The following is a 72089-nucleotide window of genomic DNA, read 5'->3' as shown; positions in this document are numbered from 1 at the left end:
CATAGTTCCGCTTTCGAGGTTGCTTGCAATCAATAGCAAAATGACCAGGAATACCACAATTGTAGCACCTTTTGTTAGATGCTTTACCCTTCTCAACAACTTGTTTCTCATAGCCTTCTTTCTTTTCAACATGCTTTGATCCACTTGATTCACCTTGTTCATAATTCTTGGAATGATAATATTCCTTCTTGGGAAATGCACTTGTGGAAGAAGTGCGGAGATTGTTGTTTGTTGGCCTCGCTTTGTAAAACTTTTTCTTGAAATGCTTTGTTACCGCGGCAAGAGCTTGATATAGTTCATCTGAAACACCATCTCTTGAAGCCATCACATCATCTCCCTCCTCATCAGATGAAGAAACAACTACCATTTGCCTCTTAAGAGCTTCAGAAACCTTCTTTTCAACAATCAAAGCCAAAGGATCAGCAGATACAACTTCTGGCATTTTGCTTGATGAAGCCTTGTTTAGAACTTGATGTTCATTGAGTTTGAAAGATTCATGAAGATTATGGATGGTGAACTTGGTCAGATTTTGATGTTGCTTAATCTGTGTTCCAAAATCTTCACATTTTGGACCAAGAGCTTTGATGAATTTGATGTTTAACTCAATTTCTGATTTCTTGACATTGTTTTTCCTAAGTTCATTTATGACATTGCAGAACCCACAGTAGACAGCCTCTAGAGATTCATTTGGCAATTTGCTGAAGTTGTCAAACTCAGTCAACACATTTGTCAATCTTATTGTTGAAGTCACATCAGATCCTTCCATTTGTCTTGCCACCTCATCTCATATCTCCTTGGCTGTATCATAAGAATCAGCAGAGTCATAGATTTCATCTGGTAATGCTTTGTACAAGCATGATCTAGCTCTGTTATCTGCAGCTGTTCGATCTTTTTGTTCAGCATTCAAAAGATCAAGAGTGAGTATTGCACCGGTAGTGGGATGGCGATGAACTGCAAGTCCATTAAGGATGGAATCTTTACGCAGGTGACCATTTGGTTGACATTCCACATAGTCCATACGAACCACGGTAGAGAACTGGAGGTCTTGTATCAGAACCTAATGCCAATGCTTCACGAGAAGCCATTTGAAAGAAATTTGATTTGAAACCTGAAATGAAATAAGAGTTGGAAAAATCAGGAAATGAAACGATCTTGAAAGAAGATCGTCCTAGTATGAAAGAAATAAGACGATTTTGAAGTTAATCGTCTTGGAGAATTTGAGTGGAATTCGGTTAAGTATGAAATGAAATTGAAATTGAGGTATGATTTTGGATTTTCAGAAATGAAAATTGAAATGAACTAAAGAAAATTGTTATGGAATTTTGAGAAATGAAATTTTGGAAATGAAACGATCTTGGAGAAAGATCGTTTTGAACTTTGGAAATGAGACGGTCTTGGATGAAGATCGTCTTAGAGTACTTAAAAAAATTCTAAGTATTTTGATGAAAACCAGAAAGAGTGTTAATATGAATTGGAAGGAAAGGATTTGAGGAAAACCAATCTAGAAGATCAGTTACCCAAGAAGTATGTGATTCGCAATCACAACAACTTCGAATGATCAACCAAACACACCAACTTTCAGAAAAATACTGAGACAACTCCATTAATGACTTCGTAAAACTTCAATATCTTCTGAATTAATTGGAGTTAGAACTTGAAACAACTTGCAAAATGCTTGTTTTCATCTCAGCTACAAATCTACGAACAAAATTCAACACAAAACACAACAGATTCGAAACCCAAAAATCGCGCCATAAAAGCTAAAATTCGAACTAGAGATTTAGATCGAATTGGAACTTGAAATTTGACAGGAATGTGTTTTAAACTATCAAAAATCTATTGGTGAACAAAAAACTATAATTTTATGAGATTTGATAGGCGAAAATTGAAGAAAAAGTGACGTGAAGAAAAACGGGTTTGTTTTTGAAAATTTGATGAATTCGTGATCGAATTTAGTAATGGATTGATATCAGAATGATGTTTTTCCCTGATACCACATGTGATAACACGATTTCAGCCCTGGATTCACAGATTCAATGTTGGATTTGGATGTGTGTGTGTTCTTGGTGTTTTAGTGTGTGTTTTAGAGAGAGGGAGAGATAGAGAGGAAATATTGGTATTAAGTGTGTATAATTGTTACCGGAATGAAGGAAAATGGGTGAAAGGCTTATGACTTCTAAGGTGTGAGGGAGTATTTATAGTCTAACTATACATTTATGCTAATTATCACATCTAGTCCCTCATCCTTAGAAATCATTTAACTATGACTTAACAACAAGTAAGTCCACTAACTTAAATTACAATTTATCACTATTTTTAGATTTCTAACATTGGGCCTAACCGCTCTGCCTTTAGGTTCTCTGGCCTCAATCCGATCTCTTGATCTGTGATCACACATTGTCTTCGGTCTGTACGATCTGCTCCTTTGATAGATAAGATTTTGACTCGTTCTTTTCTGCTTAGAGCATCAGCTACTACATTCGCCTTTCCAGGATTCACTTAGTAACTCCACCCAACGCCTTTATCTCATGTTCAGCTCTTTCTGATAATACACGTGTTGCAAGCTCTTATGATCAGTGAAGATAGATCATTTAGTTCCGTACAAGTAGTGCCTCCAAATCTTTAGGGCAAAAACAACTGCTCCAAGTTCTAGATCGTGGGTGGTGTAATTCTTTTCATGCACTTGGAGTTGTCTGGATGCGTAGGCGATCACTTTGCCTCTTTGCATCAGTACACAGCCTAGTTCTTGATGTGAAGCGTCACTGTACAAGACGAAGTCTTCGATGCCTTCAGGTAAAGTTAGAATGGGTGCTTCACACAATCTATCCTTTAGGGTTTGGAACGCTCGTTCTTGTTGTTCACCCCAAATAAAGTCGTTGGTCTTTTGAGTCAGTTGAGTCAAGGGTAGTGCGATTTTAGAGAAGTTCTCAATAAAACGACGATAATAGCCAGATAGTCCAAGAAAACTAAGAACTTCAGTAGGAGCTTTCGGAGCCTCCCACTTTTTAATTGCTTCAATCTTGGCCGGGTTGACGTGAATGCCTTGTTCGTTTACGACGTGGTCGAGTAACTGTACTTGGCGGAGCCAGAACTCGCACTTAGAGAACTTAGCGTACAATTTCTCATCGCGAAGAAGCTGAAGAATGGATCGTAAATGTTGTTCTTGATCAGTCTTGTCTTGAGAGTAGACAAGTATGTCGTCGATGACCACTATGACAAATTTGTCTAAGAATGGACGACAGACACGGTTCATTATGTCCATAAAGATCGCTGGAGCATTAGTCAGACCAAATGCATAACGAGAAATTCGTAATGACCATAACGAGTACGAAAAGCTGTCTTTGGGACGTCACCATCCTGAACACGGATCTGGTGATAACCCGAACGTAGATCGATTTTGGAGAAGTATGAAGCACCTTGCAATTGATCAAACAGATCGTCTATGCGAGGTAGGGGATACCGATTCTTAACGGTTAATTCGTTCAGTTCACGATAGTCTATGCACATTCTCATGGAGCCATCTTTCTTCTTGACGAATAAGATTGGTGCTCCCTAAGGAGACGAACTAGGACGAATAAAGCCTTTGCTCAAAAGTTCTTGTAATTGATTGGACAGTTCTTGCATTTCTGTTAGAGATTCAAAATAGTGCTTAGTTGTAATTTAGTTTATGAACATTTGTGTAACAACTATAAGGTTGAGGGGGAGCTTTTGTAAGTTTTTCATGTGGTATAAATATCCCTCAATCCTTTATTACTTGTAACCTTTGAAAACCTTTGATAACTTTTCAGTAACAGATTAACATTTCACGGATTGAATCAAAACACACACACATCTTTCTCTCTCAAGAACACACACAAACACACACTAACCTCCATTGATGAACACCTAACTTTCGCACCGTAACACGAACTTTTCTACATTTTATCATTTGGTATCAGAGCAAAACAACAATCTGTTCAATTATTCAAATTTCGTGTTCAAAACTTTCGTCTCTGTGTTTCATCAATTCTACACCAATTTCCACTCAATTCTTCTGTTTTTGTTCACAATTCCATTCTAAATCACCTCAGAAAACATCCTGTTAAATTTCATAATCCAACTCAACATATTCATCAAATTCCGAAATTGTGGAAAAACCGCCAAAAGTTTGGGTTTGAATTTGAGTTGATTTGTGCTATAAATTTGTTTCTAGGGTTGTGCGCGATTAGATTCTGAGCATTTTCGCTTTTGAATCAAGTTCTAACTCTCACAAACAAGAGAGAAATTTGAATTTTAGTGATTCTGCACGACTATTTTGTCGTTTTCTGTGTTCCTGAGAAAATTACCTTAGATCGTTTTGATTCATTGTGTCTAAGACGATCTTCTCAAGATCGTCCTAGTGATATGTTGGCTTGAGGTGTTAAGAAGATCTCATCAAGATCGTCCTAGCATCTGTTGGTTCTGTGTGAACTGTGTGTTGTGATTTGTTGTTTCGAAGTTGTTGTGATTGGGAATCACACACTTCCTGGGTAACTGATCTCTTTGAGATTGGTTTTGCTCAACTTTCCTGAATCCAGAACCAAATTCTGTCCAAAATTCCAAAATTTTCGATACTTAGAATAATTTTACTCAATGTATTCTAAGACGATCTCTTTAAGACCGTCTTATTTTCTTGTCTAAGACGATCTCTTTCAAGACCGTCTTACCTTCCTGCCTTCTATACTTAGATTTTTTTTCTCAAGTCTTTTTCTAGGACGATCTCTTTCAAGATCTTCCTAGCTTCCTTTCATCAAGACGATCTCTTTTAGATCGTTTTGTCTTCCAAAATCCGAAATAAACAAATTCTAACTCCAATTCATTGATCATTCATTTCAATGACAACAATCAACATTGATCCATTAGTGTCAACAATCAGACCTCCAATTCTTCACAAAACTTCATTTGTTCAATGGCAAAATGAATTCATGGATTTTCTTGACACAAAATCAAATGGTGTCTTTATTAAACAATCAATTCTTGAAGGTCCAGTTCAGTTCAAACATCCCCTTGGAATTCTCCTTACCAATGACCAACTCACTGGTGCTCAAAAAGCAAGAAGTCATGCTGACAAGCAAGCCAAATCCTATCTCTATCAATCTCTTTCTGATGAGATTTTTTCTTCTATTAATCATGATCATACTGCCAAAGAGATATGGGATGAATTACCAAAGTTTGCAGCTTCTGAAGATGTCAACTGCTTGATGACTTCAACAACAAGTTCTTCACAAACTACCTCACAAGCAAAACCAAGTGTAGTAGATTTCATTTCTAAAGATGATTTCTTGTCTGTCCAAACAACTGCAGATACTTTGACAAAGCAAAACCTTACTTTGAAAAATAATTTTGAAAATGGCCAAACAAGAGTTTGATAAAATGAATGAAAATTTTTCTGAACTCTCAATAGCTCATGAAGCTCTCAAAGTGAATTATGATTCTTTGAAAGAAATGCATTTGTCAAGTACCAGTTCTCAAGTTGTTTCCCCTAATGCTCAGTTAACTAATAAATGTGAAGACCTTGAAGAAACTGTCCATTCACTCAAGCAAACCATTGAGACTTTAAAGCTTAAAAAACGAATGAGTGGATAAGAGCAAATGCAAGACAAGCTGATGTTGAGTTTCTCACAAATAAAATGAAAGATTTTAAACCCAACTGTGAAAAACATGAACGACAAATTTCTGATCTAAACAGTACTTGTTTTCTAAAAGGAATTGAAATTGAAACTCTTAAAAAGCAAATTGAGGATTTGAAAGCAAATATCTTGTTTTACCAAGAGAAAATCTATAAAATTGAACAAAATCCTCTTCTGGATTTCACAATCAATAAAATTGAACAAAATCCTCTTCTGGATTTCACTGCCTTTTACAACAAGTCAAAGATAGATAGATCAGAACTTCTTCCTGGGTTGGGATATGAGAATCCAGTACACTTGGCAAAAGCTCAAACAGAAGACCTTGGTCCTTTGTCTGATGAAAACCTTTTGAGACTTGGCATGATTCAATCATTTGTTAGACCATCTGAGAATGATTTTGAGTCAGATGATGTTGAAAGACCACAAACAAATCAAATTAGTATTGATTATGTTGCTTTAAATGATACATATAAGAAAACTCATAGAAGAACCATCTATGAGTTAGAAGAAATAGACAACATTTCAATTCCTGAAAATGATTCTCAAAAAGATTGTCTAAAACCAATTTCAACAAGGACTTATATTCCAACTACCATATTGGAAAAAGAAATTGAAGGTTTAAAATAAAAAATTGAGTCTCAACAAATGTAACAACCGTCATATAAATATCCTAATTAAAGTTCCTTAGTTCGTACTTTCGCCATCTGAACGGCCAGTCAGTTCAATTTACTAAAATTCATGACGTACTTTAGACATAAAATATGTGCTTATTTGAAGGTCAATTTGATCTTAAATCATGAATTATATGACGAATTATAAATTAATGAATGTTCTTGTCCATGAATGTTCTAGTGCAAAATGTTCACCAATGATCCCTTGTAAATACCTTGTGCTTATATTTGAAAAGGTATAAATAGGAAAGTTTAGTGTGAGTAACCACACAACTCCTTCATCACCTCCATTTCCCCACTCTCTTACTAGAAACACATAGTTCAGACACCTTCCACCTCCATTTTCACACACTAAAATTAACCCTTTTTATTTTGGGTTGATTTTGAGAAATCGTTTGTACTTCCGGGTTCCTCGTGACGATCAAAACACGTTTCCATAATCGAATCACAGGTAACAACAACAATTCTTGTGAAATTGAGCAATTTAAATTTGTACTTTTTCATGTTCATGTTCTTGATGATTTGGTCCGATTTTTGTTAAGAAATCATGTTAATAATCAATGGGTTTGTGTCTAGATGTGTTTAACATCATTCTGGTGAACAAAATTGAGTCATAACATGATTAAATTACAAAATCTATTTTGAAAGTGAAGGTAGCTTGACTTGGAAGAAACAAACTGTTCTTGTGCTTTGATTATTCTAAAATCTGTTTTTACATAATAGAATGATGTTATTGAGCTTATATATACTGGTACTATGTCCACTAATCCTAGAAGTCATACAAATCGACATAGAAATTAGGAAGAAAGAGCTTCCTGATTCGTGTTTGGCTCGTTGGTGTTCATGAGCTAACGTAACTTGTTTTGAATTGTACATACTCTGTTCTAGCTAATCGTGGTGATTTGTGTTGATTTGATATGGATTCGCTCATGGGTAACTGATCAAGTGATCGGTTTAGCTCAAATGGAATCCTGATTCGAATCATGGCATGAGTCTGATGTAACAACCCTCAAATTTCGAGTAGGATAATTTACTTGGACTTTATCCCTAGAGATTTATTAAGAGAATCGACCTTTTAGACATTCAAAGCATAGTGATAATTGCCCTATGGTATGGTGAGATGCCTTAGAAATACCATAGATGACTAGCTATCTTAGAAATGCTATAACCAATAACTATAATCAATCAAGCCGATCTCAAGCTACATATATTAGTTCTAATTGAGCTTGACAAAATGCCAATGAATCAAAAATTTTATTTCAAGAAGTTAAGTTATATAAATAATAAGGTAAGACTCACAAGTTGTGATAACAATCATAAATCTTAGGAAATGTCCAACAATCTAAATCACCAAGCTAATTGAAGTACATTTGAATATAGAAATATAATGACCATCTTACAATACATACTTATAAACTATTGTGTACATAAAATGAGTTTAAATAATAATGAGCATATATACGTCTAACATGAGTAACGGTTTATAATAAAGAGCGAAGTAACAAATTAAAATACAAACGTACATGCATATATATACACGGCATGCATACTTACATACAAACACAACTTAACAAAGATATATACAAGCACTTAACTAAATTTACATCCATCCATACAAATATATTTATAAACTTAGGAAAAACAACTACAAAATTAAAAATACAAACTTATATCCATACATACACTTCATACATCAAAAAAATTCAAAATCCCCTCCAAAACACTACCCCAAAACCGGCCTCCCCCTTCCCAAAACAACTCAACCAATCAAAAATTAACTAGTCTCTTTATTCTTACACTTCCAATGCATGCTACACCCATACTTACACTCCAACTCACACTTTACACTCCAACACTTCCCAATACACTTAATCTCTTATTTCTCTCTCATTTTTCTCTCAAAAATCTGCACATTATCATCTTCCTCCCTTCATCATTTTTGGTTCAAAGAAAGCAACAAAAAGGCAAGAAAAATCAATCTAAAGTTATAGTAATAATAAGGGTTTTTAAAGGATTAAACAAGGGTTGATTCAAGATGCTTTTAAGGGTTATTTTAAGCTTGGAATAAGGGTTATATAGAGCATAAAGGCCATGAAATTTCTGCCCAAATTCATCTCCAAAACCGAGTGCAAGAAGGGTATAAATCTTCATCTCTTTGTTTAATCTATCTTGTTCTTGTATATACTAAAAGATCTTTTTCAAAGACCATGTTTTTCTTTGATTTTCTTCTTGAAAATACACTTGATGAAGGCAAGTTGATAGAATCTTCTTCCTCATGCTCATGCATGTTGAAATCTAGAAGAAAGATTCAAGGATTCAACTAGTTTAAGACCCAAAGGTGTTGTCATAGATTAAATAGATTTTAAAGTGATTCTTCCTTTGAAATATGGTCATATTTTTATATATTTTGATGAATATATTTCTGGAGTTTTTCATAAAAATATGTTTTTAAGTTGTTGAATTGAAGATGGATAAAGATTTGTTGTTAAAATGATGAGATGATTACATGCATGCTTAGATTTGCACTAGTTTAATTTGGTTTTGATATGGGACTTGAGATGGATCTTTTAAGGATGATTGATGAACTTGAAATTGATTGAAATCTGTATATTTGATGTTAAGAGATACAAAATAAAGTAATAATTTTGTTAGTGGGAATCTAGAGGTTAAAGCAAGCAAACAAAACCATTGGATAAACATTCTGACAGAATTGGTCTTCTGTATTGTAACGAATAAACTTTACATTTGAGGACATTTTCAAGACACACTATCAAAATAAAAGTTGTAGACAAATGAGTTAGGATTAACCTCCAACTGGAATTACTCAAACATACTAAACCAAACGAAAGATATGATTTTTCTACTGAAACTGGTCAAAACTGTAATTTTGTATGAATATTTTATAAACTTTAACAATTTTTATCTCCTAATCCATAAAGTTAGAGGAGGTCATACTTGGTGGAAAGTAATTTCAATGTGTTTTGAACTTAAAATAAAATCATGGGATTTTTCTAACAATCAGAACATCAAGAACTTTTATAAAACTTCTGATGTCGCAAGCAGTGCCCATTCTGGACAGTTTGTGTTTGGATAATTTTTACGGACACCAAACATCATCTAAAAATTCACCAAAAATTCACAAAAATACTAGATACATGTAAGTCACTGTGTAAAAATCATGAAGGTCCAAATAATTCGTCTTAACCCCAAAATAGTAGCTATCATTTCTTAAAAATAAAGTATAAAACAGAAAATTTGTAAGTAATCTTATAAATGGCATAATGGGCTAGGTAATGAACTAAGAACCATAATGGGCTAACCTGGCCCGAATAATGAACCCATAAGGAACACAAATTAGTAGGCCCACTTGGCCCAATAAGCCTTATAGCCCAATAACCACTATGACCCATTAAGCACCTAACCCAAATAAGGTAAAGCCCAATAACTAATGTAAGCCCAAAACATTTAAAAGCCCATGACACTTAAGGCCCAATTGGTAATGGCCATAACACTTAAACGAACTTCATGAACCAAGTAATCGTAAGACAAATCGAGGAATATACGAGTTGAAGATAAGTATAATCAAAATAAAACAAACATAATTAAGTGAGATTGACATAAGTAATTATGTTAACCAAGCTATATATTGATATCACAGATGTTTATTCACGCCAAAATCGGTTACACAACAAATGATGAATAAGAATAACATAACTTAATATGGCATTTCTATATGATAACCTAATATATCAAGTGAAACCACAAATGAAGCCAAGTTGCCGAAAATCTAACAACTTATAACTATACATGTAATGAAAGTAACCCTTTACACCATCAATCTCTACAACCAAAACGATGCGAGTGTTACCAATATACTTGGACCCCACGATTGATAGCAACATAATGAAAATGGCATTTCTAAGTGATGGCTTAAGATAGGAACTTACGTACATTAGTCCTATCGTAGGGATAGTCTTGGCTTGAAAAATGATGGAGGAACATAATGGATATATGGTCAAGGAAGCTATAGATGGGAAGTACCCATTTTTGATAGATGAGTATAATATGCGGCATATCAAGGTGAGTCATAGCCCCCTTTCAAACTATTTTATGTGTTTAACTATCGGGGTGAAAAGCATGATATGTAAATGAAAATTGCTTTATATATATATATGAAATGATTCTTGATTTTATGATTATGAAATGAGGTTATATCGTATGTTCAACGTGATAAATATTTTTTGATGAGCTTGAGTTCTGTCAAACCGTTTTCTTTCGGTGCACTACTATTTACTCCGAAAGTGGAGGCCTGTAGTTAGATAGTTGCGCAACTAGGTTTCGTCCACCCACCCATTAGTGTAACGGTGGAAGGTTGGTTGCCTTTATGACAACCTCCACTTCCAGTCCGACCACGGGTGTTCTAGCTACCTTACTTAGGTCGTCTCCATGGCACGACCCATTATTATTATTATTATTACGGCACTTGATTGACAGCTTGTGCAAGATTTGTATTATTTATTATTGGACTTTGAAAAAATGGTAGTAGTAGTGGCTCAAGCATTTACTCATCAAAATTATGTAAATTATGCCTTTGTGGCTAAATGAAATTTGATATTGAATTATGCCCTTGTGGCTAAGTGAAATTGATATTAATATTGTTGATAATTGGAAATTGTTTGGACATACGGATTGGGTATCGTCACTCATATGATATCTTGAAAGACGTTGAAATTGGTGATATTGAAATGATTTTGGTAACCGAATGATTTTGGTATGATATACGATTAATCGATTTATATACTTTTTCTCTCATGATGATTTGACAAATGAGAACCTGAAATTTTACTATAGATTCTCTAAGTCTTGATATGACATTATGGTATTTGGAAACTTGATAACATGATATGAAAATTTTGTCTATCATATGGTTTGGATATTTCGAAATGTAATAGTAATCAGTTTTTCTAAGTATTAAAACGGTGATGTACCAAGATTTATATAAAAACCTATGCACTCACCAACTACGTTTTCGTAGTTGACACTTTTTCTTCATGCTTTTCAAGAAATAAGCTTAAGCATTGAGGATTTATATGCTTCATGATTATTTGCGTTGCCCTCTGGAGTCAATGATCAAACCTTGTGATAGGCAATGGAATCCGCCTTGATCATTGTAATATACTACTTCATGTGCTTGTTATTTATTTAGTGAACTTAATATTCAAGTACGGTGGATGCATTTGTACTTGGAAATTGGTTCACATGCTTGTACATTTGTAAATTCTTTTATCAAATAAAACTATGGTGAATGTTATTTATAATCCTTTGTTTTGAATACTCGACTTTCTGTACATCTCATTGTTCCGCCTTAGTTGGGGTGTTACATCTGATGTGTTAATCGATCAGAACCTAGTTGCTGACTATGTGGTTTTGAAATGATCTTAATCAGATCGTTTTACTTGCCTCAAGTTCTTAAAACGATTTGTTTGATTAAAGTGTAAAACGATCCCTTTCGATATTGAGCTAGAACGATCTATTCACAAGTGAGCAAAAATGATCTGTTTTCTAGTTGAACTAAAACGAGCTAAACAGAGCTTACATGAAATGACCTAAATGAAGCTCACTCAAAATGATCCAAAGGTGCCTAGGACAAAACGATCTAAATGATGTGACACTAGAATGATTAGTTTGAATAATTAACTCTTGGACGATTTGTTTTGGTCACACATTAATCAGGGACGATCTTGAGCCTATATGTATAACTTGAACGATTGGAATCTAATACTCTAAAATGATCTAAACAGGAGAGGATAGAACGATCTGTTTTGCTAGAGGCTTGAAACGATCTAATTGACTAGAACTCTGAAACGATCTATTTGGCTAGAACCTTTAGACGAACTATTTTGACTAAAACTCTGGGACGATCTGCTTTGCCAAATAAGACGATCTGTGCAATAAACTCCAATACGACTTGTGCATTTAACTAGCTAGAACGACCTCGCCTTGGTGTATCTAACACGACTTTATTTCAGGATGTAACTAATACAACTTAATTACCCTAAAACGAACCGACTTGCTTTATTCCTTGTAGCCTTGAAACGACCTTGAGCCTCTTTTAATTTGGGACGACCTATTCGATAAAATCCTAAACGATCTTGTATTGCCTTGTGACACTCATAATTAGTAACATGACAAGATCTTGTGCATGATCATCCAATGTGCTTCTAGCCTCCTTACATCATTATGACACACCAAAGATTATATAAACTTGCCGAGACTAGTTCCAACTTGAGTTCTAGTTGAACCGTTACCCGTTGACCAAGTATAATAATTTTGTGACTTACTATGATATTTTAAGTGCGAGTCCTATGAACCATCAGACAAGAGTTTAAGACTAGAGTTCACTAATAAAGTCGTGTGCAACTAATTAATGGTATAATTATGTTGTGTGTGTTCAAAAACGTTCAGTTCGAGTCCAGTTCATGTACTTAAGGTTCATTCAAAATTGTTTTAAGAGTCAAAACGTTCTAAGTTCATCAAGGACCAAATCATCGGATCATCAAGAACATTTTCGCGATTAATTAATCACCGAGTCTAATATATGTACATATCATGTGTACAACAATGTGTACTTAGGCTTCTGTCAAGACGCACTTGGATTTCTATAGATATAACATATCTATCTCTATGCTTGTTCTCTGTGCTCAATAACCGTACTGTACCAGATCACTGTGAGTTCACTTATCCCCTTTTCGTATATTTTGTTCAAAGTTCTTTATCAGGGACTGAAAAGCATGAAAACTATTTTGTACTTATATATATGTGTGTAAATATATATATATATATGTTCTTGAACTGTTCTACGTACTATTTTATGATCGTAAGAAACACTTATAAAATGAATCTGAACTATCTTCTGATGTGTATTTAGATCTTGAATGGGCAGGATCTTGAATACATGAATACCGTTATACATACTCTCTGATGTATATTTAGGTCTTGAATGGGCAGGACCTGAATATACTTATATTGATATACTGTTCTCTATTATGTACTTATCGTTCTATATATGAGTTCTATCTTTACTGCTATCAATTCATATCCCACAGTTCAGGGAATGAACCGTAGGTAATTATGGACAGCGCTGTTAGGGTAGGCCCACCCTCATTCTCTACAGTTCTAGAGAATGCATATTATCTGTACTTATTCTGATCTAGATCATATTTAGCTCACTTGTTTATGTGAGCTTATTGGTTCAACATTGTTCATCACTGGCCAATCGGGTTAGCAGTAATTATATACATACATACTAAGTGCATACTTGTTCTTAAAACTATTCTTACTACTACAAAGTACTTTTGATAAACGTACTGACCTTATGACTCGTTCTTATTATACATATTATTATTATGTATAACTATTAAGTACTTTATGTGAAGCTCACCAACTACTTTCGTAGTTGACCTTTTGAACTTACATGCTTTTCAGGCTAGGCTAGTAGATCCTTTAGCATAGGAGTCTTCATCCTTTGAGCTCTTTCCCTTGGCGATTGATTCGTGCGTACAAGATCAGTAGCTGTGAAGACTTCCTTTTTGCTCAATTCAGTTCAAGACTTGTTTCTGTAAAGACAATTGTTCTGTCTTCTTGATATTGACTATTCTGGGTATATCCTATGTTCTGTAATAACTTATGAACTTCTTCCCTTTTAATGTTATTGGCTGTGTTTGAACTTGTACTATGCGTGCTTGTGCTTATCTGTGCATCCCGTGTATTCCGCTGTAGCGGGGTGTTACAACAAAAGGTCATTGAACACTTGAAAACTCAAGATCATACTCCAAAGGTAAGTGAGACCACCCCTGTTCAAATGCTGCATGTTTTTAATTCTCCTGATTGCCCCACTCAGTCCAAAGAGTGTGAGATTTCTAACAAAGCTGTGCAGGGTGAAAGAATCTCTTCTCAAGAGATTCAAGATATGTCTTCTTCAATGTTCTCATCATTTCTCCAAATTGAAGAAAGAATTCAAGCTTTGAAAGCCAAGAATCATTCATCTGTGAAAAGGATACTTTCTTTTGATTCTCCTGTGATCACCCCAACTGACCAAAATAAAGTGAATCTAGAGCACAAGGTTGAGATTCCTAAAGATCTTAAGGCTAAAGCAAAAGCATTGATTGAAAAGATAACAAACAAAATTGTTTCCAAACCCAAAGTTCAACAAAAAGTTTCACCATTTTCTTTTCCAGATTTTTCTGTTAAAGAACTTAATAAGTTTTTGGAAACTGAACATGTTTTTGCACCTGAAGTAGAGAAAGAACTTGCAAAACTTTCACCAAAAAGGCCTAAAATTAAAACAAAGAAGGAATCTAAGTCTAAGATTGCTCCAACTTCATTTTATTCACCCAAAGGTCAGCATGCACCAGCTGTCAAAAGTAAGAAGCCCGTTTCAAATACCTCAAAGAACAAGGTTAATTCTTCATCTGTATATAGAACCACTGATCCTAAAGTTGACTCACAATCTACTTATTTACCTAAGATGTCAAAGTCTAGCAAAGATTTTCTAATCACAGATACATCTAATGGTAAAACCAGATATAGAGATCAATATGGTTGGTTCACTGTTGGAAACCCAAAGAAATAGAACATCAAATCTTCTGAGAAAACCAACAATCAAAATGCTAAAACACGAGTGTCTGCTAAATCACCAGTTAGGAGAAGTTCTAAATCTTCTAATGTGATTTCCAAACCATTGATTGTTGATTTTAAGGGGATTGTGATGAATTTTAAGAATAAACCTCTTGTTCGAAAACCCCATTTGTATACCTTGAATGTTTCCTCTAACCCAAAAGGACCCATTCAAAAGTGGGTACCTAAAAAGACTTAATTTCTGTTTTGTAGGTAATAAAGGTCTGTGTTTAGCATTCTAATCATGGATGCTTCTCAACACATGATCCTAGAATGAGTTTCTATTCAAAGAAACAATATCGAATGAGTGCTCATTACCAATGCACTTTCTTGCCTGTGAATGTTCTGTACAAATCCTTCATCTCTTTCCTTTTCATTCATTATCTGTCAAACATTCATGATATGTTTATGTGAAATGTGCTTAAATACCATGCAATGTTTGAGGGGGAGAAAAAGGATAATTCATGAATGTAGGGTAAGTTTGTGTATTTGCACTATTTGATAAGAAACTCATTATTAATTAGAAAAACAAATAAAATTTGAAAAATACAAAATCCATAAAAACTAGTTAGAGTTAGTTTGGTTAACTGTTTGTGTATTGTTATGTTATGTGTGGTATTGTGTTTAAGTCTTTTAGCCCAAAATTTTCAAACCAAGCCCAATAACTTTTCAAACCGGGTCAAACCCAGTCAAACTACACCCGATCCATTTCCTATACAAGTTGGAGGGAGAATCTAATGATTTTCTTTTATCCTCCATTTTCCTTTTTCCCGTAAAACTTCCACTCGATTACTCTCTCTCAATCACAAATCATTCAAAACCATTTCGAAGTAATAATAAGATCAAAACCAGGGTTGTGTACCATTTTTCAAGTAGATCATTTCATTCAATAGAATCATCGTCTGAAAGTTTCATCTTCAAGTAAGATTTCAAACCTTTTTAGTAGATCTTATTTATTCAATTTGCTCGAAATTGTTGCAACTGGTGATGTTTCTGTGAATATAATTTGATTTAGAAGCTGGTGATGCTCGAAATTTGATGTTTCAATTAGGCTATATGTATATGATTTTTACATATTAAAATGCTTGAAATTGTGTTTTTGAAAATTCAAAAATAACCCTCCCTGTTCCATTGTAGAAGATGACCTAGAACGATCTTAATTCGTTCTAGGTTGTTTTTGTTAGTTTTTGTGTTTTGTGGTGGTGAAATGTTTTTGTAGTATATTTGCTGTTAATTAGAATCATTTTGTGGTATTTGTGTATGTGTTTTAACTGCTTGGAATTAAAATGATCTAGGCAAAATCCTCCTATTTTCAGTAAGGGTTGGTTCTAAGACGATCTTGATAAGATCGTCTTGGTTCCAAAATGACTTGGAAATGAGACGATCTTGTCAAGACCGTCTTACTTCCTCTTACATGTTTTACTTGTTAAACCCCTGAGACCAAGACCAAGACGATCTTGTCAGGATCGTCTTAGGGTCTGATATGCTGTGTGGTTGTTGATTTGGTTGAAAATCAAATGAATGGGTAACTGATTTCTTTTGAAATCGGTTTTGCTCAAAACTAATTCTTTCAAATATAAGGGGAAACTATGCTCAATTTTTCCCAGAAATTAACATAATTTCAACTTATATTTCTAAGTGTTAGAAATTTTCAAAATGAAGTGAAGTGTTTTTTTGGCACTTGTTTTCCAAAACGATCTCAACAAGATCGTCTTATCTTCCTTCACTTCAAAAGGGATTTTCAATAAAGGTTTCCAAGACGATCTCATTAAGGTCGTCCCATTTTTCCTTTTTCCATACTTAACATTTTCCAAAGCATAAAAATGAGACGATCTCCTCAAGATCGTCCCATTTCTTCTTTCAAGACTTAAATCTTTTTCACCTCATAAACCTTGAGGCGATCTTAACTAGATCGTCCCACTGATCTTTCCATTCTTAACATTCTCTTCAAAATGTTAAGACGATCTCATTCAAGATCGTCCCATATGTCTGTGTACTACTTAATCATTTCTGCAAAAGAGTCAGACGATCTGTTCAAAACCATTTGTTAGTCAAACCTGAGTCAAATCTCAGGACGATCTTCCTATTTCACATTTTCCATACTTAGAAAAATTTTCAAGTTTTCAATCATTTTTTCCTTGAAACCCTAATTTTTTTTCAGGACCCTAATTTTTTTCTGAACCCTAATTTGTCTTGTGTGGTGTGACAAAGTGTTTTGTATAGTCATATAATTGCAAAATATGTGAAATACGAGGAATTGAACGCCTTTGTGTACTTCCTTGCTATTTTCATATAAATTGTACTTATATGATTATATCTTATTTTCAAAGTTATATATATATTTCTATATTTGAAAGTATAAGGAATTGAACGCCATTGTGTACTTCCTTACTATGATTATCTATGAAAATATATATCTAACTATTCTATGTTTATTTTCTCATATTAAATTATTTGTATAAAGCACACTGAGTTGATCACCTTTGTGAACCTCTTTGAATTTTATATAAATAATTTGTATGAATCTTGTTATTTGCTTTTCAAACATTGATTTCTGTGTGTGTTAACATTTTATGTCATAAATCAGAAAATCAAAAAATTATAAATGGATCACTAAGAAGAAATCCATCAAGATGAAGAGATTGCTCTAAATGAAGCAATTGAAGAAATCCTTGTTGTCGGCAACTCATCTAATATGAGAAACAACAGAGCTCTCTCAGATCCATTCAAAGCTCCGGGATTTCCCATTGTCCCGCGAATTCTTCACAACGATCCTCTATCTTATGCTCTTAGTGTTGAAAGAGAGTTAGCTGAAGTATATTTGTTTCAAATGTGGAGAACCATCAGATTTGTTCAACCACAAGATCCTTCAAGTTCGAGAACAAAGCCAAAACATAAATCTCCAGAACTTCGCCGACAAGGTTTCTTTCAGTATGAAGTTACTTCTGGAGATAGAGTATATGAATTTGAGTTCAACCTAGATGATTTCAGAAGTCGTCTGAGATTTCCAGAAGCTGATTCTAATGGTCATAATAACATTGATGAGTTTGAGTCAAATGATATCATGTTCGCTGCTTTGATATCACTTGGGTATGAAGGTCCTCTTACCAAGACCAAAGACTTCCAATTGAAGAATCTACCCAAGATTTGGTATTATGTTTACTCCATCCTAAGCAATTGCTTTACACCATACAACCGAGGGATGGACAACTTGACTCAACACATGCTGTACATTTTCTATGGAGTCGTCTTTGATCGACATTATGATGTTGCTCAACTTCTGTGGGACCAGCTTATAATAGTTGTCAATGGTAAGGTCTCCGCCCCCAAGAAGTATATACCTTTCATAAGGTTTTTGACAGTTATTGTTCAAGGAGCAGTCAGAAAAGAGAAAAGCATCCCAAGACTTCTCAATACAACAAAAGTACAGCTTCAACAATATAAGTATGTCAGAGATTCCGGCCTGGCAAACTACACTTATCTAATTCCATCACACTTGTTGGATTTAGTTTCTGAGAACCATGTTGATTATCAGGCTTATATAGACTGGATTAGAACAACTCTGGGATCAGAAAGCCTCCCGGTTCCTACCCAAGTTGTGCATAGGACACCAAGTGAGGGGTCAAAGAGAAAAAAAAAAGAGCGTGAGGGTATATCCAGTTCTATTGAGCCAAAGAAGAGAAAAGTGATGAAAAAGCAAAAGTTTGAGCTGAAATTAAGCAAGAAAGTATTTCAAAATAAGAAGAAGGGAAGTTTGTCAAAGAAATTGAAAGAAAAAGCTCCTGTTGAATCTTCTTCGCCTGCATCTTCTGAGGAGACAGTGTCAATTGTTGGGTCTCCAAAACCAATTAGATCTCCACCACCGAAAACATCTTCATTGAGATCATCTTCACCAAAAACACCGTCACCTCAACATTCATCAACTTCATCTTCATCATCATCAACACCAAAATCACCTCAAATGCCTATTCATCAATCCTCACCACTTCCTGAATTCAATTCACCAATTCCACCAACCATGGAACCATCGCAATCTCAAACCATCATCTCACAAATTCCTTCATCTTCTTCACTTCCATTATCACCAACACCAACATATTTTCAAAATCGAAGAAAATCAATTCCTGTCAACATTCAGAAAAACTTTAAGAGATCAAGATTTGAAGATGCACATGACTCAAATGAAACTGACTTTGATGATGAAACTGCAAATAAATTTGCTGATGATGTAATGGATATTCCGGAAGGACAAGGAGGAAATGAGGGGGGAGTTGAAAATACCCGAGAGGTTAAGAGGTCCGGGCTAGGAGAAAGGCAAAAAGAAAACGTTGGCCTCCACTTAGTTCAAAACATTTATAAACGCCGGGTACCTAGGATAGAAGTCGAGAGCTCCCAACTCTCGCAAGGTCAAACCTCCGTAAGCCATTCGAAAGTCTCTCAACAGCCTGACGTCTCATCATTGCACGAGCAAAATCCGCGTACTCCATTCCATTCTCCTTCAGAGTCTGTGAATGTTGAAACACAAGAGACACCTGCTCCTCTCTTGGACTTCATTTCTGCACTCTCGTCTAGAACCCAACTTAGGATACATTTTGCACCGTTTGTGATCCCATATGCACATCTAGGTGATGTTGCCGGTACAAATATAGAGAGATTGGCTTTTGTGCCCTCTCGAGGATTGTTTGGAAGTCCTTCCATTGCTAACATCACGCCAGCTTTGAACGAAGGCGCCTTAGTGGCTAGATTGGCTGTACGATAGTATGAGTTCCTTAGAGCTCAATCTGTTGTGTCTGCTCTTCATGCCTTAGGCATAACGGCAAGTCTAAGTGACACCGGAGTTATTTACCTTTCTTTCCTACGAGATTCAGGTTGTGAAGCCGAATCATCAACTGTTATTCATTCTCTTGAATCAACAGGAAATCCTGAGACAGTAATGATGTTTTCGGGTCACTTGGTAGACTCACTTGAGGCTACTGCAATGCCAGATTCTGATATTCCTCTTCCTCCTGAAACTCAAAGATTAGTATCCCAGTTTGTTGAAGGGATTGAGGAGGGTCAACGAAGTGAACTCCTCATAGCAAGAAATGTAATAACCGGTAAACTTCCTGTCACTGAAACAAGATCACCACCGAGATTGCGTACTGGAGGTGCTCTTGTAATTCGTACTCCAGTAGTATCTACATTTCCATCAACAACAACAACACCCCCATCAATTCAAAGTACTCCTCCAACAAGTCAACCAATAACTTCATCAACTCCACTCAATCAATCAATTCCTGATCCAAGTTCACCTCATCATTCTTCTTCAAGTTCTTCCTCTTCTGAATCATCTACATCCACTGAATACTTAAGTGATTGTTCACCAAACCGACTTGCCACCAGTGGTCTCCCAACCGACACTTTAATTGTTTCTCTCATGAATAGGTTGAGTTCTGAAGAACCAAATCTCACATCTCACAAAAGAACAATCTTTCATTCACTTCAAGCTTATCTATCACATCAAGAAACTGAAAGAACAAAGCAAGCTGAAGTTGAAGCTTTACAGAAAAGCGTTCGCGAGCTTGACCAACAATGCAGATTGGTCGATATCTCAAGAAGTCGGGAAGATCAAGATCCTGATGATCAACCCGAGGGGGAGAATATTAGAGATATCGAAGAGGGTCATGAAACTCAAGAACAAATTGGTCAAGAACAAAATCCACAAGATGTGAATCAAGAACAAACTCAAGCTACTTCTACATCTCATGTCAATGAATCAGATTCAGATGAACTACCAATTGATGATCTACCACTTCCACCACTTGTTCAAGATATTTCTCAGTATTACTCCACCACTTCTGATGAATCAAGTGATCATGATCCTTTTCAAGCTGAAAAAAGTGAGTCTGAATCATCTGATTCTAGTGATCCTAATGATGCTCCAGTTCAATCTCAACAAGAAACTTATGGTAAAGACATATTTGAAGAAACTGTCTATCATTTGAGCAATCCAGAGAATCTTGAAACTCCAAATGAGCTTGCACAAGGAGTTATTCATCCAAGAATCTCAAGCAGAAGAATTTGGCAAATAAATGAAGGATACTTTGTGGAAAACAATGAGCAGATTGTGGAAAACCTGATGAGATTATGTGTAGAGCCAGATATCTTGAAGAAAGAGCTTTTCAGATCTTCTGCACTTCTAATGAAAGATTGAATATGACCTTGAACCGGTTGAGAGCATTCTTTTTGTTTCATCGCAATGATCAAAGAGACAGATACATGGAGTTAATGAATGCTGTAAATGTGGTGAGACATAAATGGTGGTTTAAGCAATTTGATCTACCAATCATTGAAGTAAAACGGATGTTTGTTCCTGAGATAGCTCCTGGTATGAGGCTTGTTCACTTTGAAGTTCGCAGAGCTGATGGCTGTATGTATATGCTTCAAGAAGAGTCATTTCAACAATTGAAGATCTCAGACATTCTATTCCTCTACAAGCAATATGCCTATCTGATAATCAAGAATCCTGATCAACTCATAGCATATGAAGCATTGAAGAGCCATTTACAAGTTGTGATCAGATTCTACGAGTTTAATGACTTTCAAATTGGTTTGGAGAGAAGGACTAGAAGAATCAATCTCACAAGACCAAATCAAAGGGCTGGAGGTTATGAGCTCGATTCGTATCAGATTGGTGATTCTATTGAAGAGTTGGATGGATTCGTCTTCATCAATCGTTTAAAGAGAAGAATTTTCATTCGTGCTTCAGATCTTCCTAAGTACTCAGATGGTACTTTGAATTATTGCTTGTGTATTCTGAATGTATTGGATGAAGCAGCTGATGATGATGAAGATGTAAACATCAAGTTGCAGAGGAAGAACCATATCAAACGTATCCAAGATGTTATAGAGATACGTCAGAGAGTAAGAGATCTCATTGTTGAAAGAACTCCAAAGGCTCAAGAAGGTGTTAGACATACTGAGACTGGAACATGGGTTCTTTGGAATCCAAGTCATAAGCATGGTCTACACAATATTCCTCCAGTCAACTTTCAAGATAATATCAGATTGCCAGATGATCGTCCTGAGGGAGATAATTGGCACTTTATCCCAAAGAAGTATTGGAAAGACACTTGGAGTTCTTACAAGAAAAGAGGGGGAGCTTTTGTAAGTTTTCCATGTGGTATAAATACCCCTCAATCCTTTATTACTTGTAACCTTTGAAAACCTTTGATAATTTTTCAGTAACAGATTAACATTTCACGGATTGAATCAAAACACACACACATCTTTCTCTCTCAAGAACACAGACAAACACACACTAACCTCCATTGATGAACACCTAACTTTCACACTGTAACACGAACTTTTCTACATTTTATCAATTTCAGGAGGAGCTAAACGATACGGTGCTTATCAATATTGAACTCAACTTGTCTAACAGGTGGGATACCTGGTAAGTCGTCAGGAAAAACATCTGGAAAGTCCCGTACAATAGGGATGTCTTGAACTTTCTTTTCTTTAGCACTTTTATCGATGACGTGAGCTAGGTACACTAGATGATCTTTCTTGTCCAAGTACATACGGAATTTCATGGCTGTGACGATCTTAAGTTCGTTCGTGGACTTGTTGCCTTGCATAATTAAAATCTCGCCGTTCAAGAGCGGTATATGAACTGATTTCTCGTGGCAACAAATAGTCGCGCGGTGTTTGGATAGCCAATCCATTCGCACGATAATGTCAAAGCTACTAATTTTGACAGGGATTAGATCAATTGTAAAGTTCTTGTCTACTAAGGTCAAAGGATAATCTAGAGCAATTTCGTTGGTACCGTACTTTTGGCCATTTGCATACTCTACCACATATTTGTCATTTAGTTTGCCAGTTATCATGTCAGTCTTAGCTTTAAAGTCTAATGCAACAAAGCTACGTTCAGCACCGGAGTCAAATAGTACGGAAGCATAATGATCGTTCAGAAGAAAAGTACCTGTCACAACCCGAGGGTTCTAACGAGCTTCCTCAGCATTCAAAGCAAAAACACGGGCGTTAGCTTGACCTTGCGGGTTTTGCTGTTGCTGATTGGTCTGCTGGTTCTGGTTCCTGGGCCCGCGTGGATAAGCAACACGCTGAACTTGGGCGTTCTGGTTTTGGTTCCTTTGAACTGGGGCAGCAGGTGGTAGTGGAGGTCTGGCATTCTTGACTGGTGGATTCCTGTTGACTGGCGGTGGGTTGTTCCTGATCAGATTTGCTGCAATAGCATTACAGTATGTGGCCATGTGTCCAATTCCTTGGCACTTATAGCAGACAGGACAAGCACCAGTGTGATGCAGATTGCAGCGAGTGCACTTATGATAAGCTCCAGAGTACCTTGTCGGTTCAGTCGTTGTGGTCACCGCATAGTTCTTCAAGGTCTTCCTCTTCTTGCATGGGGGTTCAACTTTCTTCTTCACTACTTCTTCAGCCTTCCTTTTCCCCTTATCATCATTTTCAGTCAAACCTCCTGATCTGATTATGTCTTTGGTCAAGGTCTTAGCCAGCACAATTGCTCTTGACATGGTCTTAGGGCCTTTACTAGTGAGGTCACGGCGAATCTCCGGAATCAAGCCCCAAATGAAACGATAGATTCTCTTCTCTTCAGTAGAAGCCAAATGTGGTACCATTCTGGCAAGCTCATTGATCCTCAAAATATACTTCTCGATCTCCAAACCTTCCATCTTCAGGTCCCAAAACTCTTGTTCCAATTCATGCAATGCATCCTTAGTACAGAATTCAGCTCTCATCATTTTTTGAAGTTCTTCCCAGGTGTAAGCATAAGTGGGTTTCCTGCCAATAGTGGTAACGATGCCAGTCCACCAGGACCTAGCAGCTCCATCGAATTGGCTGGTCAAGTGCTCCACCATCTTATCTTTAGAAGTTTCAGTGTGGTACAGGGCCTCTTCCATATTCTCGAACCACATCAACAGTTCTGCAGCTCCTTTCTCCCCTGTGTAGACTGGGGGTTTGCACTGAGTGAAGGTCTTGAATAGACACCCTCTGCTTCGGGTGACTCTGCCTTCAGTGGTAGCTCGAGTGTTGATCTGACTAGCTCCATTAGAATCACTGTTCACTTCCTGGTTCTGTTCAGGTTCTTCTTGAGTCCTTCTATTCTGAGTGACTCTGGTGGTTCTGGTAGTTCTAGTACCTTCAGTTAGTGAGATTTCCAGAATTTGAGCAACTTGAGTAGCAAGATTTGGCATCATCGCATTCATGCGGCCAGTGATGAGGTTTGCTACCTCTTCCAAGGTAAAGTTGACATTAGCATTAGCACCAGGTTCAGTAGGTTCGACAGCTGGTGCAGCCTTAGCTTTTCGTCCACATTTAGACGACATTCTTCCTTATGCCCCTAATAAGATAGAAATATGAACTCGATTACGTTTCGCACAAGTCTATAGCTCCAAGCACGTAGTATGTTAATAAATAATCGTCGTTAGCACAATATATGAACAAGAACAGTCGTCAGTCGTACGATAAGGATCTATAGTCGTATAAGCTCTAAGGCTTATAATCGTAGCAGCAGAACGTATGTCTTGAGAGAACGAGTGAACTAGGACTGATATGACCGAAGAACGAGATTGCACGAAGTTCTTAGTAGAGCTCTAAGAAATGGATGACGCCTTTAATGACACACTTTGAGTCCTGGGTACTCCATCCGTAATTAGACGTAGTTGATCAGGTTACGTCTAATTAGGGTAGGAGTACTTACTACTCAAACCGGTCGTATAAAGGATCACCTCAGAGTGGATTCAAGTTATAGCTCGAGTTTTTCTTAGGAAAAAGCTCGGTGTTCACTATAACCATGGCTACTGATACCAACTGTAACACCCCGCTAAAGCGGAATATACGGGATGTAAAGATAAGCACAATTGCACATAGCACAAGTTCCAACACAGCCCAATAACATTAAAAAGAGGAGTAGTATAATAGTTATTACAGAATACGGAGTATACCTAGAATAGTTAATATTCAAAAGACAGAACAATTGTCTTAAAGTACCGAAGTCTTGAATTAAATAAGCAAAGGAAAGTCTTCACAGCTCCTGGTCTTGAATGCTCGAATAGTCGCCAAATGAGATGAGCTTAAAAGAGGAAGACTCCTATGCTAAGAGTTCTACTATCTTAGCCTGAAAATCATGTAAGTTCAAAAGGTCAACTACAAAAGTAGTTGGTGAGATTCACATAAAGTACTATTTAGTATAAAAGTATGAACAAGGTCATAAGATCTATACATTTAACCAAAGTACTTTGTAATAGTAGGGGCAGTATAAGAACAAATAATGAACTGTAAATGTATTGTCACTGCTAACCTGATTGGCCAAAACTGAACTATAATGCGAATATATGCTCATAATAATCAAGTAAGTCCAGTAAGACCTAGATCAGAACAAGAACAGATAATATGCATATTCCAGGACTACGGAGAATGAGGGTGGGCCTACCCTAAACAGCGCTGTCCATAATTACCTACGGTTCAATCCCTGAACTGGGGGATATAAACTGATAGCAGTGAATAAGAACTGAACAAGAACAAGTAAGAACTTGAACATGGTAAAGAACAAGTACAGTAGTATAAGTGTATTTAAGGATCTTGCCCATTCAAGACTTAAATACCCTTTTTAAATAGTTAAGAATCATATCATTAGTATCTCATAAGATCATCAAATAGTACGTAAAATAGTTCAAGAACGTATATATAAGTACATAATAGTTTTCATGCTTTTCAGTCCCTGATAAATGAACTTGAACAAAATGTACGAAAGGAAAATTAGTGAACTCACAGTGATCTGGTAGAAGCACAGTTTGTAAGTACAGAGAACTAGCACAGAGATAAATAAGTTATATCTATCAAAATCCAAGCACAACTTGATGGAAGCCTAAGTACAAGTCATTGATCATGAATAAGCGCACATATTAGTTCATGTGATTAATTAATCATTGAAATGTTCTTGATGAACTGATGATTTGGCCCTTGATGATCCTTGAACGTTTTGACTCAAAATGGGTTTGAATGAACTTAGGTACTTGAGTCCAACTCGATCTGAACATCTTTGAACTCGCACGCATGTTATTATAATCTTAATTAGTTTAACATGTCTTTAATAATGATCTTTAGCCTTAAGAACTTAGTGTGGTTGTTCATAGAACTTGCACTTTAATGATTAAGATGAATTATGACTTAATATACTTGGTCAAGGATTGAGCAATGACCTTAGCTAGGATTCGAGTTACGGGCTAGCCTTGACATGTTTATACACCCTTTAGTGTATATTATTGCAAGGTAATGAAGCTAAGAACTGGTCTAGTGGTTAAGTACAAGATCTAGTCGACTTAAGTTATAGGAACATGATCATTTTATTTTCTGAGTGCACAAGATCGTATTATAGCCCATGAAATGATACGAATATGGAGATAGTCATATTAGGAACAAATGACATAATCACCTAAGTGACGAGATCGTTTTGGAACAAATGACAAGATCGTTTTGGGAACAAATGACAAGATCGTTTTGGAACATATGACAAGATCGTTTTGGAACATATGACAAGATCGTTTTGGAACAAATGAAGATCGTTTTGGTGCACACGACAAGATCGTCTTGAGACAATGACAAGATCATTTTGAACTCAGGACTTAGAATCGTTTTGGAGATGATCGTATTGAACTCAGGGGAATGGGACGACTTTGAGAGGATCGTCTCATGATTCAAGAGCAAAAACAAGGGTACACGATCATTTCTAGTTCAAGAACAATTGTTTGAGCAAAACCAATCTAGAAGATCAATTACCCAAGAAGTGAGTGATTCCCAATCACAACAACTTCGAATGAACAACCAAACACACCAAAAACCTGAGACGATCTTGAGGAGATCGTTTTAGGTTCAAAGAGCTGAGACGATCTTGAGGAGATTGTCCTACCTCAAGAACAGCCTTAATACGATCCTTGAAGGATCGTTTTAGACTCAAGAACAAGCTGAACAAGCACGAGCACCATAATGAATGTCTAGATCGATTTTCAGGACTTGTTTGGACATAGCACTAGTACCAATATACTCAATAACATTATCTAATAACATTTTTAATGATTTTAAGATCAAATATAACGTGAACAAGTCGTGACCTTCAAGAACAAGTTGTACCTTTATTTTCCAAAAATGAGTTTTGTAGATTAAAGCATGTTAGGACCCAAATCTGTTCATACAAATGTTATTAAACACATTTAGACACAAACCCATTAACATTTAACACAATTTTCATTCAAAAATTGGACCAAATCATCAAGAACATGAACTTGAAAAAGTACATTCTTAATTTGCTCAAAAACCTATCAAATGTTGTTGTTACCTGAGAAATGATTCAAGAAGTATGTTTTGATTATCACAAGGATGCTAAAAGTACAAACGATTTCGATTAAACGTTTCAAAATCAAGAGATGCCCTAGTGTGTTTTATGGTGTTTTGGTGTGTGTTCTAGTTAGAGAGTGGAGACATGGAGAAGATGGTGAATAGGGTTTTCTCTCTCTAAACTCTTCTATTTATAGGCTTCCCATAGTAAATGAACTTAGTAAATGCAAAGACTATTTATGAACATTTTGAACTAGAACTTTTATGAACACGAACGTTTACGAACCGAACTTTAGTATTTCATCGTATTTAATCATAAACTCATCATACAAATCAAGATTTTAGATCAAATTGAATTTCATATAAACACATAATTGGGTCTAAAGTACGTCAAGAACTTAAATAAATTGAACTGTCTAGCCATTCTAATGGCGAAAGTACGATTCGAGGAACTTATTTAGAACATTTCTAAGATGGTTGTTACATTCTCCCCTACTTATACGATTTCATCCATGAAATTAAGAGTCTTGTCGATCAAAAAGATGAGGGTACTTCCTCTTAATGAAGTCCTCGCGTTCCCAGGTGTCATTATATCCATGTCTAGCACTCCAACGTACACGAACTAGTGGTACTCTGCTCTGTCTAGTTTGTTTAGCATCTATGTCAATGATCTCGATGGGCTCTTCAGTGAACTCAAGCCCTTCGTCGATATGAACATCCTTAACAGGAATGACGGTAGGGTCATCAGCCAAGCACTTCTTTAAATTGGACACATGAAATGTGTCACGAACATTGCCAAGTTCTAGAGGTAGTTCCAGTTTGTACGCAACTGGTCCAATATGTTTAACGATCTTATAAGGTCCGATGTACCGAGGCGCCAATTTGCCTTTCTTGCCAAAACGGGCAGTACCTTTCCATGGGGAAACCTTTAATAGGACTTTTATCGCCTACTTGGAACTCTAAAGGTTTACGGCGTTTGTCAGCATAGGACTTTTGTCTGTCTTGAACAGCTTTAAGTTTTTCTTTGATAGTAGCGATTTTGTCAATAGTGAACTACACAACTGTGAGCTTCATCCAGCTTCTTTCACCGGCGTCTAGCCAACAAAGTGGTGATCTGCACTTACGCCCATATAGTGCCTCTAACGGTGCACACTGTATGCTAGTGTGATAGCTGTTGTTGTACGAGAACTCGATCAATGGAAGATGTTTATCCCAACTTCCTTTGAACTCTAATGCACAAGCACGGAGCATGTCCTCCAAGGTCTGGATAGTACGTTCGCTTTGTCCGTCTGACTGAGGATGATAAGCGGTGCTCAAGTTAAGTCTAGTACCTAAAGCTTATTGAAATGACTGCCAAAAGTCAGATGTGAAGCGAGGATCTTGATCTGACACGATTGATAAAGGGACACCATACTTGGTCACAATATCTTCTATGTAAATCTCAACGAGTCTCTCCAATGAGTAGTCATCACGAATTGCAAGAAAACGAGCTGATTTCGTCAGTCTGTCTACTATCACCCAAATGGAGTTATGGTTGTCTTTTGTACAAGGTAGTTTCATGATGAAATCCATGGTAATGTCTTCCCACTTCCACACTTGGACTTTAGAACATGTCAGACATCTGCTGACGTACTGGTAGATTTCTCTTTTCATCCCAGGCCACGAATAGTCTAGTTTCAGGTTCTTGTACATCTTGTCTGCACCCGGATGGATCGAGTACCTTGAACTTTGAGGTTCCTGCATGATGATCTCTCTAACACCATTAACTGCAGGGATCCAAACTTGGTTCTTGAACTTCTTGACTCCTTCGTCATCAACTTCAAATTCTTGAGCGATTGGGCCTAACCGCTTTGCCTTTAGGTTCTCTGGCCTCAATCCGATCTCTTGATCTGTGATCACACGTTGTCTTAGGTCTGTACGATCTGCTCCTTTGATAGATAAGATTTTGACTCGTTCTTTTCTGCTTAGAGCATCAGCTACTACATTCGCCTTTCCAGGATGATACTTGATGTCACAATCATAATCACTTAGTAACTCCACCCAACGCCTTTGTCTCATGTTCAGCTCTTTCTGAATATACACGTGTTGCAAGCTCTTATGATCGGTGAAGATAGTACATTTAGTCCCGTACAAGTAGTGCCTCCAAATCTTTAGGGCAAAAACAACTGCTCCAAGTTCTAGATCGTGGGTGGTGTAATTCTTTTCATGTACTTTGAGTTGCCTGGATGTGTAGCTCTTTGCATCAGTACACAGTCTAGTCCTTGATGTGAAGCGTCACAGTACACGACGAAGTCTTCGATGCCTTCAGGTAAAGTTAGAACGGGTGCTTCACACAATCTATCCTTTAGGGTTTAGAATGCTCGTTCTTGTTGTTCACCCCAAATAAAGTCTTTGGTCTTTTGAGTCAGTTGAGTCAAGGGTAGTGCGATTTTAGAGAAGTTCTCAATAAAATGACGATAATAGCCAGCTAGTCCAAGAAAACTACGAACTTCAATAGGAGCTTTCGGAGCCTCCCACTTTTTAATTGCTTCAATCTTGGTCGGGTCGACATGAATGCCTTGGCCGAGGAAGGTGCAGACGTCCAGAATAAAGAAGTTAGAAGCAGAGTTGGCCAAGACTAAAGAAGAACTTCAGACAGCGAAAATAGATCTAATCTATATGCAAGTCGCCAAAAAATTGAAGCCTTCTGTGTGTCTGATTGATAGTTTCTTATGGGCGATGATGGATATAATGCAAAGGCCAGAGCCCATATTTTTAGACTCTTTTGGTGTTAGGAATCTGAATCGGTAGGGGTAGTGTAATGTAGAAATCCAATGTCTAGAAGGGGCGAGATAAATCTGGTATGATTGATCATGGTTGTAAATGACTGCTTTTAAGTAGTTTTTGTAAATATTTTGAATAAAAACTGTCTTTTGATCTCTTTCATTTTGAAATGTTAAGATCAAAGTTGTTTTTTAGGGGTAAAAAAGGAAAATGAATTAATCGTTTGCATGATGTCACGTGTCAGTTAATTATTACGCTTAACTTATTAGACTACATCAACAGTAACTAATCAAATCAAGGTAATAATGACAGAGCAAGATACATGCACCTTTTTACGCGTTAATTGGAGGCTTAAACCTCTTAGCCTGCAATATCTTTAATGATTATCAGCTCCCATTTATTCCTGTAATAATACACATATGGGATTGATATTATTTTTGGAGGGGATTGAAATAAAGAAGAGGATTCTTAATTTTAATATTCTTCGTAAGGACATTGGTGTTCAAGATATAGAGGGTGTCTCAATATCTTGAACTTACTTGGGAGGTGTGGTTAGCCTATTTCGTATGTGTTTGTGTAACGAGTGGCGTGGTTAGCCAATTTCGGGAGATCGATGGTGACATCGATAATCGATAGAATTAATTTTGACAACCTTGGAATTTAACCCTTCAGCTGTGAAATTAATAAACGTGCGACACGGGCGAAACTTATGAAAGGGTGAAGACCCTCAACCAAAAGTTGGCATGAAAGTCAAAAGGTGAAGACCTTGTTCCACGTTGCTATGTATGATAATGAATATCCTTTGAGATCCTACAAAGTAAAATCCTTAGATACTGACGTTAGCCATTTGGCTAACGCCACTCCGATGCTTAAGTCAGTATCATCATTTTGAAAGATAAAATGAATAAATAAATGAATGTGAGTTGATAAAAATGAATTTAAGAATCATACCTGATTTTGTCAATAAGACAAAATTAATTAGACATGATATGATTTAAGATGGATAGCGTTCCAAGCTCTTGGAGCTAACTTACCTTCTATACCTTGTAACCAATAGAATCCTTTACCAGTTTCTGCCTCGATCAAACAAGGACCTTCCCATTTCGGGTTCAATTTCCCATCAGGCTTGATCAAAGCTTTCTTCAATACTAAATCTCTAACTTGAAATCGTCTCAGTCTTAAGTTCTTGTTATAAGACTTGGTGATTCGTTGTTGATAAGCTGTTATCCTTATTTTGGTTCTCTCTCGTAATTCATCTAAAGCTTCCAAGTTTTCTAATAGTAATTCTTTTTTTTTCTCATAAGTCAATAGACTTATCCTTGTAGTTGGTAAATCCATTTCAGTGGGTAATACTGCCTCAGCTCCGAAGACAAGTGAAAATGGAGTTTGTCCAGTAGCCTTTTTAGAGGTTGTACGATCAGCTCATAAGACAAATGGTAATTCTTCAGCCCATTTTCCTTTGGCCTATCCCAGTCTTTTCTTCAGATTGTTCATAATGATCTTGTTACTCGATTTCGCTTGACTATTGGCTTGAGGATGAACAGGGGTAGAAGTAATCATTTTGATTTCCCATCTTGCACAAAAATTTGTAGTTTTCTTTCCAATAAATTGTGAACCATTATCACAAATTATTTCTACTGGAACCCCAAATCTGGTCAATATATTTCTCTTGATGAAGGATATAACATGAGATTCTTGGATCTTGGAGTATGCTTCAGCCTCAATCCATTTTGAAAAATAATCTGTCATTGCTCAGAAAGTATTTCTTTCCTACAGAAGATTCTGTCATGGGTCCCATGATATCCATCCCCTATTTCATGAATGGCCATGGTGACAAAACTGGATACATGGGTTCAGCTGGTTGATGATGAATGTTGTTGTGCCTTTGACACGCATCACACTTTTTAGCATAATTTTCAGTGTCCTGTTGCATGGTTGACGAATAATAACCAGTTCTCAAGATCTTTGAATGTAAAGATCTTCTAGCTGTGTGATTCCTACATTCTCCTTCATGAATATCTTTAAGAACCTCCTTGATCTCAGGATTCTCTAAACATCTAAGATATGGTCCTGCAAGAGACTTTTAATACCAGATACCATTTATCATAGAATAATGAGCAATTTTCATGCGAAAGGCCTTTGGATTTTCATCTTTGAGGATTGTCCCATTGTTTATATATTCTTTTATTGGTGTTATCCATGAGTTTTGACTATTCTCAGAATTTTCAGCTTCTATAGCTAAAGTTTTATGAGGCTCTTTATCTATAGCAGGATATAGAACATGGACTATAGGAATACTAGTTTCCGATGACATTTTAAATGTTGATCATAAGTTTGCTAAAGCATCCGCTTCAACATTTTCTTCTCTAGGTACTTGTTCTATATTGAATAAATCAAAATTCTCAGCTATTTTTTTAACTATATCTAAGTATTGCATCAATTTTTCACCTTTTGCAGCGTATGATCCATTAAAATGATTTGCTAAAAGTAATGAATCTACGTACACTTTTAGGTTTCTAATGTTCATATCTTTAGCTAATTGCATGCTAGAAATTAAAGCTTCATATTCTGCTTCGTTATTAGTAGCTATAAAGTGACAATTTACTGCCTAGGGTATGGTATCCCCCTGTGGCGATTTTATTACAATACCTAATCCTATTCCTTTGACATTAGCGGCACCATCAGTATATAAGATCCATTTTTCAGTAGCTTCTTCTAACATTTCAACGTCTAGATCTACTTCTGGTTGTAGGTCAGTACTAAAATCAGCCACAAATTCAGCTAAAGCCTGAGATTTTATAGCATTTCTAGGTTCATATACTAAGTTAAAAGAACTTAATTTCATAGACCATTTAGCCATTCTTCCTAATACTTCAGGTTTCCTAAGTATGCATTTTATAGGGTAATTAGTCCTAACATGTATTGCATGCGTTTCAAAATAATGTCGAAGTTTAGTAGATGCCATAACTAATGCAAGTATAAGTTTTTCGAGATGAGAATACCTGGTTTCGGCATCAATTAAACTCTTACTTACATAGTAGATGGCATTCTGTTGACCTTCAGATTCCTTTACAAGGACTGCGCGTACTGCATTTAATGATACTGCCATCTAAAGATATAAAGGCTCACCGTCTTCAGGCTTCATCAATAGTGGAGGAGTTGATAAATACTTTTTTAATTTCTGGAAAGCTTCTTCTTGCTTTTCTCCCCATTCGAATTTCTTATTCTTCTTTAAGATATCATAAAACTCCTTGCATCCGTCTGAAGATCTTGAGATAAATCTGTTGAGGGCTGCTAGCCTACCGGTTAATCTTTGAATATCTTTGGCATTTGACAGAGATTTCAAATTTAATATAGCTTTTATTTGCTCCGGGATAGTTTCAATTCCTCTTTTGGTTACCATATATCCAAGGAATTTTCCAGCTCCAACTCGAAAATTACATTTGGCAGGATTCAGCTTCATGTTGTATTTGTCCAGGATATTGAAGGCTACTTCAAGATCTCTCAAATGATCTTCAGCTTTCTTAGATTTCACCACCATTTCATCTATATAGACTTCCATGGTATCCCCCAGTTGGTCTTTGAACATCATGTTGACTAGCCTTTGATATGTAGCACCTGCATTTTTAAGACCAAAAGGCATGACAATATAACAATAAATACCTGTTGGTGTCATGAAGGCTGTGGCTTCTTGATCTTCACGTTCCATTTGAATCTGCTGAAATCCTGAAGAGGCATCCATGAATGTCAGCATCTCTTGTCCCGAAGTCGCGTTAACCATTGCATCGATATGTGGAAGTGGAAATGGATCTTTTGGACAAGCTTTGTTAAGATCTGTAAAATCCACAACAACTCTCCATTTTCCATTTTTCTTTTGCACAACCACCACATTTGCCAACCATTCAGGAAATTTAACTTCTCTAATCATCTTCGCTTTTAGTAATCTCTTGACATCTTCCTAAATGATAGTGTTTCTTTCAGGAGCGAATTTCCTTCTTTTTGGTTGAATAGGCTTGAAGCTTTTATCGATTCCCAACTTGTGCGTAATAACATCTTTTGATATTCCAGTCATATCTTCTTGTTTCCAAGAGAAAGTCTTCATTCTTCTTTTTAGGAAATCAATGAATTTGGTTTCCATATATTTCGATATCTTCTTTCCTATTAAGATTTAAATATTAGGATCTTCAAGAACCAAGATCACTTCCTTTACATCCTGTTCTTCTGGTTCATCTACATCGAAGATCCTTTTCTGTAATTGCTATTGTGAAGTTGGCTTTGCAACTGACTTCATGCTGGATGTATAGCATTCCCTAGCTTCTTGCTGATCTCCCATGACAGTAACTACTCCCCAAGGTGTTGGAATTTTAACACATTGGTGATATGTTGAAGGTACCACCTTCATCTCATGTGTCCAAGGTCTTCCCAGAATTATATTGCATCCTGGAAGAGAATCCACAACACAAAACTTCTGCATCGAATTTATCCCTCCAACGTATACTGGCAATTTTATTTTGCTAACAGTATATTTATTTTCGCCACTAAATCCGATCAAAGGAGAAGCTTTCCCATTAATGTCTTCATCTGAGATGTCCATTCTTCTTAATGTTTCTAGCATGATGATATTCACCGAGTTTCCATTGTCTATTAAGATCCTACGAACATAATGGTTAGCAATAAAAAGAGTAATTACCAGACCATCAAGATGAGGTTCCATGATATCATCAAAATGTTCTTCAAAGGAGATGATGTCTGAGTCTGAAATCAAAGCTTTCTTCACACTTCTTTCTCCTTTATCTGCTTTACTCTGCTTTGCAAATCTTTTCGCTACTGAATATGTTGTTCCGCATACTTCCGATACCCCAGAAATGGTATAAATTAGTTTTGCATTTGCTGGTGGGGAATCTGCTTTTTGTGTTGATTTTGGTTTGGAAAAATCTAAGCCTTCAACATCTTTGGCTTTCTTTCTTCCGTGTAATTCTGTTAAATATCCCTTAGCTAGTAAGGTGGATATTTCTCTTCTCAACATCTTGCAATCTTCAGTGATGTGACCAAAGTCTTCATGATAAGCACACCACTGGCTAGGAACTTTCTTCTTGAAATATCCGTCGTTTTTCTGTTGAGGCCATCTCACCTTGTCTCCAAGATCTCTAAGCGCCATTATAATGTCGGATGTTCCTACTGAAAAACAATATGATGCCAGAGTAGGGTATTCGATCCCGTCATCTTCTTCGACATCATTGACTTGATTATCCACATCCCTTGTGTAAGGTTTGTGTCTTGGTTTCAAGACCGGGGTCTCTGCTTTCCGATTTGGACGATCATATGATAAGGCATCCAATTTTGAGGTAGTAAGCTCATTTTCTTCGAGCCTTATATATCTTGCTGCTCTTGCTTTTGCCTCATCTAAATTCCTACATGGCATCATTATAAGATCTTCCCGGAACTTAGATCCTTTATGAAGACCTCTCTGCAAAGCTTGAATATCAGTTAACATATCTAATTTAGGAATATTAAGAGATTCTTTTGTAAATCTAGTCATAAAATCCTTAAGTGATTCATGTAGTTTCTGAATTATTTTGTAATGGTCATCGGTCAATTTTTCAAAAGTCCTACTGCATGAAAATTGACTATAAAATAGATTTGTCAAATCAGCAAAAGAATTCATGGATAAAGGAGGCAAACTCTGCAGCCATTTCAAGGTTGATCCTGAAAGTGTCGATCCAAAGCTTCTGCATAAGCAAGCTTCTTTCAAATTGGATGGAATTGGTACCGTTTCCATCTTTTCCAGATAGAGTGCGATGTGTTCCTGTGGATCAGTGGTTCCATCATATGGTTTCATATTTGGAACTTGAAATTTCTTCGGAATTTTTACGTTTGCGATCCTGTCACCATATCTATTAATAAGATAAGATGCAGGGTTAACTTCAGAAATTGGATTGCAAAATCCAGGAACACTTGAGATCATATCTTTAATCTTCTGAAATTCCCTTGCAATGTAAACATTCGTTCCTTGTCCCTGGAATGGGTTAGTAAAAGCAAATGATCCAGCAAAACTAGAAGAATTATGCAAACCTGCACCCATGGTGGCTGATGGTCCAGCAGCATGAGTATTTTGCGGGATATTACTCCCAAAATTAAGAGTTGCAGTTGGGAGTGACGTATTAATAGCAGCAGATTCAGGAGCGGTTGGAGTCGTCAAAAATAAATTTCTAGGAGTCACCGGTGGTCTATTTTCAAAAATCCTTGATTCAAGGATTCTGAATTGTTCTTGATTATACTCTTGATTAGTTTTAATCATCTTATCAAGATTCTGCAAAATAGTAAACAAGTCAAGCAGATCCTCAAAATTAACATTCCTAGATCCGGTATTATAGGGATCTGGATTGCCATTATCGTCATAAAAACTTCTTCTTTGAGTCTGGCCCGATTTCGTATTTTCTTGGGACGAATTTCCTGCTGGAGTTCTTTTAGGTAATTCCAGGATCTGGAATGAGTCCATCGGCTCCTTTCCTTTATCTTGAGTCGAAGTTTGAGTCACGTTGTTCTTGTTTCTACGATACGAAGCACGTCCTGGAGGTGGAGGAGGCACAGGAGAAGAAACAACAAGAGTAGTTTGCGAAGAATTAGTTGGTTGAGTCGACATTTTCGGTATTTAGTTTTGAAAAATTCTACTTTATGAAAATCAAAAAGATTTTTATCAGATCGAAAGCACCTTTCGCCCCACGGTGGGCGCCAAATTGTTTTGGTCAAAAACTATCCAAGATAATCAACCTTGAAAACTTAGATCAATTATGTAACCAAACTTTCGTTCGTGAGGTTAAGGTTTTGTAAAATATGTTTAGATTCAAAGATGCGTTTAAAATAGGTATGTTAAATCAAGATTATGTCGACTTAAATAAAAGAAGGTTGTCAAAGGAATTAGCAAACAGAATTATGATGATATATATTATATAATAAACAAGATAAAGAATGATAATCATAAATATATGCAGTAAATAAGAGAGAAAGGATCAAAGAACACTGAGATTTGTTAACGAGGAAAAGCCCTTACGCCTTTGAGGATTGCCGGCATAAAAACCCCAGGAGGAAGCAATTGTCCCTGCCTTGTTCTTTTATTAATGATGTGTAAATCGATTACAATGATAGAGCGACTTGATCGATCCTTCTAAGTGAATAATATGTAAAGTAAAGTGTGTTGTATGTTTACAATTGAGAGCAGAAATAAGTAAGTGAAAGCGAGTGAGTATTGTATGTCCTATGATCGATCAGGTCCTCGTTTATATAGAGCTATGAAATAACAAACTATCCGATATTATAGGGATTCTCTTGGTCTTCATCAAGTGAACGTTGGAGTATATCTTGACTATTATTGTAGTCGTTTGAAGATATTCTCCTCATGCTGAAATCATCTTGAAGTCCGATTATGTTGGTGGACTTAGTCTTCTTTGCGTGTTGATCAAATAAGACATGTGTTGAATCTCTTTACACCGTTATAGATACTTTCCTTATGAATATCCTGCATATTAATCTCACGTGGAAACTATACTTGAAACATATCGTTAATAATATAGTAAAAAGTCATAAGAATATTCAAATATGTCAAGATCCTGGGACTCCAAGATCTTGGAGCTTCAAAATAATGAAACCTGAAATTTCACCTATAACAACAATCATTTAAGCAAAGTTCAAGTCCGACAAATTTGACTGAAACAAGTGTGAAATTGGAAACAGAATCTCAACAATTCAATGATTTTATGAATGGAAATCATAAATTTAATCCTGCTTTTGAAAAAATCTTTGAGAAAAAGGAAAACAAACCTACTTTTGCTGAGATAAAGAATCCAAAATCATACTCATCAGGACATACCCAACAAGGTAGGAAGACAAAACCAAAAGTCACAAAAGTTTTTCAAGTTGTCAAGACCCCTAATGACTCAAAACCAACCAAAGTCAAAAATGAAACTAAGTCATCAAGAGATGTGAAACCTTACAAGTGTTCAAAGACGGTGAAGAATGAATTATTAGGTAACAAACAACCAAAGACTAGTAAACACACATCAGTGTATAACCCGTGCTAAAACTGTTTTTGTAATTTCTTTAATTTTATTAAAATACAAAAATATTTTCATTTTATTTCATTATTTTAGAAAAATCCAAAAAAGATTTTCATTTTTCTTGTTTTTAGAAAAATTCAAAAATATTTTCATTTTCTTATTTTCGAAAAATCCAAAAAGATTTTCTCTTTTAATCATTTTTTTTATTTACATTGTCTTTGAGTTTCTCACAAAATATTAGGATGAGATGCAAGGCATCGAACGCCTTTGTGTACTGTCTTCGTAGTCTTATTTTTAATGTTTGTGAGAAACTTACAATCATGTTACTCACCCTTTATATGCAAAACAATTTGTTCAAATCATGCATATATTTAGGGGGAGTTTGTTTATTAAACCAAAACTTCCAAGTGTTCAAACTCTTTTGTCATTTTATAAACACTTTGGATCATTTTCAAACCATTTTCGACCATCTTTAATGAAGTTTGGTGTTAGATTTGCACATGAGCATTTAGGCCACTCATAAAAACTCCATGATCTTGTCATCACTGATGAGATCTAACCCAGGAGTTAAATTCTCATTTCTAGATTGTAAGGGTATATGAGTGTGTTGTAGTTTGTGCAAATAGGACATGAGGGAGTAGTTAAAAAGTGAGTGGTTAAGGTGAAAAAGATGATGTAAGAAAGGGCTAAAAAAAATAAATGCCCTCCCCAAAATTCTCAAAAAGCCGGGTTAACACTTTCAGTCAGATTTCATTTGTTGATTTCTCGATATTAAAGAAGACTTCATAGACCCAGTGAAGCAATGCACATCTTTACCTAACCACTCAAGTATTTCTTAACAAATACTTGTTTTATTCTCACGGAGATTTTCACATTTCTATCGACTCTTCATTTGGAAGATGTTGATATTGAAAAAGGGAGACACTCTACTCCGGTCCCCGACTTCATTTGATCACTATCGAGTCTAGAGCGTTCTTGAAATATCTTTCATTCAACTAGGACACAATAAGTCTTTATATGTCTTTGTGACATTGCATATCTTTGTGATATTGCCGGAACATTCGTAGTGATGTCATATTATTGATATTCCCTGATGATCGAATTGAAATTCTACCAATGCTAACATCTTTTCCAAAGTTGAATGTAGGTCTCACATTTTCATTTTATGAATTTGTTGAGTAAACGAGAAGTCTATGTGACATCGGATTTATTTACCCAAAAGTCTTTAAGGATAGTAAGACATGGTTATCGAATGCCTTTGTGACACTGACCATGAATTACATTCTTTAAAGCAATCTATCAGTTGAAAAGCCATAGACCGAACCATTTAGAGATAAGCTTTGTGCATTTCTCAATGATAATGGGAAGTCCTAAAAATAATAATCGTATTTTTAGGCCACACCATCAATCCTTTTGATTTTTGGTTGTGCTAACAGATCATTTTTATACGGATTTCATTTCTCTTCGCAAAAACACAAAGAACACAAACACCATTTAAAAATTGTTTTTCCAACAACGCAACTTTACATTCTAGTTCACCAATAGGTTCATTGGGAATTGGGTTGGGTTAATTTGGTTGAATATTGTTTGTTGTGATCTACCATTTATGCTATCAATCATTATTGTATGATGAAACCGTTTCATATTTTCATCATAAAGGGGAGAAATGATTATATGATTGATAGATAGAGTTCATGGACATAGGTAGAATTTGTTCGAAGATGATTTTTGAGTTTGGATGTTCAAAGGATCGTTAGTTTAGCTGAAGAGAGTGAATAATTATTGTGCTAAGTTGAGAGATTGTTTTGAGAAAGTTAAGGGATTGATTCTAGATCAAGAATATTCAAGATTTTAGTTATTGAAAGTATATGGTCGATTATGGAAAGATTTGCTGGATAAATGACCATTGTTTGATGAGTAAAAGAGTTTGAGATTTTATAATGATTAATAAGAGAGGAAGAGTTTGAGATTGAATGGATATTGATCTTTTGTTGATAATTGGATAGTTAAGTTCGTTCACAGCTTTAAGAGATTGTTCATTTAAGGGGGAGCAAGAGTAAATTCATGAAATGTTAAATATGCTCCGAAATGATTTTTGTTCGAGGGGGAGCAAGAAATGTAAAGATAATTCGTTTATTTGATAGAAATGCTCCAAGATAGATGTTTGTTTGAGGGGGAGCAAAATTGTTTGATCAAAGATAAGTTAGATCAAGAATTGAAGCTTTATAGTCAAATCAAATTTCTGCGTTCCAAAACCAAGCTTCCGCAATGCTAAAAGAATTTAAAGTCAAACCAAGCTTCCGCAATGCCAAAAGAATTCAAGATAATCAAGCTTCCGCAATCCAAAAGAATTCAAAGTCAAAACCAAGCTTCCGCATGCTACTCAAAGATTCAAGTTACTTCTCCAAGCAACATCAAGTTGAAATCAACATTCGAAAGTTCAAGTTGTGAAAGCTCAAAAGCTACAAAGATTTCAAAGATGCTTCTAAAGTATTCTAAGTTGCAAGAGAAGATCAAGATTTAGAGAGTCATCGTCAATTAATATGTTTGTTGAGAAGATTCAAAGTCAAAGTTGAAACAAGACGTTGAAGACAATGAGAAAGCTTCAAAGTCCAATCAACATTGAAGATTTTCAACAAGTGGGCTCATCATGTTTATTTAAAGACCGAAGATGATGCAACATTTACAATTCAACACCAAGGGGGAGATTGCTAGAATTAAAAATGTGGTGTTAAATTGTAAATTTCCATTAGTGGAAGGAGTATTAGTGATTATAGTGAGATTAGTATAAATACTCCTTCCTTAGTTATTTTGTAATAAGCATTATTCATAATTCCATACATCCTTCTCTCTAACATTACTTTCTCTCTCTAACTTCTCCTTCAACCTCCCATCACCCACACACATTCCACCATTGTTATCTCAATTAAGCTCATTATCTTTTATAACAATACGAACAATATATTTAAAGAAAACAAATATATTATTTTTAATATAGAAACACATACATCAATCCCAAAAACAAAAGAACCACAAAAGATTCATCAATTAATATTAGGAAAATTAATTTCCATTCGATTCATCGATTTCTGGATGAAGTCTTTTGAACATAGAAACCACAGTCTGTAGAACTAAAGCGTTCCCCTTAGCCTTCCTGAGTTCTTCTTGGACGTCATACAACTTTTCGTAAGCGTCGACTAACTATTCTTTATAGGTTAGCATGTATTTTCCCCATCGATCTATGGTCTCTAGGGTTAGTCCTTGATCGTTGTTTCGGTCAAAAATTACCTAAGATAATTTTAGAAGTGATTTTGGATTAATAATCAACCGAAGATTTGTAAGTGGGGTTTGGTGTTCAAGGATCTTCAAATAAAAAGGAAAGTTTTCTTATCAAAAATAAATAAACTAAGAGTTTGTACTAAAAACAAGCTTGAGAAGATCTTTGAGATCGAAAAACTTTGAGTAAATAAGAAAATATTTGAAGATAATGTAAAATAGAATAAAATAACGTAAAAACTTAATGAAATTGCAAATAAAAGTAAAGACACCAGAATTTTGTTGATGAGGAAAAACCCTTGATCCAGTTAACTGATCTTAGGTAAAAAAAACCCGGGAGGATGCAATCGACCCTTCCTATGTTCTTTTATTATTTTCGTTGATTACAATACAATGGATGAGTAAGTGATTTGATCGAAGTTATGAAAATAAAGCAGTGAGTAAGTGTGTGTGAATACAAGTGTGAGTACTGAATGATAAGTGCCTAGACTTCGATCAATCACTCGATATTTATAATGTAAAAAGCTAACTAACTATCCAAAATATCCGGGATCTTCCGCCTCTTGTTTAATCAATGTGTTGAAGTGGAAAATAGACGTTGAGTCTTCTTTGACACGTTTATTCTTCCATTCTGTTCTGATATTCAAGGGATTGCATATTGACTCTCTTGTGAAGTCCATTGCATGAGTGTTGATACATTTTTGACCGTTAGCCATTTCTTGAATATCCTGCATTTAAATTGTAGAATCTAGGATCCTGCAAAACATCAAGATATTATCGTGTACAATAGAAAATTATGTTAGTGATATAATTGTTCAGGATCATAGTTATAGAAAATCTGACCCTAAACAATTGTCCCTAAATTTATATTTAACTTTGTTCCTAAGTAAATATAAATTTCTTAACTTAGATACATCTTATTTATTATTGTTTCTAGAATCCAAACGATTTTTATTGCAGTTAATTATCTAAAAGGCGCGTTGCAGAGCTACAATAACGTAATCATGGAAAATCCTTTAATTTACTCGGCGACGAGACGTTTAACCTATCCCTTTATCACCATGACTCCTATTACTCCGCCTATATATATTCCCTTTTATTTTCAACCATTCCTCATCAATCTTATCTCATACAATCTTCAAAGTTTTACTTTTTTCCAAAAATTCTTTAGTTTCAAAAAATGGCATCTTCATCTTCTTCGCCGATCTGGATGGACAAGGTAAAAAGTAATCCTTCTTTCCATTTTCCATTTCTCTTTTATTTTACTTATCCTTCTCCTTTATTTTGTAGCATCTTGATGAAACTTCCACCCGCTACAATGAACAGTCAAGGCTTCATAGCAAACTGCTTCAAGACATCATCTCATGCTATCTATCATCTAAATCCCTTTGCATACTTCAACAAGAGCTCACCACAGAGATTGTTGACAAATGGGGCGATGATCTTCAAGTTCTCAAGATGAGATGCTTCTAACTTATGCCGAAATCAATACTGCTCGTGATGAACTGCTTTCACATATAGTATATTTGGTTTGGCCACCGAATCCGATTAACGGGGAGGCTTTTCCATTGATATCTTCTTCTGAAATATCCATCCTCTTCAATGTCTCTAGCTTGATGATATTTACTGAACTTCCATTATCTATTAAGATCCTACGCACATAATGGTTAGCAATAAAGAGAGTAACGACGAAACCATCATGATGAGGTTCCAAGATATCATCAAATTCTTCTTCAAAGGAGATGATGTATGAATCGGAAATTAATGTCCTCTTGACACTTCTGCCTCCATTTTCTGCCTTGCTTTCTTTTGCCAATCTTTTTGCTGCTGAATATGTTGTTCTACATACTTCTGATCCCCCAGAGATAGTGTTGATTACTTTTGCATTTGCTGGAGGGGAATCTACTTTCTGTGTTGGTTTGGGGTTTGTTGGAAAACGTGTTTAAGCACATTCCCGGATCGATTAACACGAGATCTATACAATCATAGATGTGCGGAATCCGTCTATGATCGTCTTTAGGGTTAATTAATGATTATCATGATAAACACACACGAAGATAATAATAACAGCAGATAAACACGAAAATACTATCATTAATCATATGATTACAAGGTGAATCCGTATGAAAAACATCTACAATGATTACGGAACACAATCATTGAGACGAATCGTGATAGTTTGAGCGGTATCTCGAGGTATAGATCTCTACCTCTAGAACCTAGTGAATGACTCTATGTTGCAACTAAATCATCAACCTAAATTCGTGACCTAAGACTTATATTTATAGGCTGAACAAACGGACTGGGCTGTCAAATTCGTACAAACGGGCTGGGCCTTACTAACTTAATAGTTCTTACGAACTTAATCTTTGTAAGTTATATATGTACGAAGTTAATAGTTCTTACGAACTTAAACTTCGTAAGCATAATTGTACGAATTTCTCAGCCTTTTAGAATTATTGCATCGGACAACAAATTGGTGCACTTAATGTGCTCTAACAGGGTTGGAAAAATCCATGCCTTCAACATCTTGGGCCTTCTTCCTTCCTAACAATTCTGTCAAGTATCCTTTAGCTAGAAGAGTAGATATTTCTCTTCTTAACATCTTGCAATCTTCAGTAATATGGCCAAAGTCTTCATGGTAAGCACACCATTAACTAGGATCCTTCTTCTTGAAATAAGAATCATTCTTCTTTTGAGGCCATCTTACTTTGTCTCCAAGGTTTCGTAGCGCTATTATGATGCCAAGGTACCTACAGAAAAACAATATGATGACAAGGTAGGATATTCGACCCCATCATCTTCTTCGACCGCATTAATTTGATTATCTACATGTCTTGTGTAGGGCTTATGCCTTGGCTTGAACACTGGAGTCTCGGTTTTCCTATTTGGACGATCATATGATAAGGCGTCCAATTTTGAAGAAGTAAGTTCATTTTCTTTAAGCCTTATAATTCTTGCAGCCCTTGCTTTTGCTTCGTCTAAATTCCTGCATGGCGTCATTATAAGATCTTCCTGAAACTTGGACCCTTTGTGAAGACCTCTCTACAAAGCTTGTATGGCAATTAACATATCTAATTTAGGAATATTAAGAGATTCTTTTGTAAATCTAGTCATAAAGTCCCTAAGTGATTCATGTGGTTTCTGAATTATTTTGTAAAGATCATTAGTCAATTTTTCAAAGGTTTTATTGCATGAAAATTGACTATAAAATAAATTCGTTAAATCAGCAAAAGAGTTAATAGATAAAGGAGGCAAACTCTGCAGCCATTTCAAGGCTGATCCTAAGAGTTTAAATCCGAAGCCTCTGCATAAGCAAGCTTCTTTTAAGTTGGATGGAATAGGCACCGTTTCATATTTGGAACTTGGAGTTTCTTTGGGATTTCCACATTTGCGATCATGTCACCATATCTATTGATAAGATAAGATGCAGGATCGACTTCAGGAATTGGGTAGCAAAATCCAGGAACACTTGATATCATATCTTTAAGCCTCTGGAATTCTCTTGCAATATAATCGTTTGTTCCTTGTTCCTGCGCTGGGTTAGTAAAAGCAAATGATCCAGAAAAATTATTAGAATTATGTAAACATGCACCCATGGTAGCTGATGGTCCAACAGCATGAGTATTTTGCGGAATATTGCTCCCAAAATTAGGAGTCGCAGTTTAGAGTGACGTATTAATAGGCACAGATACAGGAGCAGCTGATGGTAGTGTAGTTGAAAATAAATTTCTAGAAGTCATTGGCAGTCTGTTTTCAGAAATCCTATATTTAAGGATCCTGAATTGTTCCTGATTGTATTCTTGATTAGTCTTAATCGTCTTAACAAGATTTTGCAAATCAGTAAACAAGTCAGGTAATTCCTCATAATTGACATTTTTGGATCCGGTATTATAGGGATTAGGATTGCAATGATCGTCATAAAAGCTTCCTCTTTGAGTCTGGCCTGATCTTGCATTTTCCTGAGATGAATTTCCTATTGGGGTCTCCTCAGGTAAGTCAAGGATCTGGAATGGCTCCACTGGTCCTTTTCCAAGGTATACCGAGTTTGAGGACGAAAGATTCTTCCTATGTTCTTTGCCTTCTCCTTGATCAATCCCTTGCCTACTGAAAATGGGAGTGTCATGAGCGTATCCGCCTAAAGGAATGAGAACAACTAGGATGGAAGGTATTACTAATCTTGATATAGTGAGAGGGGATGATAGAATGTCACTAGTATTCTAGTCACCAACAAGGGGTAGTACAGGAATATTCACCTGTTGTCCATCGACTACCGATTATAACCATGGGAAGTATTAGAATCACTTCACTAGGAACCTCATTAAAATAGATAGCTACCTTAGAGAGCTTACAAGCCAAAGGCCTTTTGACTGTTATAGTCTCTCGCTTTGGACTCTTCTCACGAATTGGATTCGAACCAATATGCTCCTTTCGGCGCGACTTCTCCTTTTGTCTTGGCTCGAAATTCTAGTCGTATTGTTCTTGTTTCTCCGATATGAAATACGCCCTGGAGGAGGAGGCATAGAAGAAGAAACAACAGGAGTAGTTTGCGAAGTGTTAGTTGGTTGATTCGACATTTTCACTTTTAATTTTGAAAAATTTGTTTGATTAAAATCATAAAGATTTTTATCGGATCAAAAGCACCTTTTGCCCCACGGTGGGCGCCAAATTGTTTTGGTCAAAAGTTACCTAAGATAATCTATGTTGAAGACTTAGATCAATTATGTAACCAAACTTTCGTTCGTGAGGTTAAGGACTTGTAAAATATGTTAAATTCAAAGATGCGTAAAATCAGATATGTTGGTCAAAGATTATGTCGACTTAAACAAGAGAAGGGTGTTAAAGATATTCGCAAACTATGTTTAAGAAACTAAATATAATGAAGATTATATCGTAAGAAACAAGATTAAAGTAAGAAATAAACAAATAATGCAATAAATTAAAGAGTAAGGAACAAGAACACTGATATTTGTTGACGAGAAAAATCCCTTAAACCTTTAAGGATTGTCGGCATAAAAACCCCCAGGAGGAAACAATCGTCCCTGCCTTTGTTCTTTTATTAATTATGTTTAAAATGATTACAAGGGTTGAATTCGGTTGATCGATATTTCTAAGTGAGAATAAAGATGAGAGTAATGAGAGTAGTGTGTGTGAATACAAGTGTTTTTTGAGCAGTAAGTAAATAGAAGATCAGATGTCTAATATCGATCAACTTCCTTCGTTTATATAGACCAAGGGTCTAACTAACTATCTGACTTCGTAGGGATCTTCCGAGTCTTCATAATTGAATGTTGGAGCATATCTTGACTGATATTGTAGCCATTTGAAGATATTCTCCTCATGCTGAAATCAACTTGATGTCCGATTATGATGGTAGACTTGGTCTTCTTTGCGTGTTGATAAGATAAAACATGTGTCAAATCCTTTTTATACCGTTAGAAGTATTCTTCAATGCTTGATATCTAATATTCCAGAATCTGCACACTTATCTCAATACTTGAAATATAACGTTAGTTATATATCAATGAGTAATCTGAATATTTTGTTATGTCAAGATCCTGAGTTGTCAAGATCTTGGACCTTTAAGATAACAAGAACTGAAATTTCACCCATAACAAAATTGATAATGTGTGACTTTTTGATAGATTTTTGGTGGTAATGGTGAAGGGTTGTAATTATTGGTGTTCTTTAATAACATCAAACTTGCAAAAAAGCAAGTGACATGGTAAGAAAAAAATTTATAGCATGAAAGTTTAGGCATCAGATAAAATGAGGAAGTTAATTTCAAATATATAGATCACCTATTTTCAATATTTTCACAAGAACAATTTGTTCAATTAACTCTTATTTATTTTGTTTTACATAGGTTTCAATGTCAAAAAGCCTAAGGCTTTGATGCTGAACCCAAAAAAGAAATTTACAGCACTTGTCGCCAAAGATTTTGATTTGGACCACGACCATTATGATCTTTATGGTTGTACCAAACAACCTGCTCTTCATGGGCAAAGTGTGGGTTTAAGCCTTAAGGAATTATTACCTTATATTAATTCCTATGTTGATGGCTATGTCGGATGTATGGAATGTGACAATTCACGGGAGGAGGTCCCTGTGCCTATTACGAGTGTTATGTCTCTTACTACTGCTGCTGTAGGTGTATGTCACCCTTCATGACAAAACATGACCTTCGTGACAGAGTCGATCCTGCGTGACGAACATATCCGCTGTAAGCCTTATTTAAATATGGAAGATATTATCTCAATCTCTTCCTCCTAAATTAAAGAGATTTGCTCTTATCTCGTCCTAAATACCAGATCTAGCGTATTATTAAGAATATTCTCTAAAACTCTAAACTTATTCTCCAAGATTTCCATCCCTATATATATGGATGAACCTAAACCTAAATTCTCATTCTCCTCCTCTCCAGAAAACACACACATAGATCTGGATGTCCTCTTCTCTCTATAAGAGATGCTCCAGCAACCTATAACAATATACTCACATATCTGTAACATAGGGCGGGACGATGACTCTCCATCCCGAAGCCCGCGCAGCCTACGATGATTAGGCAAAAGCATTCTTGAATATCGGGATACGATAATCTCCTGATATGAGCACGCTAAACAGGATCGAACGGATCCATAATCATTGTCACGATCTCAATCCGCCATATATCAATCATATTCGATTGGCGTAAAGAGATTCACTCTACCTTCGGGGAATCGCCAACAAACAACTAACAATACTCATCATCCCCCTTCTAAACCTAATCTCGGTTTGGTGTACAAATATTTGGCGCCATCCGTGGGACCTTAACTTTCAGATCCCATATCCACTTTCTCAAAATAACTATGATAACGTGCATCAAACCAGACTTATTGAAGATGGGAGATGTACCCAAGCAATACATGTCATGTGTCTCCATATGTACCCAAGCAATACATGTCATGTGTCTCCATGTGACTTAGCACAACCTCTAGATCTGAAGATCTCCCCCCTGTTTGGAGATCCCCTTTTAATATATATATATATATATATATCTGCTGCGTTACGCGGCCTCTCTGTTTTGAGGCCCCTATGTTCTCAAAAGATTTATCCGCAATGTCATGCAGCCATCAGATCTGAAGATCTTTTCCTAGTTTGGAGATCATTTTCTTAAAGCAATATCTTCGCTACGACACGCAACCATCAGATCTGAACATCTCCTTTAAGTTTGGAAATCTCTTTCTTAATAAATGTCTTTGCTGTGATACGTAGCCATCAGATCTAAAGATCTCTTTCCAGTTTGAAGATTCTTTTCTTAAGAAACATCTATGTTGCGAGTCGAAGCCTCAAGATTCGAAGATCATCTCGATGTTAAGGACCTAGTTGTTAAAGGACCTATCGCAGTAGCTCGCTACAACACGAAGGCTTCTCCGTAAGGAAGGCTCCAAATTTGAAGATCATCTCGATGTTAAGGACCTGGTTGTTAAAGGACCTATCACAGTAGGTCGCTATGACACGAACGTTTCTCCGTAACGATGGCGCTCCGTAGCGAAGGCTATAATCTAATGATTTGATTAAGATTCAAAAATATTATACTACTGTTTGGACACCCCCATTCTGTTGATAGATCTATTGCCCTACGTAGCCTCCAGATTTGAAGAGCTTTTTTGGGACATCTCATCGATGTCCTCATGCAACCCTGAGTTAAGAAAATACTCCAAGCTATGCTTAGCACTCCACATGATTAAACCTTTAAACCAAGCATTAACGACCTTGATACTTCTTATGACATTCGGGTCATGGTGATATATCCCTACGAAAGATAAAGGTTCGACACTACGCATCGTCACGAACCGGTTGCGCTACGAAGCGCGTGGGTCACGAAGACTCACATCATTATTATACGGCCTCATTGATGAGCTATGTTACAGAGGGTAATTAATTGGAACTACGTCTCCTATAAAGGCTAGCCGAAATAAGGTCCGAATATTCATATCAAGATCTAACTTTTCCCTACAAAAGAAGAGGCTACATCTCCATAGGTAGAGTATAAAAACATCACGATTAAGGAGGAATGTTTGCCACACATCTTGAAGATCTTTCCACTGCTACACACAGCCTCTAGATTGAAGGACCTCTTTAAATGCTATATAATAGCCTTAGACCCGAAGGCCCATCCACAGGCCTTCCAAAGCTCAGACCCGACGGCTCATCCACAGACCTTTCGAAGCTCAAACCCGAAGGCCCATCCGCGGACCTTTTGAAGCTCAGATCCGAAGGATCCCGCATGCCTTATATAGCCTTAGGTCCGAAGGCCCATCCAAGGACATTATATAGCCTCGTGTTCGAAGGACCATTTGCAGACCATCCGAAGAAGACCCCACAGATCTTACAAAGCTCAGCTCCGAAGGTCGAGCAGCAAATTAGGTCCCGCAGACCTTACATAGCCTCAGGTCCGAAGGCCCATTCTTATACCTTACATAGAATTATGTTTGAAGGCCTCGCAACTCAGATCCCGCAGATCCTCCAAAACTCGGATCCGAAGGTCCAAAAACAGCTGAGACCCCGCAAAGCTTACGAATCTCAGATCCCGAAGGCCAATCCGCATGCCTTCCGTAACTCAAGGTCCTAAAGGTTCCCTAAAACCTTCAGACACCCCTTATAGATTTTCACCAGCTCAGAGCTCGAAAATCGAATGTATTTCACAAGAAGAATCCGACTACTTAACTCCGATTTTCAATCGTACAAAGGAGATCCGAATTTATGGATAACCTCCAACACTAAGAACCGTTATCCAAACTACCCAAAAGGTGAAAACGCTTGTACTAGCCTTTCCAAAGAAGGTGCAAATATTCGGGAGAACCGCAAGGATTAATCTTGGCATACCAAGGAAACACCTCACTTTTAGCCATAAAAAACTACGTGGAAAAGATGCTCAAAGGTGCGAAACATTCATCACATAATTATACACATACCACCTATCATACATAGTCTCTAAGCAAGCCGTATTACGAAGAGGTGAGTAGACGAACTCCCCTTGGTCCTCTGAGCAAACAAAATAACTCCGAAACAAAGCATCACCATTCGGACAAGCCTTCGGTACCGAAGTCATGGTACTAGCAGAATTCAAAATATCGACACATAGAATGATAAATATTGAAGGAAACTTGGAGGAACCCAGAGTTGACCTGGAATTATTAGAAGAATGAAGAGAAAATGCACTCATTGGAGAAACAATGTACGAAAAGAAAGCCGAATGAGACTACAACAAAAGAATCAATCCTACTTCATTCAAAACCGGCGACTATGTACTTTGGCTAAATACCACCAGCATTACGTAATATCAATGAAAGTTGGGACCGACATGGGAAGGCCTACACATACTCTGAAACCGCCTATAGCAACGGAGCGTACTGGTTAAAAATCCCGAAGGGGGTCCGGTTGATAAGACCTGGAATCAATCTTTTATAAAGGATTGAATTTGCGGAAGTTCCATAAAACTCTATGATGATATACCCTCCTAGCGGTATGCACGACCTGTCACACGAAAGCACAGTAGGACGTTACGACATGAAGGTTGTGTGTAACGCAGGCTTCCGCAGAAGATAAAGGAGGTAAGAATTGTTCCCCTATAAACTCGGGATTTGATCTTATCACTTAAGTCCAGTAAGAAGGAAAGAATCCTCATGGACTCTTATAGCCTAAGACTTAAAGAAACCCTAAAAAGGCTTAACTTTTCCTCCAAAATAAATTCTCTCTATAAGAAAGAATCCTAATGACCTCTCAAGGCATTCATAAAGGCTATTTGCGTCAGTTATTCAATATAAGCAAAAATTCCTACGGGGACAATGCATTATTCAAAAGACTAATTGTCTCAATATAAATAGAGGGTCGCCACCTTAATAAAGAAAGGGAACAAGCTGACAGGGACACCTGAACAGACACCCCAATGTACACGCAAATGTCCATAAAAAGACAGCTCCTAAGCTGCAATATTTCAAAACAATCGACATATAAAAGATTTAATGTATAGGAAAAATGCCAAAGAAAAAAGTATCAGGATTTCACACGCAACAATGCGAAGGCCCAGGATCAGGTATAACAGTTATACCATTGGCAAATTTACTATGATAGATAGCTAATTTCAAGATAGCATACTCTGGAGACCCTTCGAGACGAAGCAGGTTCAGGAGCACAGAGGAATTAACTTCATAATCTCGGGATCACTGGCAAGATTCTCACAAACATATGACACAAGTCTAGTATAAATGAGCAATTACGGGTCCCTAAGACTGCTTGACAGTATGCCACGCCAAAGGCTTTGCAACGAGGAGTATTCCACCCCCAAAGGCTTTTGCAACGAGGAGTATTCCACCCCCAAAGGCTTCACAACAAAAAGTATGCCATTGCAAAAGGCTTCACAACGAAGAGGATGCCAAAGCCAAAAAGCTTCGCATCGAAGAGTGCATCAGCGCCAAGGACTATGTAAAAAAGACCGTGCTTCAAAGCATCATCGAGGGTGGAAAACAGCTTATAAAGCTGGCGACAACCACATTTCAATCGTAATAGAAGATCTCAGGAGGAAAGTCTAACGAATATCTCATTGATTACTTGTAGCCTCTACTTAATAGAACAAAATCCTAAGAAGCAATCGCCACCCCATGAAAATCACTATAAAACTTATCCTTCGTAGATACTAGCCAAATTTACGTGCTTTCGAATAGGAATAGAGCGTCGTGATAGATGAGATGTCTTGGTCCTATTATGGCACAAACCCTATAATGCTAAAAAAGGAAATGGCGTTGGAAGATGTGTGTTGATTTCACTAATATGAACAAAGTATGCCCCAAAGATCGTTATCCCTAGCCGGAGATATATCGAAAAGTAAAATCCTTTGCCAGAACACCAGCTGAAATGATTTCTAGGTGCATATCAATATCAGAAGTAAAGGGATCTATTGTTAACGAAAGATGTTGTCCGGGCTAAAAAGGATCTGCGTATCGGTACCTAGTCGACAAAGCATTTGCCACACAGATTGGCAGAAACTTGGAGATCTACCTGTATGACATTGTAGGGACGAAGAAAACCTCTTATAAAATATTTGGGAGACCTTCGGAAACCTTCGAACAATAAACCCAATCCGAATAAATGCTCATACGGAGTAAAGGAAGGAAAATTCCCCTTGCTCCCAACGGTATAGGATATTATAATAACAACAAAGGGATACGCTCTAATCCCTCAGGGATTGACAAATTAAAACAGGTCTCTCCATCAAAGATAACAAAAGGAGTCCATAGCTTAAATGGAGAAGGTAAGTTATTTCGAAGAAAGAAGACTTACAAAACAATAATAATAAAAATTAAAAGTCAAAGACAGCGGCAGTTGGAGCAGATTAAATAAAAGAAAGAAGCAACGATGTGATAGAAGAGCTAATGTGGCCAGCAAAAGCCCAACACAGTGATTTACAAAAATCACCTTGTACTTGGGGGCTTGATGATCTACCCTCCCAGCAGTACGAAGCACTCGTCGTACGAAGGTGTTAGAAATTCAAAATAGTGATTAGTTGTATTTCATTATCTTTGTTAATTTGTATATGTAATATAAGGTTGAGGGGGAGCTTATGTATTTACTTAGAGTATAAATACCCCTCAAGCCTTAACCTTTTGTAACTTTTTAGTCACATATTGCAAAATATATTTCCAAGCTTTCCACACATATACCTCTGTCTCTCTCAATACACACACTAACACACACACATCCACCATTGTTACTCACCTTACTTCCGCACCCGAACACGAACGATTTCCATTATTTTACATGTGGTATCAGAGCAAAACAACAATCAGATGACGATCCAGAACATATTCAATACAGATTCATTGAATTTTGTTCAAATTCTTCTTCTACATGTTCAAATAACCATTTACCGCCATTTCTGTTCTTCAACAATTTACATTCAATTTCTGTTCAATTTTCAAGTTTTTGTTCACTAATACATTACAAATCATATTTCAAAACATTCTGTTAAGTTTCAGAATCAAATTCAAAGTTTTCAGTAAAAATCAAAATTTTCGAAATTTTGATCAAAATTTGATTTTCACAATTAAGTTGATTTGAGATATGGAATTGTTTTTAGGATTGTGCGCGATCATTTTCTGAGCATTTTGATGTTTGGATCACATCCTAATTCTCAAAACTGAGTGAGAATTGATCAATTTTGTATCAAAAACCGTTTGTTTTATCTGTTCTGTTTATATATATACAGGTTTCTCAAAACGATCTCTGTTGCAGGAACTAAAACGATCTCTTTTAGATCGTTCTAGTTTGTGGACCATTTTGAAGTTAAAACGATCTAATTTAGATCGTTCTAGCTTGTATAATTCTGTGTGAATTGTGTGGTGTGTGGATCGTGATTCTTAAGTTGTTGTGATTGGGAATCACACACTTCCTTGGGTAACTGATCTCCTTGAGATTGGTTTTGCTCAAAAATTTCCAAATCATTGTGTTACTCTGCCCAAATTTTCAAAGTTTTCATACTTGGAAAAATTTTCACCCAAATTGTTAAAACGATCTAAATTTAGATCGTTCTAACTCTTCTTTACAATTCCTTAAAACGATCTCCTTTAAAACATTTCATTTATTTTCCATCTTCTTTCTTCTTTCGTCTTTCTTCTTCATCACTTAAGAAAATTTTTAAATTTCTAAAACGATCTAATTTAGATCGTCCCAGTTTCCTTTTCAATACTTAGAAATTTTTTTCAAAAAATCTAAAACGATCTAAACTTCTAGTTTCATTTTCTAAATCAAGTTTTTTAAATTGTAATTCAATTATTTGAAATGACAACAATCAACATCAATTCAGACATTTCATCAAGAGAGGTACAAGTTTTTACTCAAACTGACTACTTGTTCAAACAACTGCTGATACTTTGACAATGCAAAATCTTACTTTGAAGACAAATTTGAATATAGCTAAACAAGAGTTTGATAAACTTAACGAAGCTTTTTCTCAACTCTCAATAGCTCATGATGCTCTCAAAGTTAACTATGACTCTTTGAAAGAAATGCATTTGTCAAGTAACAATTCTCAAGTTGTTTCACCCAATGCACATCTAACCAATAAATGTCAAGACCTTGAAAAGACTGTCCATTCACTCAAGCAAACCATTGAGACCTTACAGCTTGAGAAAACCAATGAATGGATAAGAGCAAATGCAAGACAAGCAGATGTTGAGTTTCTCACAAACAAAATGAAAGATATGAGACCAAATTGTGAAAAACATGAATGACAGATTTCTGACTTAAACAGTTCTTGTTTTCTCAAAGGAGTCGAAATTGAAACTCTTCAAAAACAAGTTGAGGATTTGAAAGCAAACATTTTGTTCTACCAAGAGAAAATTTACAAAATAGAACAAAATCCTTTCTTAGATTTCACTGCTTATTACAATAAATCAAAGATTGATAAATCAGAACTTCTTTTTTGTTTAGGTTGTGAGAATCCAGCGCATTTAGAGAAAATTCAAAAAGAAGATCTTGGTGCTTTATATGATGAAAAATTTCTTCGTCTTGGCATGATTCAAGAATTCATCAGACCATCTGAGGATGACTTTGAGTCAGATGATGTTGAAAGACCAAAACCAACGCAAATAAACATTGATTATGTTGCTCTTAATGATTCTTACAAGAAAACTCATAACAAATCAATTTATGAGTTAGAAGAAATAGACAACATTTCAGTGAAACAAAATGAGTCTCAACAAGAGTCTTCCAAATCAATTTCTCACAGAGCTTATATTACAACTACCATATTGGAAAAAGAAATTGAAAACCTAAAACAAAAAGTTGAGTCTCAACAAAAGGTCATTGAACATCTGAAAACTCAAGATATGATGATTAATCATAATTCTGATGATTGTTCCACTCCATCCAATGGGAGTGAGAATTCTACAAAAGTATTACAGGATGATTGCATCTCTTCTAAAGAAATTCAAGATATGTCCACAACAATGCTATCATCATTTTCCAAGATTGAAAAATAAATTCAAGCTTTGAAGACTAAACGTCTTGCTTCTGTCAAAAAGGTACTTTCTTTTGAAACCCCTGTGATCACACCTAATGACAAAAGTAAAGTGACTTTAGAGCATAAAATTGAGATTCCTGAAACTTTTAAGGCTAAAGCAAAAGCATTGATTGAAAAGATGATTACCAAAACTGGTTCTCAACCAAAAAGTCAATCAAAAATTAAAAAAATAAGTTAAACAACTTTCTTTCAAAAAGCCTAAAGTTGAATCAAAGAAGGAATCTAAATCTAAGATTGCTCCAACTTCATTTTACTCACCCAAAAGTCAGCTTACACCAACTGTCAAAGGAAAAGACACCATTAAGGTTCATGTTTCATCTGTTTCTAGAACCTCTGCTCTTAAAACCATCTCTAAGAATAGTCCAATATCCAAGATGTCAAAAACTAGTCAAGTTTTCCTCACAAAAGAAACATCTAAGGGTAAAACTATTTATAGGGATCAGTATGGATGGTTCACTGTCAAAACTCCAAAGAAACAGAATCCCAAATCTTCAAACAATACCATGATCGATTTTTCTAACCCAAAAGGACCCATTCAAAAGTGGGTACCAAAAACAACATAATTGTTTTTGTAGGTAATAAAGGTCTGTGCTACGTATTTCCACTTTGGAAGACATTCAACACATGATCCTGGAATGAGTTTCTGATCAAAGAAACTATCTCAAATAAGTGCTAATTACCAATATACTAACTTACCTCTGCATGTTATGTAAACATCCTCCATCTCTCTAATTTCATTCATTATCTGTCAAACATTGATGCTATGCTTACGTGCAATATGTTTTATATCATGCAATGTTTGAGGGGGAGAGAAAGGATAATTCATGAAGCAAAGGGGAGTTTGTGTATTTGCACTATTTGATTAGAAACTCATTGTTATTTTAGAAAAACAAAATATAAAAATAAAAAATAAAAAAAAGAAATTCACAAAAATATTTTTGTTTGTTTTGTTTTGTTTGTTTATTCTAGTCTTTAGAAATCTGATAAATGAAAAAGCCCAAAAACAAGTCAAGCCCAATATCAATCAAGTCCATAACCGACCCAGCCTGACCCGACCCATTTTTTTTCTTTCTTTCTTTCTTCTTAAGGAGGGAAAAACAATTTTTTTCTTTTCTTATCTGTTCACGTATACCAGTAAAATCACTAACTCTCTCACTAAAAATCTTCATAAAAACTTTTTGTTGCTGATCATCAAAAGAAGTTAAGGGTCTTGTTCCAAATCGTTGTGTGATCATTTCTTTCTATAACATCATCAACTTTCAATCACATCCACAGGTACTATCTCGGTTTGAATGTAGATTTCATTTTTTTTATTTTTCTTGAATTTCTCGATTCTGTTAGTACTTCTGTGTTAACTGTGTGAATTAGAAGCATGTTCAGGATAGGTGTAAATGATTATTACATGTTTAAATGCTTTGTTTGATGTTTTTGAAAATTCAAAAACCCTTCCCCCCCTGTTCTTGAAAATAAAGTTGATCAGAGTATGTTTAAATGGATTGATGCATTTCTGTTCAGATATGTTGCGTAATGATATTGTTAGTTTGGCTAGGGATGAATGTTATGCCATGCTCAAGTTGCAGTTTGATCCATTGAATGTGAATATTGATGTATGTTTGGTTAATTGAAAAGTGTTTGGCAAAAATATTCTATTTTAGATTTGTTTTGATTCTAAAACGATCTAAATTTAGATCGTTTTGATTTCTAAACGACTTGAAGTAAAATAAGTTTACCATTCACCTTTTATGTTCTTTTTATGTTATTTCTATGATAAAACCCTTGAGACTGAGACCAAAACGATCTAATTTGGATCGTTCTTGGGTCTGTACGCTGTGTGGTTTGTTAATAATTTTGGAAATTCGATTGATGGGTAACTGAATTCTTATGAATTTGGTTCGCTCAAATCTGATACTTTTTAATGTATAGAGAAATCATGAATTTGATTTCACTTTATATTTTTTAAGTGTTGGAAAATCTTGAAAAGAGAAGTGAAGTGTTTCTCAAATTTTTTTTCAAAACGATCTAATTTAGATCGTTTCATTTTTCCTTCACTTCAAAAGTTTTTAACAAAACCTAAAACGATCTCTTTTAGATCGTTTTACCTTTCCTTTCCCCTACTGAACATTTTTTTCTCTCTCTCACATGAGAAACTTAAAACGATCTCTTTTAGATCGTTTTACTTTCTTTTTCCATACTTAAAACTTTTTCTCAAATAAAGGTTTAAAACGATCTCTTTCGGATCGTTTTTACTTCAGTTTTCCATACTTCATTATTCTTTCTTTAAATTTTTCAAAACGATCTAAATTTAGATCGTTTCATTTCTTTTTAACTAAGATTTACTCAGAACGATCTAAATTTAGATCGTTCAGAATTTTATACTTAGAAATTTTTTCTTTCAACATTTTATTTTTACTTTTATTCTTGTGTGGTGTGACAAACTGTTTTGTATGATCATATAATTGTCATATATTTTGGAATATGAGGTATCGAACGCCTTTGTGTACTTCCTTATTATTCTCAAATATATCATACTTATATGATTATATATTATTTTCAAAGTTATATACATATCAAAGTATATAAGAGCACAAAGAATTGATCGCCTTTGTGAACTTCTTTGTAAACTTATATATGGAAAATATGTATTTAATTATTCTGTGTTTATTTTCTCATAACAAATGATTTATAAAGGATACACTGAGTTGATCGCCTTTGTGAACCTCCTTGTATCTTATATAAATTGTCTGTGTGAACCTTGTTATTTGCTATTCAAATATTATTTTTCTGTGTGTGTTAAAAGTTTTTATGTCTTAAAACAGAAAATTATAAAAATAATGGATCATCAAGAGGAAGTTAGACATGATGAAGAGATTGCCATTAATGAATCAATAGAAGAAATTCTTACAGCCGAAAATTCTATCAATATGAGAAATAATCGATATCTGAATGATCCATTCAATGCCCCCGACTTTCCAATAATTTCAGCAATCTTCCACAATCATCCTCTTACTCATGCTCTAACAGTAGATGTTGATCTGGCTGAATCATATTTATTTGACATGTGGAGATCCATTATCTTTGTGCAACCACATGATCCATCTTCATCAAGGACTAAATCAAAAGTCAAATCTCCAGAACTTCGTAGACAAGGCTATTTTCAATTTCAACTTCAGTCTGGAGAGAATACATATGACTTTGAGTTCAATTTAGATGATTTCAGAAGATATTTAAGGCTACCAGAAGCAAACTCAAATGGGAGAAATGATTATGATGAATTTGAATCAAATGATGTGATGTTTGCTGCCTTGATATCACTTGGTTATGATGGTCCTCTGACAAAAACAATTTATTTTAAGCTGAAGAAGTTACCAAGAATTTGGTACTATGTGTTTTCTGTTCTCAGCAACTGTTTACATCCATATACAAGAGGAATGGATAACTTGACCCAGACAATGCTATACATATTCTATGGGTTTGTTTTCAATCAGCACTACGACATTGCTCAACTTCTTTGGGATCAGCTGATAGTAGCAGTAAATGGAAAAATATCTGCTCCCAAGAAGTATATTCCTTTCATAAGATTTCTCTCAGCAATTGTCCGAAGTATAATCAGGAACAAGAAGCACATTCCAAGACTTCTTGAGACAGGGAAAGTTGTTACTCATCCATTCAAGTTTGTTAGAGACTCTGGTATCCCTAACTATTCTTATTTGATTCCATCATTTTTACTTGATATGGTTTCTGATGCTGATGATGCCAAGAAGGCATATCTGGACTGGATTAGGACAACAATGGGACCGGAAAGCCTCCCGGTTCCTACCCAAGTTGTACATAGGTCGTGTGAGTCCCTCGATAGCTACAGATCGCTCTCGAGATCGTCTATTATTATGTCGTGAGTGCGGAATCTTCACGAGATAACTAGTTTGATTAGTTAACATGTATATCGCTAATTATCAAGTAAATAATCAGCTGTATGATGCTATATTCGTTTCTATAAGCTATAGAACGGACTTAGTGGTCTGGAGTACGTGTATGTTGAATATGATCTCTCATTTTAGGTTATTCATTCGTATATATATATTTCAGATCGAACTGGGCTTGCTGGGCTTTGTTCTTACGAACTTAGCTGCCCAGCCCATGTAACGAAGTTAATCTTCGTTTGTACCAAACGAAGTTTATCTTCGTTTGCCTCTAACGAAGATATACCTTATCTTCGTTAGATGTAAGACTTAGTTATATTCCTTAGTGTTTCATCATCAAGGAATCCTAACACATATTATGTTTGTACTTGTATAACACACAACAAACATCATACATAACATATATATAACACCAAAACATGTAATCGATCATTACCAAAACATAAAGTCCATAATCTATCAATTACATATATAGATACGACATAAAATAACATAATGTCTTAATCAAAACGAAATATCAAATCTAAGTTGCTGTTGTCACATCAACGTGCATCAACAAACTCCCCCTTGACAGCAGCACCTTCGATTTCTTTAGTCTTCAAAATCTGATCATTCATCAAAAAACAATCTTTTGCTATTTGCATGAATATCTTCATGTAAGTAGAGTTGAAGTATCTTACGATATCTACTTTCTTCATGCTTCCAAAATGGCAAGAACGAACACTCTGTATCGTATAACTTTCTTAGATCATTTCTTGAGAAGTTCACCAGCTGCATCGGATCATATACTCTTCTCAACAAAATCTTCTTCTTTGAGTCTGCATACATCTTGGCTTCACCAGAATTTCGATCAATTTCCCAATTATCCATCTTGTACAAGACATCTTGTGCCCATTTCTTGGCAGGGACTTTGATCATACATTTAATATCATGTTGAACATACTCAACTGTTTTATCTGGTTTGACCACTCTTTTCTTCGATCTTGGCTCAATCTTAAACTGTGGTTTATTTGAATCTTTCATGTTCTTTCTCAACCAGAAATCATTTCGGAGATTCTTACCAACAACATCAGCTAAGCCATCATCGCTTGGATTGATAATCTAGTTATTTCCAAGCTCATGTAAATCTTTTTCACACAAACTCCTGAAATGTCTCTCACACCACGCTAAGTACTGACAACCTTCTGGTCTTTTAAGAACAAATAACTTCAGTTCATCATCATAAAACCAACTCCAGATGATTGTCTTGTACTTTGCAGCATCTTTGTCTGAGATATGTGTTCAATACAGATTTGGTTTCCACGTTTCCCTATGTACTATCCATTCATTAACTCTTTTCTCGGGAACATGTCGATCAACCATATGTAATGAATCATCATCTCTGAGAGGAACTGGAAAATCATTTGGATTCAATGGTCTTGTCACATTAATCTCATAATCAGATGGAATCGATACATCACCATTCTTAGCATACACAACAAAATGTAGAACTTGAGTTTGGCTACTGAATGCAACTTGAAGCATTCTTTCCCGAACATCTGATCTCTTCTGATCCAACACTCTACTCTCTTTAATCGATGGATCTTCAGGAATTGAGTCCCATACTTCATCAAACCCATAAGGCTTCTTGAAACACCAGAATAGAAAGAATAATCATGATAATTATAATAAAGATGAAATGTACTTGTATTGAAATAAGATAGATTACATTTTCATTACACAAAATGTCATAACTTATTACACACAATCAATTATACATTCTATCTAAAAATCTTTATCATAATCAAAATTAGAAACCTGAATCACGAGGAGCACCAGAAGGACCCGCACCAGTACCAGAAGCACCAATAGCAGAAGTATCACCTCCTGTCTCCCCCTCGATCTCAGCACCCTTTCCTTTATCTTCAACTGGGTGAGAAACATTCCTATCACTAGCATTATCAGCATCATCATCGTCATTCTGACGTCTTGATTGAACCGCTGACAATCTGCAGACCTCTTCAGGAACTTCTCCCCCTTGATTCTTGACCCAGTTGATCAAAAAAGTTAAGGCGGCGTGAGTATCAGTGAGATCAGACTCCAAAGTGCGAACTCTAGTCTCCAAAAGATCAACACGACGACCAAGCGACGAATCGGAAGGAAGTTGGTAAGATAAAGAAGGATCCACTAGAGGACGCAAGACTGGTGCTTGTGAAACAACAGGAACAACAGCAGCAGTTGGTCTTGGAGGATCAGGCATTGCTACAGAAGAAGCTTCAACAACACGTCGACGCTTAATTCTGGTATATTGTAGTTCAACACCCCCTTAACGCTTCACCGGACTAACCGAACTGGTTCTGTTCACTGGATCTTCCATATCTTCAAAAATCTCACGCAATTCAGAATCATGCTGAGCTGCAACATCAGGATCAATCTCAGCAGCAGGAATGGAGTTAGCTGAATCTGAAATAGCGGGAACAACGTGACAAGCCTTGCTTCTACGCTCTCTATGAAACGCAACACCCTCTTGATCAAACGACTGATGCGAATGATCGCTTTCAAAAGCAGCCGAGATATCGTGAATCATCTTCGTTCGACGTTCAGCAGCAGCAGAATCATCTGTGTCTGTTTCATGTGTAGCAGCAGAACCATCGGAACTATCAACATCACCTCCATCATTTCCATCATCCGAACCATCAGACTCATCCCTTGAATCATCTTCAGAACCATCAACAGAACTTTCAGAATCACCAGAATCAGAATCGTCATCAACATCATCCACAAACATATCATTCTCAAGACGAGATCGATAGTTTGGATTAATCAGGTGACCAAAAAGTGGTGGATCATGAAGACCAGCCACATTACTCGTATTGGCTTCAAGATCAGCAAAAAGACGCGAAGGCCAAACATGAAGAACATAGCGAGGACCTTCGTCATATATTAAGTCAGGACAAAAATGTCTAACTATAGCCATCACAAAGCGAGGATACAAAAGAAATCTCTTCCTCCCCCTAGCATTTATCTGATCAATAAACTCTTGATAAAAGTATCGTGAGAAAGGATAAGGTCGATTATATAACAAAGCAACCATCTGTGACGCAATCTGAGCAGACAGTTGATCAAATCCAGCCTTGCGATTGCTCAAACAGACGAGCAATGCATACGCCAGATATCGCCATCTTCCCTGAAAACCACTTTTGTCAAAAGGAAGTTTGACCTGGCCAACAAATCCCATTCTCTAAAAGCAGCGAAGAAGAAGTTCAAACTCGTAAGTCATCTCGACGTCTTCCTCTTCTTCTACGTCCGGTTCTGCTCCTAGATGCAAAATAGTACGAAGCGATTCAGCATTGAAATCAAAAGTGATGCCTTCAACAGTAGCTCGTACAAAACTCTGTCCTTCAACCATGACTTCATGAGCAGTGGACCAGAAGGAATCGATATACTGCCTAATAAGTCTCAGGCGAATCACAAAAAGCAAAAAATAATCGCGAGCGAGCAATGTAGTTAAACATTTCATGAAAATGTTCGCAATTATGCTGATCTGGATCAAGATTCAGTGCAAGATTATGCTTCTTCACAAACTGACGAGGAGCGAGAGCCATTTCTGCAAAACCAATCACAATATCGAAACAAATATAAATAATCACGATAAATGAATTGCAGAATTGAAAAACCTAATCAATAATTTCGCAAAGTAAAACTGCACAAACTTATTCAAACTTATTCGTTAAGTATACAGAAACGAAGATAGAATCTAAATTCGTAAGCAGTAATGAAACGAAGATAAATCTTAAATTCGTAAGAACTAAACTTAAATTTTCACCTAACGAAGTTTAAGTTCGTAAGGTCTAAACTGTACATGCAAGTTCGTAAGTTATAACTTATCTTCTAAGTTATAACCTTCGTTTGAACAAAAATAGTTTCGAACGAAGATAATAGTTATCTTCGTAAGAACAAATCCAAATCAGAAAATATTCCAGATTTCAACAAGTTTCTGAAAAATTTTCAGATTTTCATCCAAGCAATCTTCCAAAACACAACCCTTCATCACAATCTGTACATGGCAAAAACTCGTTAGAATGCAACCTGTTCATGCCTTGTACTAAAAACGTGCTTATCACCCAAATTCATAATCATAATGTAAGTAGATAACCGAATATTATAATCTTGAATGAAAACCCATGGTTTAAACACTAACCATAAACAAACCTGAAAATAATCAATTTAAATATGAACCTCATTACCAATGACGATTATGACGCCGACAACTTCCTTTGATCATAGATATGCATGACGGCAAACCATCTTGAAACACTTAAGTCCCATACTAGATGCCGTCTACAAAACTTAACAAACAATGAACAATCCAACAAAAATTGACTGAAGAACTTAGTAAAGTATCCAAAAGTATGTCATAAATCACAGCATGAAATTCAAAAGAAACTAATATCAAATTTGATTATTTTCATTAAATACATGAATCATAAATAAATAACTATTCCAAAAACAAGTTCATGTATTCATCCTTCACATGCTCAAATCTGCATCATAAATATTATCACTACACACCAAGGATCTTATCGTCATGATATCATCCGTGTAAATAACAATGTAGTAACAGAAATCAGCACTTCAACCTTATCTTCTTAACCTGAACACTGCACACTTACTACAGAACTCATTAACGCATTGAGAACAAAACAGTATAATGCAGAAAATTCAAGTTACAATCACACTCAATCAGGGTTAACAAATATGAAATAACTAAAAATCTAACAAAAGATCAAGGGATGTCATTTCTTGTCAAACCCTAAAATGTCACCAAGTTATTAATCAAATACTTAACTTGTTACAAAATAACTTTGACATTTCACATAACACTTGAAAAATCATTTTCTAAACTTAAACAAATTAATGTCCATATTAGAAAATCTTCTTTGTAAACAAACCACACAACCTCATTAAAAATTCACATGAAGGAATTCAGCAAAACATATACTCAGAATTTGAATAGGGTCTCTCGTGCAATAAGAACTTATAAAAATACTATTTGACTCAATAAAAAGAAAAATAACACAGAATAAAAATTGCAGAATAATAAACTAATCTAGATTCTAATTAACTTGACTTTATACATTATTTTATACATTATTCACGTTATGCATGATTACTGCTGATTATACCAGTATAGCATGTTACATAAGCCTGCGGGTGAGAAATAATTCTCTTATTATAAGTTTTGAACCGTGACCCAACAACGATTACCGGTATGTTTGTCCTCTTAAACACTCGGTACGTCCAGTTTCCTTTATGTTATGACACTTTCGACATACCCTGGCCAAGGACAGTCACCATGTAACCCGAGTAGCCTAATATGCTATTGGATAGTTTGCGAACTTATGTAACCCACATTCAGATATACTTTCGTAATCGATACAAGCACTAAGATAAAAAATATTCAATATATTCAAGAACATCCTTAACCAATCATGAGACACTTTATGGATAACTGAATTGAATTACTTTGTGATTTCACATATTTGCTTCTGCATTTCATGATTTATAAGGAACCCGTGATTTTCTATGAGATCCATGTAGCGAACTTTCCGACAACCTATCCCAAGTTGTAAGCTTTAGGTAGGCTAGGTATACAAAGACACCCCGAGGACATACTTGTCCGAATCTCAAAGACCACATTAGCCCCTTAATTTGCATTCATTTGATTTGCATAACAATATCACATTTACTTTTATGCTCATGATTGGTAGAGGTTCTTGCCTATTCATTGAACAAGTCTTATAGTAATGCTAGATCTTTCACAAAATTTAAGGACTAGATCAATTCATTACTGAAAAGCAAGCAATCTCAGCCATATATCTGAATATGTTTCCCACAAGAACATTGTATAATTTAAGTTCAGATTGAAGGAAACCTTGGTACTTTGTGTCTACCGATATATCCCAAATTGTAATCACTGAACTAATCATTTATATTACGATTAAGCAGGCTTAAAATCTAAAGTATCGTCACTTCTCATCATTTAGCGCAGTAACCTCACTTTATTCATATTTTTTTTGGATTTTCGATTTTTCAATGTTTTTTTTTGTATTTTTCTGACACTAGATATATACAAACTTATACTAAGACAACTCTTTTTGTATTTTTATGACTCTATCTATGTACGACTTACACTACAAAGACACGAAAAATACATTTAAGTTCTTTGAGAGAAACTACTCGGCATTCTTCATACCATGGAGTTGATATAACAACTCAAAACGAGGTCCATCAAAAGCTTTAGTGTATAGATCAGCAAGATTATCATCAGTAATAACCTTTTCTAAATGAATAAGCTTTTTCTCAAAACAGTCACGTATGAAATGATACTTTATATCTATGTGCTTGGTGACTTTAAAGTTTTTCAGATTCTTGGTAATATCTATGGCAGACTTATTATCAATACAAATAGGAGTATTGGAGATATTCATACCATAGTCGCGCAATTGTTGCTGTATCCAAAGCACCTGAAAACAGCAATATCCAGCAGCAATGTACTCTGCTTCACAGGAAGACTGTGCAATAGATGTCTGCTTTTTGCACTGCCACGATATAATTCTCCCCCCTAAAAGCTGACATCCACCTGACGTTGATTTCCTATCCGAGTTGTCACCACCATAATCCGAATCAGTATAAGCTATGAAGTCAAAAGAACCATACATGGGATACCAAAGACCTAGACGAGGATTGGCTTTCACATAACGAAGAATTCTTTTTGCAGCTTTCAAGTGAGACTCTTTCGGATTAGCCTGATATCTAGCACACATAGAAACAGCAAAGGTAATATCTTGACGTGAGGCTGTCAGATACATCAAGGATCCAATGATAGCTCGATATTGAGTGGCATCGACAGATGGATCATTAGGCTTATCAGGACACAACCCATGATTAGTCTTAATGGGAGTAACAAGACATTCGAAACCTAGTAAGAAGATCTTTGACATACTTGGTCTGATGTATAAAGAAGCCATCCTTCAGTTGATCCACCTGTAGTCCAAGGAAGAAGGTTAATTCCCCCATAGCACTCATCTCAAACTTAGCCTTCATGCTCTGTTCAAATTCCTTGCACATTTTGTCATCAGATGAACCAAAAATGATGTCATCGACGTAAACCTGTACAAGCAAGTAGTCCTTCCCTTTCCATTTAATAAACAATGTGTTGTCTATAGAACCTCTGGTAAAACCACTTTCCTTCAAATGAGTTGACAATTTTTCATACCACGATCGAGGAGCCTGATGCAGACCATATAAAGCCTTATCGAGACGATATACTCTATTAAGAAAGTCTAGATCCTCAAACCCGGCAGGTTGTTCTACATACACTTCTTCTTTAATGTCTCCAAACAAAAAGGCACTCTTTACATCAAGCTGATACACCTTAATTCCTTTATAACTAGCATATGCCAGAACTAATCGAATAGCTTCAAGTCTAGCTACAGGTGCAAATGTCTCATCGTAATCAAAGCCTTCTTGTTGCTCATATCCTCTAACCACGAATCGAGCCTTTTTTCGAGTGACTACACCTCTGTCATCTCGTTTACAACGAAAAACCCAACGCGTTGTTAAAGGAGATTCACCCGGAGGTAAGTTAACTAACTTCCATACCTCAAGCTTTCTAAACTGAGCCAATTCTTCTTGCATCGCCTCAACCCATGACGGTTCCTTAAGAGCCATACCAACATTTTTAGGCTCAACCTGAGAGATAAAGCAATAATACAAGTACCAAGTAATTGCCCCAGTATCCTTAACTTCAGCAAACATACACAACGGTTTCTTAGATTGATTCCTCGTGCGAACAGAGGCAGAAGCATCACCAATGATTTGCTCGACTGGATGATCCTTGTTGACCCTAGTTTGAGGAACCTTATCGACTGAAAGATCATCTCCCAAATTCGTCTGCACATGGTGCTCTGGAGTTTTATAATCTGGAGTGTTAGGCTCCTCCTGATTTTAACCTTCCGTGTCATCAGTATCATAGAAAGGAGAATCAGGTAGAGGTACATGCAAAGGATCAGTAGGAACTAAAGGAGCAGACTCTAAGGTAGAATCTGCTACTTTTGTCCCACTAGATTCTCCAGATTCAGAAGTAGGCTCAACTATTGGTGAGGAAACAGAAGAAGAACCGGAAACCGGTCCACTATTCAGAGGATCATGGAGAGTAACGACATCCTCCACAGTTGGAACACCTGCAAAAGAAACAGGACCACGAAAAGAAGTGAAGACACCATCATAATCAAAATTATTAGCAGAACCAATGTGTACAGCAGGTTTATGACTGACAATTACGACATTTGTACCAAGATCTACTTTGCCAGTCTTCTGATTGTACACACGCCTAATTGGTGTACTTGGAACATAACCCAGAAAGAAACCCTCCTCAGATTTAGGTTCAAATTTCCCTTGAGGAAGAGTTTTAAGAAAAGTGCAAGGAACATCGAAAGGCTCAACATTCTGCAAATTGGGATTTTTGTTGTGCAACAGTGCATAACTAGTTTTCTTAAACCGTTTAACTGTCAAAACCTGATTCAGAATGTGACAAGCTGTATTCACTGCCTCTCCCCAGAAAGTAATAGGAAGCCCTAAATCAGCAAGCATCGTCCTGGCTGTCTCAATCAATGTCTTGTTCTTCCTTTCAACCACGCCATTCTGTTGTGGCTCATATGGTGCACTGTACTGATGTTGAATTCCTTTGGTCAAGCAAAATACAATAATAGTATTATTCTTGAACTCAGTACCATTGTCACTCCTGATTCTCTTATCTTTGACTCCATGGACATTTTCAACTTGCTTGATAAAATCCATAAATCGTTCGGCGGTCTCATCCTTGGTCTTCAGAAAGAATACCCATGAGTACCTCGAGTAATCGTTAGTGATCACCAAACAGTAAGACATCCCTCCAATGCTTCTTTTATTCACAGGACCAAAGAGATCCATATGAAGTAATTCGAATGGTTTGGAAATAGTGTTGAGTACTTTTGATTTATGCGGAGTCTTATGTTGCTTTCCTTTCAAACACGGTACACACTTATCTTCCATTCCAAACTTCTTAACAGGCACACCGTCAACTAACCCAAGACTGATAAGTTCATTCATCTTCCGAAATTTGATATGTCCCATTCTACGATGCCATAAGAGAGATTCAGACTCATTTGCCTTGCTCAACAAACAAAGGGGCTCCTTTGGATTATCAACACCTAAAAGTAAGCCATAGATGTCTCTCTTCCTAGGAGCTTTGAGCATTATCCATTCTTCTGGAATAACAAAACCCGGCTTCAAGATGTATGCCTCCTTTTCTGTGAAATGAACATTGTTGCCCTTATCACAGATCTGTGAGACACTCATTAGATTGTGAGTAAGTTGTTCCACATAGTTAACTATTTCTAGAGTTAGTTGTCCATTGACGACATCTCCTTGACCGGTGATGTTGCCGCCCTTGGATCCTGCAAAACTAACATACGACCCATTTATACCAGTATAATTGGACAAGAGCTTCTTGTCCCGTGTCATGTGCCTGGAGCATCCACTGTCAAGGTACCACAAATTAATTGGTTTCCTAGGAACTCCCTGCACATAAAATGAGAAATATTAGTTTTCATTGGGGACCCAAACCTTCATAGGTTTGGGTCGTCCCTTCTCATCCATGAGAATCAGTTCAGTCCAATATCCATTGCTAGAAGCCGTGGGTGTGACTTGATTCTCAACTTGTCTTCTCACTGGAGAAGACTTCTGACCTCTCGTCGGAGAAGGTCTTTGGGAATGAGGGCCAAAAGAAGGTCTAACACTTGAGTGTATTCAGTCATAAAATGAATTACGACTTGGAGGTGTTTGTGACCTACTCGAACTCCCACTGGGGGTAGTGAATCTTTCTGCCTTAGGGGATGAACCTTTTGGTGGAGATTCACGTTGATGAGGTATAGTAAACGGTTTGGTAGAAGATTGAACTTTAGTCTCATGAACCTGTTTATCATTACCCAACCCCCTTTTTCCTTCCGAGGTGGAAACCTTTGAAGGAGAACCCGATCTCCGAGGTCGATTAGGACATACACTGTAAACATGACCTTTTTCATGACAAGCAAAGCAAGAGAGGACCTTAGTCTTTTTCTTTGTATCTACCTTATTATTGGTACTTATAGATTCACTATTGTCCATTGACTTACTTGTTTTTCTAGAATCCTCATGGTCTTGTTTGGTCGGTGATATCCTAGACTTACTTGGGGACTTCTTTTGAGCAGGCATTAAGATATGTTTCAAAACCTTAGTTGCTTCGACATTAACAACTAATTCATCTTCAGATTGGCTATCCCTAGACTGCTTAGGTAAAGGAGTTTGACGCAACTGACTTAATCGCTTCATATCCTTAATATCAACATCCCAGACTTTATCAATCCTCTTAGATTCAATAGATGATAACGGAAATTCTAACTCAGTGTAGACCCTACTACTCTTACGAAGTGTAAAGTGAGTAATACTGTCTTTCTGACCATAAGAAGTGGACGAATCTAGGACGACACCTTTCAATTTCTCTTCCTTGGTAGGTTGAGAAGAAACTCCTTTAGACTCTGCTGTCTCCTCAGTCAAATTAGGCTTAGGAGTCGAGTCTTTCGATTTACCAACATCAACACTAGGTTGAAGTAGGACTTCAGGAATATTGGGTTCTACAGGAGTATAGTTATTGTTGAAAGGAGGAGGCATGCTATTGTAAGAAACCTTAGCAGTGTCAGAACTCTTAGATGGAGAATCCTCAAACTTTTTCATATGCATTAAAAGCTCATCATCTCTAGCAGAATCAACCTTAGCTTGTAATTCCACTATTTCTATTCTAGCATTAGCCAGTTCTTTCTCAATTGTAGCACACTTTTTAGCTAACAATGCATAAGCTTCACCACCTACTCTTTCTACAGCCACAGCATGTTTAACTTTGTCTTTCATAGCACTAATGTCAGACTCTAAAGATTTAATCCTATCCTTTAAAAATTTTTCTCTATCAGTGACAGTTAAATCTTTTTTAATCAACTTATCTCTTTCTTCATGAGCAGCATTAACAACAGATTCTAAATGCTTAATTAGTTCATTCTTTTGTTCAATTTCATCAAACATTCGATTAACAATTTTGCAAACATGAACAATAGTATGTAGAGAGTAAGATATCTGTTGATCTGCTTCTTTGCAGTCTGCCATGTAAGCGACAAAGTCATCCACACTCATGCCTGCTGGAATTTCATACTCCTTCATCTGCTCTTCAATTGTCTTTTCAACCTTTTCAGTAGCAGAATCGTGTTTGTTCTCAGCAGCGTTCACCTCTCCAAAATCTTTTGTATCAACAACCTCAACCTCTTCATCAGACTCAGAATCAGTGTCATATACCTGAGCAAAAGATTCCAAGTTCGAGCTTTGAACATTTTCATACAAATGCTCATCATTGTGGTAAATTGTGGTGTCCAAGAAATCCTCAACAGAATCTACTATTTGAGCCATATCATTAACTATTTCGGCCAAATAAGCATTATTGGTCTCATCCTGTGGAAGATTCCAGACATAAGAACCATCAGGTTGAGCAGCTACGATAACCTTGTCATTGCCATTTCCAGTAGTATCATCAGCCAACAAGAGAGCTCTACTTGCATTCGGATTAAAAGGACGATTACCACCTCTATCTTGACGGGTAGGGGTAATATTGACATCTCTCTTTGACTTGTCAAAGCCCTAAGTACCCCCAATAAGCTGTCTACCTGTTCGTTGCATAAACCGTTGCACTCTCCTGGTGATCATCGCCAAATTCCATTTCAGATCCATTTCTTCGACATCATCTGGATCTATTTGGTCATAATCTTCATCAATGAGTGCTGGATCTGTGATCCTTCCTGCAACAAAAGCTTCATGTGCAGCACACATTTCGGCAAATACATTCATCCTTCCCTCAGCAGATTTCATATCCATGGGCATAGATTTGTAACCAGCAGAAGTAGATGAAATGTTACCAAACGTCATATTTCCTGGCTTTGCACTCTCATTAGTCTTTCGAGCCTTGTAACCAGCATCAGAAGCCATGAAACCAGCAGAATCATCTCCATCCATAACACAATTAGAACTCTCTTTTGTGCCAGAAGTACCAACCCCAGAAAAGAATGCATTAACATCAGTTGTAGGATTTTTCATAGTGGCATGATAGAGAGATGGATCTTGTGTGAAGTTGTCTTGGAGATCCTTCGCCTTATCCTTCATTTCTCTGTTTCTTAATGTGGATATAACACCATCAATACGAAGAGATGCATAATCAGCTCTTTCTTGCAATCCATGATGAAACTCTTTATAAGCTTTCAGCAAACCATCCAAGAATTTATCCACTATCTCAGTAGGAGTATACTTAAGATCAAAATAGGCTAACTCAGCAAGAAGATGTTGAAATCTCAAGATAAGATCCTCAACTAGTTCGTTCTTGGTAGCATTAAAGCAATCAAATTGTTTCTTAAGCATCTTAATTATATTTTGCTTCAATAATGGATCACCTTCACAGTGAGCTTCAATAGCATCGAACAATTGCTTTGAAGTCTTGTACTCCTGTTTAGGAAACAGGTGCACTAATTCTTGAGGAATGCACATCCGAAGAGTAGAAAGAGCCTTAACTTCAA

General features: G+C 36.2%; 3 protein-coding genes across 3 annotated transcripts; 1 reads left to right on the top strand and 2 right to left on the bottom strand.

Annotated features, from left to right (window-relative positions):
• The first annotated feature begins 18683 nt into the window (after positions 1 to 18683).
• LOC122591554 (uncharacterized threonine-rich GPI-anchored glycoprotein PJ4664.02-like) lies at positions 18684 to 21188 on the top strand. Its single transcript, XM_043763816.1, has 2 exons — positions 18684 to 19632; positions 19804 to 21188. Exons 1-2 carry the CDS (start codon positions 18684 to 18686, stop codon positions 21186 to 21188), a joined length of 2334 nt encoding a protein of 777 aa, XP_043619751.1.
• A 3918-nt stretch (positions 21189 to 25106) lies between these two features.
• Positions 25107 to 28600, bottom strand: LOC122591553. Its single transcript, XM_043763815.1, has 6 exons — positions 28474 to 28600; positions 28220 to 28371; positions 27967 to 28107; positions 25474 to 25526; positions 25317 to 25383; positions 25107 to 25133 (listed from the first exon to the last, which is right to left on the bottom strand). Exons 1-6 carry the CDS (start codon positions 28598 to 28600, stop codon positions 25107 to 25109), a joined length of 567 nt encoding a protein of 188 aa, XP_043619750.1.
• Positions 28601 to 34370: 5770 nt separating this feature from the next.
• LOC122591552 lies at positions 34371 to 36755 on the bottom strand. Its single transcript, XM_043763813.1, has one exon. It carries the CDS (start codon positions 36753 to 36755, stop codon positions 34371 to 34373), a length of 2385 nt encoding a protein of 794 aa, XP_043619748.1.
• Positions 36756 to 72089: the final 35334 nt, after the last annotated feature.

Source organism: Erigeron canadensis, chromosome 3 (genome assembly GCF_010389155.1).
Source record: "Erigeron canadensis isolate Cc75 chromosome 3, C_canadensis_v1, whole genome shotgun sequence".
NCBI lineage: Eukaryota > Viridiplantae > Streptophyta > Magnoliopsida > Asterales > Asteraceae > Erigeron > Erigeron canadensis.
Note: the sequence above shows the minus strand (reverse complement) of the source record. Positions and strands in the feature narration are given on the sequence as shown.

Coding starts and splice junctions, on each gene's coding strand:
- LOC122591554 (XM_043763816.1), top strand. CDS start 18,684: ATGAAAAAGCAAAAGTTTGAGCTGAAATTAAGCAAGAAAGTATTTCAA. Junction 19,633..19,803: donor ACATCTAGGTGATGTTGCCG/GTACAAATATAG, acceptor TTCATGCCTTAG/GCATAACGGCAAGTCTAAGT.
- LOC122591553 (XM_043763815.1), bottom strand. CDS start 28,600: ATGCTCCGTGCTTGTGCATTAGAGTTCAAAGGAAGTTGGGATAAACAT. Junction 28,108..28,219: donor AAAGGCAAATTGGCGCCTCG/GTACATCGGACC, acceptor TCCAATTTAAAG/AAGTGCTTGGCTGATGACCC. Junction 25,384..25,473: donor GTTCAGGGATTGAACCGTAG/GTAATTATGGAC, acceptor GTTCTGATCTAG/GTCTTACTGGACTTACTTGA.
- LOC122591552 (XM_043763813.1), bottom strand. CDS start 36,755: ATGTCGACTCAACCAACTAATTCTTCGCAAACTACTCTTGTTGTTTCT.